Source organism: Prinia subflava, chromosome 11, assembly GCF_021018805.1.
Source record: "Prinia subflava isolate CZ2003 ecotype Zambia chromosome 11, Cam_Psub_1.2, whole genome shotgun sequence".
Taxonomy (NCBI): domain Eukaryota; kingdom Metazoa; phylum Chordata; class Aves; order Passeriformes; family Cisticolidae; genus Prinia; species Prinia subflava.
Genome location: NC_086257.1, coordinates 12,294,403 through 12,366,268, shown reverse-complemented (window position 1 = coordinate 12,366,268; position 71,866 = coordinate 12,294,403). Strand labels below are relative to the sequence as shown.

General features: G+C 40.9%; 1 protein-coding gene and 1 long non-coding RNA gene across 10 annotated transcripts; one reads left to right on the top strand and one right to left on the bottom strand.

Annotated features, from left to right (window-relative positions):
* Positions 1-38,054: 38,054 nt before the first annotated feature.
* On the bottom strand, positions 38,055-47,646 carry LOC134556069 (uncharacterized). Of its 3 annotated transcripts, none has more exons than XR_010081547.1 (5): positions 47,514-47,646; positions 44,384-44,492; positions 42,810-43,364; positions 40,638-40,676; positions 38,055-39,910 (listed from the first exon to the last, which is right to left on the bottom strand). It is a non-coding gene; the product is annotated as an uncharacterized LOC134556069 (long non-coding RNA). The 3 variants fall into 3 exon arrangements; XR_010081548.1 differs by having other exon boundaries at positions 42,810-42,969; XR_010081549.1 differs by lacking the exon at positions 40,638-40,676.
* Positions 47,647-47,823: 177 nt separating this feature from the next.
* PLSCR5 (phospholipid scramblase family member 5) lies at positions 47,824-67,500 on the top strand. Of its 7 annotated transcripts, XM_063408276.1 has the most exons (12): positions 47,828-47,957; positions 51,027-51,283; positions 51,969-52,159; positions 53,389-53,464; positions 54,718-54,866; positions 60,309-60,351; positions 60,469-60,535; positions 61,599-61,819; positions 62,565-62,726; positions 63,357-63,518; positions 64,402-64,484; positions 64,559-65,020. In XM_063408276.1, the coding sequence occupies exons 8-11, from the start codon at positions 61,727-61,729 to the stop codon at positions 64,438-64,440; spliced, it is 456 nt and encodes a 151-aa protein (XP_063264346.1). In that variant the 5' UTR covers positions 47,828-47,957; positions 51,027-51,283; positions 51,969-52,159; positions 53,389-53,464; positions 54,718-54,866; positions 60,309-60,351; positions 60,469-60,535; positions 61,599-61,726; the 3' UTR covers positions 64,441-64,484; positions 64,559-65,020. The 7 variants fall into 7 exon arrangements, with proteins under 7 accessions (XP_063264343.1, XP_063264342.1, XP_063264341.1 ...); XM_063408275.1 differs by lacking the exon at positions 60,469-60,535 and having other exon boundaries at positions 60,222-60,351; XM_063408274.1 differs by lacking the exon at positions 60,469-60,535 and having other exon boundaries at positions 60,128-60,351.
* The last annotated feature ends 4,366 nt before the right edge of the window (positions 67,501-71,866 follow it).

The window sequence follows — 71,866 nt, the reverse complement described above, 5'->3', positions numbered from 1 at the left end:
ATATCTTTAAATTCATGTACAATACAGCTATTGACTTGATGTTGGGGATGAGGCTCATTGCTTAGCATTAGCATCACAATTATTTTCCCTCCACTGTTTGTTGGCTCTGATTTCAGTGAAGCAGGTCCTGACTATTCATGGTGTTATTCAGATTAAAGTTTTTGGGCAGCTAATCTGGTATCCAACTCAGCCATAGCCAATGTAAGGAGGCAGAGAGTAAGATTTGAAATTAATCTCCTTGTATTTTGGAATAAGTCAATCTAGCCACTTAGCTATTGCATAAAAAAGTGGCTGGCTTTTTGTAGGATCCTTTTATTGGAAAGATAATTGTTCTGGCATATTCTGAGCTCAGCAATCGGTGCCAGCCTGGTCTGGGACATGGGAGGCAGGAGCTCTGGGGTTGAATGGCACAGAAGTGCTGTGCTGCCATTGGGTGCCTCTTCCCAACGACTCAGACACGTAACAGGATCTCTTCCTTGAAAAAGGAAATAGCTGGAGAAACCTGGTACTGGGTGAGCCTCCTGCTTTCAGCTGAAATAAAAGCAATATTTTTACAGCAGTCTACAGCTTTATTGACAAGGAGATAAGCGTATTTTTTATTGTATCAGCATTTACCATTTCCCAAATTTTTAATTGGAAGTTAATGATGTATGGCTTTTCTAGTAACTAAATGAATATTTGAACCACTGCAAGTTGCTTTAATAATTGTTCAGCTAATCGTTTAAATTGTCTTTACTTGTGCAAAGTCATATAAATGGGAAAAATTAAAAATTAATCAGCTTGATTTACGTAACTAAAAGCTGCCATCTAATGGATATTTTTCAATAGAAGACAGCAGTAATTATGCCCCAAAAAATTCATTCCTGTAGTTTGAACGATTATAGCAATTTCCACCGGGGGATTTCGCAGTCAGGTTCCAGTTCTGGGCAACAGTGATTAATATAATGGTTATTAATGAGAATTCATTTTTGTACATCGAGGGGTGTTTGGGTGTCAGTGTTCCAAAAGCAATGCGGTTAGCATATTAATTATAAAAGATAGCATTGGGCTGGCGACTAAGTAACTATATTGATTTTTTTCTCGTTTTCTGTGATGTGAAAGGTCAATTAGACTTATAGAAACAATGGAGCCTTCACAGCAGGAACCATCGTTTCGCTGTGCTGACATCTTTTTAGCCATGTACAAAGTTCATTAAATGTGCAAAGGTAGTAATGTTAAAAGGAAGCAAGTGATTGGGTCAGGGGTCACCAGACATGGCAGGCTGACAGCCGCTGGTGGATTACGCCACGGGAGCTAAGTAATAGTGAGAATTGCCTTTCAGGTTGCCCACTGGGACCAGGGGAATGAAGTCATAAGCAGCTAATACTATTGGGTTAATTAAAAGGAATATTGACAGCAGCTTTGTTTGTCTTGCCCTGAATGGGATGCTGTTAACCCAGTATTTTATTGGGTTACATAACATTAGCGAGTTTTTTGTCTTTAATAACAGATTGCCAAATTTCAACATCCACGGTGTTCCAGGAAACAGGTATTGAACCAAGCATGTCTGACACTTGTACAGCCTTCTATTTCACTGTCTCTGTTCACACTGTCGTGTTGTCAGATGGGACCCATTCAGGTTATTTCCCTTTCTGCTGGAGTCAGCTCTCCCAAGTGCTCATGCCCAGGCGTTTCCACAAGAAGCTTACCAGCAGCTGAAGGTCTCCCCTCCCCAGGACATCAGGTATTATTAAATATAACCGTGGTGTTTGTTGTTCCATTCACTTGGTCAAGCATCTACAAAGCTTTTAATTCTGCAGCTTCAGTCACATTTAACAAAGTAAGATTCAAAGCATGTCAGACAAAACCAAAATCCCTGCATGAAGGACAAGTGTCATAATTTAGGACTTGATTTGGTTTGTATTGTTCTAATGTCTGTGGAACAGCTGAGTAAAGCATTCATAATCATCCTGGTGACATTAATAACTTTAAGAGCACATCTGTTAAGATTTCAAAATTGATTACCATCGCTGCATAAAAATGACAGGTTTTCCTACTAAATGTTCAGGAGGATAAACCTACATTTTAATAAGTTTTCAAAGTGTTTTTCTTCACTGTTTATGCTGAAAACATTATTTATATGCTAGATGTGACTAATTTTCTTGTACTCTTCATCTCAAAACATCAGGGTTTTTACTTTTCTCTGCTAAAAAGAAGGAACTTGATGTGAAGTCTCCATGTAGCAATATATGTCTGATTGCTTCGAATTTTGTGTGATCGTTCTTTGATTTCAAAATGAGCTCAGAGCTGGCAGTGCAGAGATGTACAGGTAGACTTCAAAGCTGACTTTCTTCTTCCGTTTTCCGTTCTGACATTACTGTCCTTTGGTTTGTTTTGCAGAAGCCTAAAGTAATACTTCATTATCTGACAGTGTTAGCAAAAAATGGAAGCAGAAATATAATGACTCTCTTTATTAACCAAGATATGGAAAGAACAGTGAAGATGGATTCACTGCTGGCATGTACAAGAGAGGCACATTATCAACTGTATTTATATAAGAAAAATGTAAAAGCATGCACTATTTGTGATATAACCAGATTGTTATGAAATAGTAATTTCTGCATTTTGAAAACTGTTCTTATAGCATATCAGAAGTGCTGGAAATGGTAGGAGACTCAAAAGGAATTGTACACGCAGATTATTAGAGCATCTTGTTTATGTTTTAAGGGTTGGATGACTTAAACTGTGAAAAGGACAAATTTGACATCTGACAGAAGCTCGCCTTCTGATAAACAAAATGATCTTGCCTTTCTGCATTGCATCAATAAGGTAGGTGTGCAGCTGCAGTCAGCTCTGTGTTGGTAGTGAGACAGCTGAGGGTGTGCACTCTGCACATTGAGCTCAGGTTATTAATGACAGTCTCCTCATTATTTCTTTCAATGACTCTTCTCCAATACCCTTCTGTGGCAACGTATGAATTAAACCCTCACTCTGGGCTGTAATCATTGTCTTGTAAAAATCTTTACAGTCAAAGCACACAGGGATGCCCTATAATAGCAATTTATTGTTGTATATTATGTTAGGAAATAAAACCTCTCACCTTAAAGAAAGTCTCCAAGCTCTTAAGAGATGTTAAGACTCCACAGCCCTGTGAGATGCAGAAATTTCACCCAGTCTTTGAGCAGAGTCTTACCTAACAGCTGCACAGTGGAACAGGCACATCAGGGCAGGGTCCTCATGTTCCAGCTTAGCATCCCAATTGTCAATTCACCTGCTCTTTTCCAAGGACTGAGTGCTATGTTGGCTGAGGCAGGGTCCACCAAGCAATAAAATTCCCTGCTTCTATAAAAACTGCATAGTAATGGCTCAGTGGAAGCCCCAGCAGACGTCGAGAAGGTGAGATGGAAAGCAGCTTCTGTTCGTAAATATTGAGTCTCTGAGGTAAAGCAATATATGCACGATCAGTGGATGAGCACTGTGCTCCAGAGAGAGAGCTTGACACTTGTGTTCACATCTTTCACAGCTCTCATCTGCAAGTGATAACTTTTGACACCACTGCCTGTGCGTGAAGGGCTCTGATGGCCACAGTAATGCACAGCTCCTGTCCTCGTGGTGTACGGCTGGCACCCGGAACCAGGGCAGCCCTCCTAATGAAATGCCTCCATCAGTCTGCTCTCCAAGCTTAGGGATCTAATTTGAAGGCAAGTAAGTGGGTCATATCTAGTACCTGAGCATGAGCCTTCATCATTAGTGTGCCTGTTATCCAGTGTGGTGTAGCATATCTGCAGGGGTGTAATCTTGCCTCTGGGTGTCCCTGATATTTGTGGTTACTGATTAGTTGCTGCCACTGGCTCTTCTTGATAAATTCCATACAAGGAGGTGAAGACTTGCAGTAGCCTGATGTCGTGGTGCACTGAAAGTGTGTCATGAGCAGCTTCTTCAGGAGCACTAATTTGTGGTTTTTTCATAGATAGTTTTTAAGGATCTGCGTCTGACTTGTTGACCGAGATTTATCTACAAAAGCAGCATTACCCAAATTCCACCTGCAGCATGGGTTATACTTCAAAGCTGATGCTGCTTAGAAAATATTCTTTTGTCTCCACAGTGTATTTATTACCTGAATATCCAGTTGGCTGAAAAAAGCAATGGAGAACGAATGATTTGAAAACAAATCAGATTAATTCGTCTCCCTTTGTAGTGACCACAAATGAAATATATTCTCAAAGTGGCAAGTTTTTATTCTGAGGTGATGGAAGGTTTTGCCCTACTGTGTGTTAATTCGCTGGGAAGTACAGGGTGGCTGTGTGAGCTCAGTTGAGTGCAGCCCCTGCCTGCTAGCACCTGCTGGCTGGGCTGAGCCAGCTCCAGAGCACGTGCTGGAGCTGCCTGGCAGATGTCCCCTGTGCCAGCGTGTCACTGCTGCTCCCAGACACACCCAGCTGCCCCTCCGAGCCACGCTGGCTCTGCTGGCTCTTCAGCCAGGGCATGAAATACTCCTGCTCAGTTAATTCTGATAAACGCCTGACATCTGACAGGAGAACACTTCGGCATCCCTGCCTTTCAACCAGTCTGGAGATTTACAGCCTTCAGCCTTCTGTGAGGGAATGTGGAGATCTTCTGCACTTCCCACTCTTCCGTGTCATATTTCTGAAGCTTCTTCTGAACAGGATCTTTTTTTTTCCACTTAATTTTTTTTCTCACCACAAAGAATGTTTTGTTCGTGTAAGCTGAAGTCATCATTTAATTTTTCTGGACATTGTCTGGTCTAGATATCACAGATTTTTTTTCCCCTCCTATTTTATAGAGTATTTTTGGAGAAAGTGTTCCTTAAGTAGGAGGCTCTGTTACTAAGATTTCAGATCAGCTGTAAAGTGCAAAAGTTAGACAAAAATTATTCTGCTTTTTCAGACATGATCGCTTCTCTCTATGCCTTTCTCTTGCCCTTCAGGGTGATGTCACAGATTTTTCACCTAAAAGTAACTGCCTTATTTCACTGTTATATGAGAAATGAAGAAATTATGCAAATTACCTCCCCACTCGATTACAATGTCATGAGCTTGAGGAGAAATGAACTCATTTATTTGGGAGAAATATGCCATCTCAACAAAAGTGCGTGGCTGCCTGTTACTTTTCCATGAGAAGATAATGGTGTAAGAAGTAAAGGGAAAATTTAGCAGGTATTTTCTTTCTTTAAGCTTCTGTTTCAGGAACCCTGTCTCAGTGCAGAAATGGCATTTCTTCACACCCACAAGCTTTCTTCTTGAATCTGTAAAAACCAATAGGATTAAACATGTAATTTAAGCTGTTCATGTGCCTGGTGGTCCCAGGCCTCTTCCTCTTCTTCATAAAGCTGTTTGGTGCCAAATGTTGATTTGCTATTCGGTTATACCTACTGGCTTGTTCTATTCTTGAGCCAGATCCTCAGATTTATATTGATTTTTTGAATTGCTCAATGGAATATGACCCAGTCTTATGTGTTGGATTTTTGAAAAGCAAACTCAATCTGGTTATCATCGTGCTCCAGAAGGAAAAGATGGTTGTGCTACGTTGGTTTTATATTTTCATGTATATTATGAATCTATTCAATGAAAAAAATAACTGTGAACATCTGCAATGGTGAAACACAGTCCTGTCCTCTTTAGGCTGAGAGAAAATGACCTGCTGGGTATCTGTTTTCAGGTTCTCTCCACTAACCTCTACCACTGTTTGTGAAAATAGAGTGGTAAAAGCTGCAAACTTCAAAAGTAAAAAATAGTGTAAACATTGGTAAACAAAAGTCAACAGAAACATAGGTCTTCCCCTTGACTTTATGATAACTGATACCAGAAAATAGAGATTCTAAAATACCAAATTTAAACCCTAAGAAAGCTAAAATTTACATTTCTCTTTTCCTTTAAGTCTGAAAATCAAACTACTTTGAATTACTTCCAGATACTTAGACCTACATACAAATGCAAACTATCATACCATTCCCCTTGACTCAGTATCCTGGCTGTAATCAAGGCTGGTATTTAAAAGAAATGGCTGAGTTATGGAGTTTACTGTCCACAGGGACAGTTTTTCTCTAACCCTCATTATTTAGATTTGGCTTATATTCCACAGCATGATGTTAAGCAACTAAGATACATCATCAATGGAAAGGACATCTCAGTTCTGAAAAGCAAATTATTTAGGTATTTTTCTTCAAAACTTATTATAAATCAATCTGCATTTCTTGAATGGAAAAACCATGAAATTCTGGAACAAGTTCCTTTCAAATGTGTGTAGTATTGCAGCATAAAAATTCTATAGGAAACAAACTTACTCTTATTAAAGTCAGGTTTAATGTAATAGCTTCCACATACTTCAGGGTGGAAAAAAGTTATATACAAATGTCCTCAGTCTTTTGGAAAGGCTGTGACCTGCATGATATTTGAAAGTCCACAGGAGTATATAGGAATGAACACAGCAGTTGTTCCCTCATAGTATGTTATTACAAAGAGAACTGGGGGTCAAATTGCATGAATGATAAATGGAAGGTGCTTGAAATGAGTTGGTTCTTTTTTGAACATTATACATTGACCTTGGCAGTTTTGACAATTACATCCATCATTGCTAAGAATCCATTCCAGAACACCCGTCTGTTCTCTAATGTGGCCAAGTAAACAGGATTTGTGAATACACGAATCAAAGATTGATCTCCTGTACCTATACACTGATTAACAGTTGGTTTCTTGGTGCAACTTTTTCATTCTATGAATTATGCGAAGATCATAATTCACCATGGCACACCTGTAGACAAGCATGTTGGAATGCTTTAATCTTCACTCACAAGGTCTTGGTAGAATCAATAGTTGGCTTCTGAGTTTCATAAGCAAAATGGAATAAAACCATTAAAAAGCCCATTCTACACAGCAAAAATGATGTTTCACTCCCTTAGTGTTCCCCCTGGCAACAGAACTTGCTGAAGACAAAGATGGAACAAACCAGGGTGGAACAACCTAGCTGCCCTCAGAAATGAGCCTTCTCAGGCACCAAAAAGCAAACATCAGCATTTCTGCTTGGAATTTGCAGCTTATCCTTCTCAGACTGACCATGTAGACAGGGCTTGTAATCCCCAAAGGGATCCATGCTTAGAGCAGAGCATTTCACAGGGCATAATTCTTGAGTAATGCCTTTCTCTTCATCAGAACATCTCCCTTCATTGGAAAGGTGCCCAGCTGAATCAGCACTGCTCTGTAACTCACGGAGCAGTGCCACTCACAGAGTCACCTGGGCACTCTTGCTGTGTCCCTTCCAAGCCACTTCTGCAGACTCTTTAAAAAGAAACACAGGAAGCAGTGCAAGCCTCCAATGAGGATGTGAGGGGTGAGATGACTGAAAACTTGCTCAAAGCATAAATGGATGCAAACTGGTTCTGAAGTCCCAGAGAGGGGACAGCCAAAGATCTGTTGCCTTGGAAGGGAGCCAAATAGGGGCCATCCAATCATAGTTATGTAAATGGCAAAATCTGAGTTCATGGAATTAATGTACAGGCATCAGCTGTGGAAGCTAAAGTAGAGCTTTGTCTTATTTTCTTTTATTTTTTCTCAGAAGAGAGTCTCGCTTTTGCTCCAACGAGAGCTCCAAGAGATAAGTAGGTAGCTGGTGACAGGGTGCAGGCTTTGTGGAGATGGGCTTAGTGCAAGAGGTAGACACAAGAAAGTATAATGTTCTATCTCCTTAGCTATGATGAAAAGGTTTAGTAACTTCTGTATTCTGACAGGTAATTGTAATACGGGTAATACTTGATTTATTTTTTTTTTTTTTTTACAAAATTACTTAGAATTTGAATAGATTAGTAAAATCAAAGGGAATTTTCACTCTGCAAAACCTCACTCATTCTTAATTTTGCCTGCTATTTGTTGGCAGTAATTTTTCTTACGCTTATTTTAAGCATTTTAGTGTCATAAAATATCAGCAAAAAGCCTTCTGATTGGAGATTCAAACCCTAGAATGTATGGAAGGCACTATAATGTCTGTACACTAACTTTTGGCCACTGACCTTGTGTTGGTCCTGGTTAACTGTAGATTTATATTACATCTGAAAACAGAAAGCTTCCCCTTTTTTTGTAAGCAAAGCATTTTTTTCAGCAATTTTGCTCCTTAATAGAAATATACCATTCCTTTGCCTAGGAATTTAGACTAGCTAATACAGAGATAAAACTCTATTAAAAACACTTTCTCCTGTTTTTTGACTGTCCTTGCATATTCTAACACTCTTTGATTTTCACAATTTTATGGCGTGCCTTTAGAAAAGCTTGCACAAAATCCATCCACTGTAAGTAGTTCTATTATTAATTTTCTTATTAATTTCATATATTGTGTTCCAGGAATTGAAAATCTGCTACATTTATAGTAAATCCAGTCCTCTCCTCCTCCTCTCGCACTGTATGAACTATAAAAAGCCCAAAATGGTTTTGTGACAAAGAATTAAATGGATTGCAGCAGGTGGTACCACAGGTGCCTGCTTAATTCCTGTTGACAGAGTCTGTAGCTCAGGGATGGGGAAGGATGGAGATTCCCTGACTGCTGGTCAGAATTAGGGTAGGGACAGGGGAGTCAGATTAATGGCTCTAGCTCCAGCCATGAGCCTATTAGAAGGGATTATTATTTTTAGTGGAATTAAATGTACTGGGAAACACCACAGGTCCATCCAGTCAAGGATCCTGTGACTGGAAGAGGTCTGTGCTGATGGTTTAAAGGAAGATCTGGTATCCACTTGCACTCCCCTTGATAAAGGCAAAGTTGCCAGGTCAGTGCTGTCTCTCTCTTGCTGGAACAGAGGCAAAGGCTCAGCAGTGAGCTCAGGGTTACTAAAGCAAGCACAACAAGTTCAGGTGGACACAAGCTCAGTGTGGGCCCTGCCTGGGGCTGGGGTGAGTCCCTCCAGCAGCACCACAGAGTTTGGGCAGAAGGCTCTGACTGGGAGCATCAGATGTTGGTGCACGAGGTACATGCTTGGAGCCCTCCTACCAGATGGGGTGTTTTGCTAATCAGTTAAATCTGCTTTAGCTGATCTTCTCATGGCATGGATGGAAACCAGATTTTTGAGTTCATTTGGGTGGGATGGGAATATCTAGCAGCCAAGTACAAAAACTTCCCTTCAGACTGCACTGCTGAAACAGGAAATATAGATAAATTAATTTGCCAAACCAAGGCGAAGGGATGCATTTAATGTAAGTGTACCTTTTTGTGAGGATTGTTTTCATTCATATTTATCTAGGCTAGCAATAGCCAACTAAAATATGTTGTGGTCTGCTGTGAACAGCTCCCACCTTTGTATGTTAATCTCCAGTAGTGATGGCTTCCAGAAAACTGATTAGTCTTTGCTGAAAGGCTGCAATAACCATCCTTGAAGACAAAATCATATGTGATGGCAGGGTAGCTCCCTTTGTGAAGATGTTTAAACGTGCAGTGGTTCTGGCTGATGTCTGGTGAAGGCCTCTCATCCTCTGCAGTCACCTGCAGTGTGCCCTGCCTGTGCCCTGTCCTCTGTGCCCTGCACTCTGTGCCCTCTGTGCCCTCTGTGCCCTCTGTGCCCTCTGTGCCCTCTATGCCCATGCCCTGCTTTGCCCTCTGTGCCCTCTGTGCCCATTCCCTGCTTTGCCCTCTGTGCCCTGCACTCTGTGCCCTCTGTGCCCATGCCCTGCTTTGCCCTCTGTGCCCCCTGTGCCTGTCCCAGCCCAGCTGTGTGTGCTGGGATGAGCTGCAGCAGGGCTCAGCCTGCCCAGCAGGCACAGCTGGCTCCTGTGTGCTCCTGTGTGCTCCTGCAGCTCTGTCACTGCTCCAGGAGGACACGGGACACCACCCTGGGAGCAGGGGGCAATCCCTGCCTGCCCTGTGTGCCTGTGTGCCCTGAGCTGTGGATGCAAAAAACACTGAGAAAATGCCCCAAACCACGTATCTGAGGATGTCTGGAGACTGAAATTTAACTGCAATTGGCCCATCTGAATCTCTAGGTGTGGGTCTGTGTGCCTTGTCACAAAGACTAAACTATACCTAGATCCCAGTCTATGTATCTGATGGAAATGTGCTTAAGACATATAAATCATCTGTTTTAAAGGGATTGCCCTTTATTGAGTGATGAAGTTGTAATCCATGAAGAAAAGAAAGAGTAATAAGTAAACACACTCTGCACTTTAATCAAATTATGCCGCACATGGCTATGCAAGGAGGTTATTTGGGTAAAAATCTGAGAAAAGATTTTTTTAATATAATTCACTTGATCATAAATTATCTACTTATAGTGTTGTATTAATATTTTGTAATGAATGAATGAGCTTGTGTTTCTTCTACAACCATCAGTCTCATTTTAAAGTGTTCTGAATATTTTCCCTACGCTTAGTTATTAAGGTCGAATTTTACTAAGCTTTGTTTTCCTGCTTTGTACATTGCAAATTGTGAGGAAATGCACTAAGGAGGAAATGTGAATAGTGGCTGAATACTAATTTTATTGTTTTTCTGCGCTATGGTGAAACCTATCTCCTTCAAGAGACTATTTAAGTAGTTATTAATGTGTAGCTGTCTGTTTTACTAATTAGAAATCTTTAGTTTGCTCTCTAGTAATTGGGAGTTGGATTTAAAGGGGAGAAAAGTTTTCGGCAGCTCTATCTTGGCCTTCTTGCCTTAAGGCTGCTGATTAGGTTAAAATCATGCCTACACTGGAGTAATTGTATATACATGACTGAGGTAGTAACAGGTGAATTCCTTAGTGTTACTAGCTGAGTGTCTTCGGTGTTGAGCTCAGTATGGATCAGCAGTTTGAGGACTTGGGTTTGCTGCTGGCTGTCCCCATGCTGGTGGTGTCAGAGCTGCAAACAGCTCAGCCCTGCCCATGTGAGCTGCAGCCACAGCAGCCAGAGAACCTGGAAAACGTTCACTGGATTTCATGAAAGCGTTTGCCTGTGTCAGCTCCAGCCTCAAGCCAGTTCTGGGCAGACCTCTGAGCTGAGCTAGATCATGTGTAACTTTGCATAAGAAAACCCAGTGATTTTGTGTGAAAGGTGAGGGCCTGACTTCTCACTCAGTGTGTGCATTTCCAGTTTGCTCTGCAGTGCCTGCTGTGTTGGTATTGCCCATTTGATAAGGGCTCAGTGCAAGATAAGGATGCTCCTTTTAGCTTGGGCACATGTGATGTTACACATGCACGGGGATGGATTGTGCTAAAGCCCATCCACTCCAGAACTTTCACTGTCATGGTGTAAGAGACACCAAGGGGAATGTGGAGCTTGGTGGTTTGGTTCTGTTTGTTTTAACAGAAATGTCAAAAGGCTTCACGTGTGAAGACAATTTACTGTCATATGTGCAGCTGTTGCAACATAAAGAAAATTCTTTGCCTAGTAGATGGCACCTCTTACATTAAAAAAAAAAAAAAAGTTGGTTTCATACTTTTATGATGAAATCTAGTGGCACAATGTGAAAAAAAAAGCTATTTCTTTTAGCTATATTTTTTTACTATTTTTTCCCTGCTCACTCAGTGTGTTAGAGTAGCTGTACCATAAAAATACAGAAGGGGCATCTCCCTGCACAAGGACTTTCTAAAATACATGGAGTGAGTTGTATTTTTATGCATGTGCTAGTCTGGATTTGGTAAATGCTGGACAAGGTTTTCTGTGCTACATGAAGCACTGTGTTAGGGACAGAAACATTTCTTGATTGAGTTGAAATTTACGTGTAGCACCTGGTGAAAAATGAGTTTAAAGCATCAGTTCTAAGACCCAGTGCCAGTGGGCAGGGATTAGTATTTTGATGATGAGTTTAAAGAGTTCCCATGCCAATGTAGCTCTGATAATTTGATTTTTATCATTTTTCCTCCTTGAAAATAACGTCTTGGTCCCCTTATACTTTACACACTTTCTAGGAAATGCTGTATGTTTTGTCTTCATACAGCTTAGCACTTAACTAATAGATTTAACTATTTATTTACAACTACATAGCATGCCTGGAGACTATGGGTTCAAATATATAATTAATAGAAAACATATTTGGAGAATATATTGGAAGCAAACAAAGCAATTATTGCAATGCCATAATAATGTTTTTTGACAAGCTGTAGATTTAAACTTTAAATACCAATTTTCAGGTCTGGCTATCATTGGTAGCTAACAACACAAGATAAAAAATCAATTGCAAGTTACTCTATGTTAATATTTTAAATATTATAATAATATTTGGTTGTGATGTTTGAAACAATGGCTTGCTTTCAACCTGTACACAGTGCAAAATTCTTTGTCAGAGGTTCACTCCTCAGTTGCTGCAAGTTTGCATAGTTTACCTAAACTTGATGATGACATGAGATTAATAATTTAGTCACAAACCAACGTTGTAACAGTGCATGCATGACTCTCAAAAACAAATTCCAGGCAGGTTTCCTCTTTCACTAAAGCAGGCAGTTACCATGGTGATGGGAAGAGTGCAGGAGCTGGAAGAGACAGAACAATGCATGACTTCAAAGTGCTCCCCTTCCCACCAAAAATGTCACTGCTCCCCACTCCCCAGCAATTCCTATACATCAAATAGTATGTGCCATAACACCAAGGAGCTCTAAAAAAGCAGAAATAATAGCCCTACCTTCTGCTAAGCCAAGTGGTGCCATCCTCCATGTGCCTTCTAAACCTTCCAGCACCTTGGAAAGTCTTCTGCCAAAACCAACCATCTTTATTCAGAGAACAGAATTAAGGTAATCTGCTGCTCACTGCATTTCAATTTTAAATTACTCAGAACAATAGAATAATTAATCTAAAGACAAAAAAGCACAAACCGAAAGGAAGAAAGTATTTTTTGGTTTAGAACTTGATCCTGCTGACTCTGATTTAAACATTAGTCAAGGCATAGAAGCAGTGATAAAACTATGAAGAAATAATACTCGATCTCACAGGAATATATCTTTACTGTAAGATTTAAGACTAACCTTTTTCCTGACTCTTGCCTACAATGACGTCAAAGAGGAAGCAACATGATGGGAGCCAGGGTAGATATTGCCCTGAGAGAGAAGCTTTGAACAAAGAGAGGAGGCCTGGAGCCATGCAACAAAGAAAGAAATGCCTGTGAATAAATGTGGAACCCTGTGGGCAGTGGTAGGCATGGAATTTCATTAAAATGTGGAAAATAAGCAGTGAGCTCTTGAAAAGGTGGTGTGAGTGTACAGTGGTTGTGCTCTCTTCCACTTTGATTCCTACCAGCAGTGGGAACAGATGGTGCCTTGCAGCCCCTCCCCAAAAGGAACCATCCTCTGCTCTCCCACCCACCAATCCCAGGGCTGCAGAGCAGGCAGGGACCTTGGAACAAAGCTCCTTCATGCTGCTTTTGTGTTGGTTTATTTCCACTGAAATGATTTGCATAACACTAATGTAAAAGGGCTAGAAAATGATCATGTTGTCTTTGGGAGAGGGAAGAAGGAGTCTCAGGGGAAGTATGGGAGGGTATATTGAAGATGTATCCAGTTTCAGAGGCTGAGCCAGTCAAGAAGGTTAACTTCAAAACTGTCAGAAAACCTTGCTGTAGTAGATATTACCAAATAAGTTACCTAGGGGTAAATACATCTTTGAAAATCAAGCAATTTCTCTTGAGGATGTATGTTTTAAAGCATGCACACCAGAAGACTACAGAAGTCAAAACCATTCACCCAGCTCCTCCACATACAACATCTGTCTGACTCTAACAGAAATTTTGCATTAAATAGGAGCACACTCCTGTCAGTGTCATGAAATTATCCTGGCCACAAACACATTGGCTGGACTGGAAGTGGACTGGATCAATGCCCATTAAAGTTAATGTGAATATACTGAGACTTTGATTTGAATACAAGTGAACATCTAGACAGAATTTTTTCTTTCAAAAGCCTTTATTGTCCAGAACCTTCCTTTAAGGAGAATTCAAGAGATTATCAGGTTCTTTTGCCTGATAGAGTCTTTTGCCATGGTTGTACTGATGTTTTCTGATCAACTTGTTCTCTTTATTTCTGCTCTGATATGTGTTTGTTGTGATAGTAGGTCACAAGGAATGCAGTAGCAAATGGTTAATAGAGAAATATTATACACAATGCCTAGCAAATAACTAGCAAGTTGTGGGGTTTTTTTCATTTTGTGTTGTTTTTTTTTTTTTTAGACTTTGTACAGCTGCATAGTGGAAATAAACATCAGAGAAGCACTTGCCCTGTGTATGACAACGAAATGCAGATTAGCAACTGGCTATTTATCATGAGCAATGCAAACTGGTCATCCTCTTCCTTGTTGCTTTCATACTGTTTTGTTTTTGAGCTGGCTTAGCTGGAGGTAATGGATACCTGTGTTGCACTGCTCGGTTTTGGGTTGTACAATGGGTGTAGAGCACCCTCTGCTTTCTTTTGATCAAATAACACTCCTGGGCTTGAAGAGAAGGGTGTGTAGGGGGAATGTCGAGGCTGTTTTCCTGTAGATTTTTGTACTGAAATCAGAAGAAAGAATTTGTCTGTAGGGTTCATTAACTGTTGGCCTCTGCTGGCAGTAACCCATGTTATATAGGCCACCATTGTGCCATCCTCAAAAGAACTCCCTGAAGGAGGCAAAGTCTAGAAGGAGAATATCTACTCTGAAGTTTCCCACCTTCCCTGAACTGTATCTCCAGAGCCACCCCAGGAGGGGAGACTGTGGCTTTGAAAAATAACACCTTTGTTATTCCAAGTGTTAGAGATGAAGCAGAGTTTTCAGATGGCCCCAAGGTTTTTGCACCCTTCACCAAACACAGATGGAAACTGGACTCTTTGAACTGCTTTGAAAATCTGTTACCATGCATTGCTGTGGGGCCTGTGAAGCAGCCACTGCTAACTTCTGTCTGCCTGCAATTTTTATGACCATGTGATGACAAGGGATTAAATAGCTTCATTTTAGAAGCAGACAGCTTTTAAATGTAAAAATGAAAAACAAAATAAAACAAAAAGCCCAATAATTCCTTGCTCAAGGCAAAACCTTAATAGATGCTGAGGTAACATTTCAATGAATGAGGTGAATTCCGAAGTAAAAATGTGAGCAGTTTAGAATTTAAAATTGTATCTTAGGCAATAGTTGCAAAACCTTTATAACATTATGATCTTAGTAGATTGGAATCCAGAAAATATAGATTATCCTTTGTTTCCCAATTTAGGAGCTGTTGGAATTATGGTATATGATACCATCACTGTTCCTTATAGTGTTTTCTATTTAGTGCCTGTAATTTACATGGCATTATTATACAGGTGCTGAAAAAATTGTCAATTTCTTCATATAATGAAAACTTCTTTGACTTATCTGAATTACCTGAGTAGTTGATGGCAAAAGAGTGTAGAGCTTTCTGTAGAAAAACACATTCTTTAAATTTTATATTGCATTTTATTCATTCATTGAGATGATTAGAAATATGTGTGCTTATTACAGCTACTTTTGGTTTATTAAAAAAGTGATAGCCTTTATTCCAACATAATTTTATATATTGGGTTTAACTAGCAATTTTTTAAAAAAAAATATTTAATCAAGAACCGTTTAGTTTATCTATAATGAAATAAATAAGTTCTTTATAGATGCAAAGCATTCATTCAGGTTCTGTTTTTCCAGTTCACTCGGTTGGACAGGTCCCAGTTGCACGAGCCAGGAGATGTAAAGTGCTACAGATTCCATCTACTTTTCCTAAGCATGACTGCTTTGTGCAGGTTCAGAGGTGTGCTAAACATGTGAACTGTGTGGGCCTCAGACACCAGCACACTCTGCTCTATCTCATCCCTCAGAGCCACAGAGCTCCTGTGCAGCAGCTTTTCTGGTGGAGCAGCCCCAGAGGAGAGCCAGTGGGGCATTTTCTGCCAGGGCAGGGTCAGAGTGGGGCGGTGGCACAGGAGCCCCGGGCTGGGCTCCACATCCTTTGGGCTGGGGCTTCCCTAACGTCCTGTGACTCCAGATCCTGGTCTTTTCCACTCTACAGGGGATGAGGACTGGCTTTCCCTGAGCTAACATCTTCTGAAGTTGATTTGATGACCTGATTTTCTCTCCAGAAGGTGAAATTTGGGACATTCTGTGCTGGCAGTGTTTTTGTTGTAAGAGCTTCAAACACTGTAGATGTCTTCATTACTGAAGTGCTTGGAGGTGAAGCAGCTGACTGTGCTCCTGTACCAGCAAAAGTAATGTGTTTTTAAACCATGCAAATGTCTATTATAACTATTAATTTTTCTTTAAACAGTCTGTGTTTTAGAGTGCTGGAATATACCTGCAGTTTGAGAAATCTTTGTCTAAAAGTTGTGGAAGCTTGAGCTAGATTTGTTGAGGAAACTCTGCTTTTATTCATGTCACTTGAGCAGCTCTAGCCCTGTCAAATGTTAATTTTTAGTTCAAAGTGCCTTACTGCATAAAATATAATATGACATATGCAACTGCAGACTATAAATTAGTTAAAACTATAAATAAATATTTCAGTCTGTCATCTGTTATGAACTTTTGTGGTGACTTTGGAGGAGGTAGAGGAGTGGCCAAGAACATGAATGCCCAGAAAGGGGAAGGGAACCCTCTGCAACTGCTCTGCACATTCTTCATCCCAAAGATGAAAAAGGGCTTTTACTTCTCTCCACTGGAGGTTTCCTTTCCCCAGGAACTGGTACTAAGAATTACCAGTGTGAGAGGCCAATTTGGCTCTGCTGCCTTTCTAGATGGCATCGTTTATTTTGAAATGAGGTGGTAGTGAGGGCAAGTGCTGGAAGGCGTGTGGGAATATAATGCAGCCTCAGGAGCTGAGGCTGGAGCAGCAACAGTCCTGTGGGTAATTTCCAGCTCAGTGCTGAAGTGGCAGAATTTATCTATTACCACAGTGAGATCATAAAGTTCACTGCAGCTTTCCTCTGTGTTCAGTGCCACTTAAGCATGTACATGGTCAGGACAAAAGAGGCGTGCACTGCATGGAATGCATCACGTGAAGTGTCAATAGTGACAGGAAATTTTGTTGCAATTCAAGGAACCTCACTGTCCTAGTTGCAGCATACATGGAAACTTAGATGTGTCATATAGAGTAGAATTTTCTCTCTGGAAATAATTTTTCAGCCTTATTTTAAGTGATACTATGCAAACAAAAAGGCACATACAGCATCTTGCCCCTTATTCCTTTCAGGTTAACATGACTGCAAAAAATGTACACACGTCTATAGAGTAAGATTAACTTTAGTAATTACTAAGAAGATGATGACAGGAATAATTTTACCATGCAAGTGTCTTTTTTTAACTTACTTAAAAGGCAGGGACAGTTTGAGATGCAAACTGGACAGTCAGTGACCAGATGAGGCACAGGCACTGTGAGCAGTGATAAGCTGATAAATCTTTAGTACTTGCTTGCCATTAATCTTGCTGACATTTCTTTATACAATAATTGAAATATTTCTTCTAACTGAGTATTGTTTGAGAACTTTAATTGAGTGAAGTTTGAACTTCACCACAAGTAATTTTAACTCTGAGGAGACCTCAGGAACATTTTTTATGTATGAACACAAATTAAAGCTAAGGACCTATATTTTCTTTAATAGAGGTCCTTCTGTAATAGAAGGAGATACTCTTTCTATACAGGATTTGATCAGTAATTTTAAAAGCTACAAGGACATGAATCTTCAAAGATGATTTTATAGATCATTATTAATTTACTTTTTATTTCCTTACAGAGGAAGGATTAGTAAATCATATGTCACTAAAATCAGTAAAATTGTCTAACAGTATTTGGAACAGTGCCAAATATGCAGGCAATGGCACAAACCCACTTTGTTTTCTGTGGGATAAGTAAGCTTTTGTACATTTTAAATCTTATGGGAAATGTTTTTAAGAGCTTATTTTACAAGTGTGAAACATTCCAGGTGGAGCCTTTACTCTGTCTCTGCTGCAATACAGGCAAATACTCTACTGCACATATTCAGTCTTCTTCACATGGCCAAGACTTTGTGTAGCACTTGGAGATTGGTTCATAAGCTTTTCCCTCCATGGACTTCACACACATGTACCCGTTGTGCCTTTGCAGTGTAACTACATTGGTCCCACCCAAGCACTAGATCAGCTGGTCTTTTAGCAGAGGATGCACCTATACCTTGAGAAGACACCTGGCATTTTGCAGCATGGGTCAGTAAACACTGGGTTTATTAAATTTGTCACATATTTTGGGGAAGTGGCAGATCCACCACTCCCCTTGTTCAGCCCTGCTTGGCAGCCTCTGTATTTCTCTTGTTGTGTATTTGTGATACTTTGAAAGAGATTTTAAGCTAATAGAAGGTCATATTAAGGCAACTCAGTTGGTATTAAGGGCAAGAGCTGGATGGCTTGACTACAAAGGGACAATAGGGGAAGGCTTAGTTTAATAAGATACTTGTAGCTTACTAATGCACATTACTACAATCCCTCTCCCTTGTGAATACTCCACTCAGAGTAAATTGATCTTGGTTACTGAAGCTTTGTTCTCCTCTTTGGCCCCAGCACAGAAACTGGTTCCTGCAAAGTGTGATGTATTTCAGACTCTCTGCATTGACCCCCAGTTGACTCCTGAACTTTGAGTGCCTTCCCTTGGCTGGGACCCATGCTGCCTGCCTGGAGCCACTGCGTGCAGAGCCCGGTGCCCCCTCCTCCTCCTCCCTCTGAGCAGGGAGAACTCCATCCCTTCGTGCTCCTGGGAAGGTGCCCCCACCTCCTCCTCCCTCTGAGCAGGGAGAGCTCCATCCCTTCGTGCTCCTGGGAAGGTGTCCCCTCCTCCTCCTCCTCCCTCTGAGCAGGGACAGCTCCATCCCTTCGTGCTCCTGGGAAGGTGCCCCCACCTCCTCCTCCCTCTGAGCAGGGACAGCTCCATCCCTTCGTGCTCCTGGGAAGGTGTCCCCTCCTCCTCCTCCTCCCTCTGAGCAGGGACAGCTCCATCCCTTCGTGCTCCTGGGAAGGTGCCCCCACCTCCTCCTCCTCCCTCTGAGCAGGGACAGCTCCATCCCTTCGTGCTCCTGGGAAGGTGTCCCCACGTCCTCCTCCTCCCTCTGAGCAGGGACAGCTCCATCCCTTCGTGCTCCTGGGAAGTTGTCCCCACCTCCTCCCTCTGAGCAGGGACAGCTCCATCCCTTCGTGCTCCTGGGAAGGTGTCCCCTCCTCCTCCTCCCTCTGAGCAGGGACAGGTCCATCCCTTCGTGCTCCTGGGAAGGTGTCCCCTCCTCCTGGCTGCATGCAGAGGGCCAAGAGCAGCAGGGTGGGATGTCCTCTCCAGGCTGGCACTGTCAGCTCCTGGGTGAGGGAAGGCACCAGCAATCATCTCTCCAGAACCTCTCAGGGGGATGCACTGGTTCCTGCTGATCACGCAGAAAAGTGCTGCTGGTGTGAGGCATTACTGGCCTGTAGGCAGGTAAAATGCCTATGTGGGTATGAAATATCACACACACCTTGGATACATCCTTAGTATATGCCCAGACAGAGACAGGAAACAACTGGAAAGCAGCAGACACTGTTTCTGAGGCTCTTGGTTTTAGAAGTAGGAAGGGAACAGAAATGAGCATCTTTTCAGCCCTCACTGACATATTAATCCTCTGAGCAATAATGGTGTTTTTGCCACTATACTGTGAACGAGCATTGTCTAATCTACAGATACAGAAGCCTCCAGTGAAACAGTGTTGATTCAGCCCTGCCTCTTCACAATCAGAGACACTCTCATAAGTCTTGGAAGAGATTATATATGTAAGCCAGAGTCAAATGCTTAATTTTTGGAGACAGTGTGCAATCAGAACCACTTTTCCCATGTTACACTATACCTTTCAATTCCAACACACTTTTTAATGAAATGAGACTGAGCTAGGGAAGCCTTTCCTACTGTTCATATTTCAAGACTGCGATTGTCCTTTTCTCCAAGGAAGTGATGAAATGTGTTCTGTGTTCTTACAATCCTGGAGAAACTTCCACTTTTCATAAATAGCTAATGAATGCTGACACTTGTATCTTGGAGGAAATGCGACAATAAAATTGGTCATTGTGATCCAAGTAGTGGGAAGCAATTATTTTGAATCTTTCTCTTTAACTCTCTAATGAATCTGCAATATTCACTGCTATAAATGACAAGCAATGCAATATCTGAGGTAGAATTCCCTTGTGTGGCTCTGCAAGATGCAGATATAGTAAAACAATAACTTTCAGTACATGAATGAAAACATCTCCATGTTTTGTTTTTTCACCTTAATGCTGAAAATGTCACAGAAATTTGTGTGTAAAACACTTTCTGTACTGGCAGGTGTCTTTGCTTTGGCCTCTCACCAGTGAGTTAAGCCAGACTTTTAAATTGTTACTAATTGAGTAACTTTTAGATCCTTATGCCTTGTATAATCTGTCACAGAAATATAAATTATGTGGGAATTTGTACTCTGCAATGATGGGATGGACATGAGAGCCTTGGTAACCTTGAAATAATTCACTCGCTCCTTTATGATCTCTTGTGTAATGTATATAAAATGTGGAAGCAAGTGAAAATAGGATTTTTGGATAGTACTTAGGACAATACAATGTATGTTAAATTTCTTAAAGAAATTAGCTATACTATTCTGAAAGGAGGTATTTTTGAAACAAGTTTCAAAAATTAATATTTTGGTATTGAGAACGGTTTATGCTAAACTATTAAGAAACAAGATTTTAGTAAACAAAAAGAAAAAATCAGATTAAATTTAGCCAACACATTTATCAACAGAGGTCATCAAGGAAGAGCAGTAAGACAGCTCTTGGGAGCAGCTGAAATCAAACTGATCACTTTAGTCTGCACGTGTGTGTGTGTGGAAGTGTTCAGAAATTACTTATATGGAAGAAGTTAGGATTTAACTCACATTCCTTAAAATGAAGGAAATCTGCCTGCTCTTAAGGGTTTCTGGTTAGGAACGTTGGATATACAGAAGATGAATCTGTTGTGTATCTTTTCATGGTCTTACAATATTTACATACTGTTTTTACCACATTTTCTGCATAGTGCAATTGTAGTTCAGTGTCTCATTTTTCACTTTTTTTAATATTAGATAGTCATTCCTTTGAGACACTTTTCTCTTGAAGCATTTGGAGCACTCCTTTCTCAGCTGGTTGAAGCTTCTGAACTCCCTGTTGTTTCAATATATTCATGTTTATTTATTCACATCACCTTAGGATCAGAGCTTAGCCTAATAGAAGGTTATTTTCTTTTTTTAAAGATGAACTTAATATGTAAATGTTCTAGCATCTCTTAATGTTAAAGGTCATCTGGCTGATTTCATTCTTTGGAATGCAGCAACACTTTGAAGAGTGTTAATTGATTGTAATTGTTTTAGTTAATCAATTTCAGAGGATCAGGAACCTGTTTTACATGCTGGAGTTGTTTGCTTCCAGGCAGTTGACAGAAGTGATGAGAACTACCTTAGGTCAATTGCTCCTTTATTTTAGGAGATTAAGGGGCTTATATGTTGTGGGTGACACTGGGTTTGGAATACATTAGAACTGAGCTATGAGGAGAGTATGGACCCTTCATATAAAAATTGGACAAAAATACCTACAACCTGTTTATCCCCCATCATTATTTTTTTAATTGAAGAGAAATGGAAGTGTGAAAGAGAGGAGCTGTCTCTGAGCTTGATACTTCCAGCAGCACTGAAGGTTGCTTTTCTGATAAGGCACTGGTGTCTTGCCACTGGATTTCTGTGCAGGAACTCTTTTATCTACATAGGCTTGTTTATTTATTAAGGACAGTACTTCAAAGTGTCTGTGGGAAGAGTTTGTAAAGTGTGGCCATGTAGTAAACTGGAAGGGCAACTTATGGAATTCTTGATAAGCAGACCTCATCTACTCAAAACTTTTTGAGATAAAGTCTGTCCTCTCCTGCTTCTTTTCCACTACAATTTAATTTTCCCTGTCTGACAGTCCAATAAGATGAATTGTCTAATGGGCCAGCCAATGCATTGGCTGTATCTTACTGTGTATGGAATGAAAGCAGAACTTCATTATTATTGGAACATAATATGGGGTTTAGGAATCTTTTTGAAGCAAACATTTAAATCCAGCAAAATGGTGTGTCCTATTAAAAAGAAGAAGGAACTTGCAGTTTCATCACGGAGTTCCTAACACAGCCCATAGTATAATTTCATGGTCTGCACGTCTTAAGCAAACACTACGAACATTGGAGCATAAAGTGGGTTATTCTTTTCTTAAATCTGAAGTTGACTTTTGTTTCATGAAATTGAAATAAATTGCAAGGCTGTCCTTTTTCTCTCCTGAATGTGTATTTTTCTGGATTTCAGGAACTTGCTGGTTTTTCCCATGACTCTTGCTATCTGTGAAGAAACACTCAAAGTTAGCAGATGTTCAGATGAATTAAATAGCAAAATTCTGAGGGGAAACGGAAAAGGCTCCAGACCCAGAGATATGGGTGGCTTACTGAGGGAAATGTTATTAGCAGAAAGTGGCAAGGAAGGTAAGCTAATGTGAATCCCAGATTTCTGCTAGGAAGAGAAAAACAGAACTGTCAATGAAACAAAATTATCTAAATGAAGAAATATGCATTTTGGGGATAAATAGTACAAAGATCAGGCAAGGAGAACTAGGAATTAAAGTAATTGAGCATAAATTTGACCACATAATTGGAAACTCTGCAGATGGAAGTGGAGGAAAAGAAAGAAAGAATTAACATTTAGTTTAAAATGAGTGAAAATTCAAAGTATACAATATCAGTGAAGGAGCAACTGCAGCATGGGTGCTTCTTTGCTGGGCTCTTGGATTCCTCCATCCTGCCCTTGCTGTCCCTCTCAGAGCCCTGGCTATGGTTTGACCTGTCTGCTCACATGAACCCGGGAACAAATGTTTCCTCCTGTGCTGCTGGGACCACTGGGAATGAATGGTGTTGCTGTTGGACCCAAAAAATGGGGCAGAAATCAAGCATGGATACCTGTTATGCCTTTGTGCTTAATCTTTAAGGCATGAATGATGGTTTGATGTCTAATTGAAAATCAACTAAATTTAGGAGTCCTACTAGTTGAGTTTCTAACCAGAAAAACTCAACAGTGAAAATCTTTGAGCTCAACTAAAGAAAATGTGATGGGGATGGAAAATACAGCCTGAGAGAAGCAGAAGTGGTAGCAGCTAGGCCAGTGGATGAAGATTCTGTGTCAGGCTCCAAATGTGGTTCTTCACTGTGTGTATTTTGAAGGGGAGTAGGACTATCCCTGGGACACACCCTGATCCCTTTTCTCTTGGGTGAAGTACCACTGCAATCCCTGGGTCTGTTAGGGGATATACAGAGCACAACAATAATGAAGCACAATTTTTAGTAGAGCAAAAAACCCACCTGAATGCAGTTTTAAAAGAATTATTCTAAAATTTATTTGTGGAAAAAAATATTAGTCTTATCCAAGGCTGCTAACTTCCAGAAAGAAGGAGGATTTAAACTACAGCACATTCCTTCTGATTTCATCTACCTCAAAAAAATCACAGACGCCTGACTCACTTTATATACCTTTCTGTTGTTAAGACAGGCAGGAAATTCGAGAACAATATAATTGTCAGTATGATAAATGAGAAGGCAAAATACTGTTGAACAGTAGAGGACACCGGGTGTTATTATGGCCTATTGTTGCTATGAATAGAACCACCCAGACACCAATTAACATCTCATTGCTATGATTACTTGCTACAGTATCTGTTCCACTAATCAAACTTGCACCTTTTTAGTCCATATTTTGATTTCAAAAAGTTATACCAAGAAGAGATTACATTTATCTCAAATGCAAATAAATGTGAAGCTTAAGAAGCTAATTAAGTTTATAACCACTGAGAATAACATTAAAAAGAAAATTAAATTGCTTGGTTTGGAGGAAAACCTTTTAGGAAACATTTGTTGAATAAACATAAAAGAAATTCTCCTAATGTACTCTTATGCAAATAGTGTTCTGATTCTATTTTCCATATACCAATCATACATAACTCTTAAGATTTTTCCTTCACTAAACATTCCTCTTCATAGGAATATTTACTACCAAGCACACAATATGTAGTAAGTATGACAGTTATATTACAGCAGCCTGCTAAGGCTTCCCAAACTTTTTGAGAAAAGAGCTTGTTTTAGGAAAATGACAATGCCATTACAAATATTTAGTAAATAATTGTTTTTGGCAAAGAGGTGGAACTAAAAGATAGAGCCTGTAGGATGTTACTTCTCTAATTTTTCATTTTTTTTTTCTTTTCTTTGTATTTTTTTTTAATGGTCATAAAAGGTACCAGATAGAAAGCTCTGAAGAAAGGAAGTTTCTGCTTATGTGTCAGGCAGCAGCACTGCAGAATTTCTTTGGCTGGGCTGCATCTGCCAAAGCACAGTGGTGTTGTCCCTGGTCTAAAAGACTGCTGAGGCACATTTGCTGTCTGAAGTCAACAAGAAAACAAGGTTAGCAGAGCAGACCCTCCAGTGTTGTGCTGGGTCAGGTTGCTCAGCTCTCAGCAGGCAGAGCCTGTGCCCAGCAGCGCCTCAGCCAAGGGCTGCCTCTGCCAGGGGCTGCCTCTGCCACCCAGCCCAGAGCTCCTCTCTCATCCCAAATGGACTAGCTGTGCTAGCAAAAGATAAGATTGCTGGCTATGAACCATTCCTTCCATTTCCTTAAAGAAAAACAACTTCTGAAGGAGAGATGGGAATTCACAATCTGCGAGGCAAAAGCAGGGGTGATGTTGCTGCTGGAAGAGCCCTGTGGGTAGCGTGGGCTTGGCTCGTGCTGCTCCTGGGTTTCTGCCCCACTCTCCCCTCTGCAGCACAGAGAGAGCTCTGAGTGCATCCTGCTCCACCTTTCCTTGCAGCCAGCTCTGCCTTTTCTGGGCTGTGCAGGAGCAAAGCACGGTTCCTTTGCCCTTGTGTAAGTCAGTCTGGAGAGGAGGCTGAGGCAGACTTTGTTCTTGACTCCCATGTGCTGTGTTTAAGACCTGACAGCAGCAAGTTGAGGGGACTCACGGGGACTGATGTCAGTAAATCCTGCATGGATTTGCCCTGGGATGCTCTGGCTGGGCTGAGCAGTGGTTCTACACTCTGCTGGCAGCAGCTTCATTCCTGTGAGCTGGACACAACAAATATGGGGAGGAAGACGTTCTGGTGGAAATGGTGGATATGATGTCATTCCTAAGGCCTTAAAATAGTTATTTTAGTTAATCTTTAATACATGTCTTTATTTTGCTGGTGCTGAGAGAACATCACTTTCCCTGCAAGGGTTTCAATTATGACTGGAATGTTTTGAAATGTGCCCCTGATGATCCATCACAATTTTTTTAAAGGCTTTGGACATGGAAGAGCAGTATTGAACTTGGAGCTTGAATTTAGATATAATTTTTTTATAAAGCAGCTGACAGGTTTGCTGGATTAGTGTTTATAATACTTATTGACATCCCATGATACCTTTCCATAGCTGAGCAGAGTTTAGATTGACTCTGGAGTATTAGTACTTGATGAAGGTAATCTGTTTTCTTGGCTGAAGCTCACAAACAAAGCAGTTAAATCCCCATTACAAATGGCTAAACAGGGACCCATTAAACTTCTTATAGGCCTGTCTCATTTCTATAGCCCTGAAACATTTATAAAGGGCACTGTTAAAAATTTACAGAACCTCGAGACGGTGTCTTAAGCAAAGCTACTCTGTGTACACTACCTGAAATACTCAGTCTTCCTTTCAAGAGTAAAATAAAAGTAGGAAAACTTTTTTCATGCACTTTGACCAACAGTAACTGTTTTGGTTTTATTTGATTTTTTTTCAAAATTTCAGAGAAATGCAGATGTTACAGGTAGAAAATCAATTCATGCTTAAACTACCATAGGAAGGTGCCCAGGTTGGTTATTAATAATCAAACTGTCTTTGTTAATGTCTGTTTCAATTATTAGTTCTCCAATCAACCTTTTTATATGGGAAGTCACTCTGGAAATTGTTGGCACCGAATTTGAGATGAATATGGTAATAGTGGATGTATCATGTTAATGAGAATTCTCATATTAAGAAATATAAGACACATTATTTTAATGATTCTACTGGCATCAAACCATGGAAGCCACAAAGTTATTTTTTAATGAATCAATCCCCACAGGCCTAAAGTAATTGTGTGAAAACTGTTGGTCTTTTTTTTATTCCAGTAAAAGACAGCCCCAAACTGAAATTGTACTTTTCACTGGCTTAGCTGATGTTTTGCAATAGTACCAGGCATTTTGTAAACCGCTGAAGAAAGAAAAAAGCTTTAGGAGAGCGCTGGAGTGGGGAGGTTGAGTCATGCCTCCCATTGCATGTCCATAAAGATGTGCTAATTAGAGGGAGAAAAAGCAGAGCTTCATTAGGCCACAGATTTGCATGGGCAAAGTGTCAGACTGAGCTCACCTGGGATGTCAGTGTCCTGTGAGAGAGCCTGGGGACAGTGCCTGGGGACAGTGGCACTGGGGGAGAGCCTGGGGACAGTGCTTGGGGACAGTGGCACTGGGGGAGAGCCTGGGGACAGTGGCACTGGGAGAGAGCCTGGGGACAGTGCTTGGGGACAGTGACACTCAGGAGAGAGCCTGGGGACAGTGCTTGGGGACAGTGGCACTGGGGGAGAGCCTGGGGACAGTGCTTGGGGACAGTGGCACTGGGGGAGAGCCTGGGGACAGTGCATGGGGACAGTGGCACTGGGGAAGAGCCTGGGGACAGTGGCACTGGGGGAGAACCTGGGGACAGTGCTTGGGGACAGTGGCACTGGGGGAGAGCCTGTGTGCCGTGACATTGTGTAATAGGGGCATGGTACTGGAATGCCAAGATGGCCAAGAGTAGAAAAGCCCCATTGTCTGCTTTGGTTCCTTATATTCTTCTTCCAGTCATCCTCTCTAAGAGTTTAATCTGCTCAAGAATTTTAAAAATAAATAAATGAGCCGTTCTGTCTTTCTAAATATGGGAGTCCATGTGGGAGTGTGGGGAATAATGAAACCACACTGTGTATATATTTTCTAGTTCCTGTGAATTTTGATAATTTCCAGATGGTCACTTTTAAGTGTATTCATTAAATGTGAAGAATGGTTTTATAGTCTGAAGTATATATTCTAGGACACCCCTAAAACATCTAGAAAAATTAAATCTTTAGGTCTTGTTTTTCTCCCTAACAACCATTGATGCTACAAGGAGTAATAATAAAGAAGTTCACAGGATAGTGTGGTTTTCATTTTCATGGATCCTGGAAATGTATGCTAAGCCATGTACACCATCTGCTCCACTAAGGTCAAAGTCCCAGCTGTACAAGCTTTAGGAGCAAATGCTGAAGAGCTGATATTTTATATGGGCTGAACTTGGTGTTTTAAGTAGTTTCAAGCAAGCCTTTCACAAAGTTCAGCAGTGCAACTGGCACTTGTAAGCATGCACCTTCTTTTGCACTTTTAGTTGAAAAAATAAGAGTTCTTTATTGGGTATCAAGGAAGGTATAAAACTTTGTCTCAGCTGGGATCAGAGAAGCAGGAAGGGACCTGTTCCCTCTGTGGTAGATGGGACAGGAAACATTCTTCCAAGAGCTGGTTCAATGAACATCATAATTTAGTTGAGCAGCCTTCCTTCCAGTTTAACACTTTGTACCTGCCTGGTTCCAAAATATGGCCCCATTATGAAAAGCCACCCCATATTGGTTTCTCTTCTCTTCCTTTATTGTGCTGTTCTTTGCCAGTTATTTGTTATGTGAGCACAGAACACTAAGGAATATACAGACCCTCCTGGTGCTTATTCATGGTCCAGACACTTGGTTTACCTTGTGTCCTTTTACAGTGGGGAAGGCAATCATTGGACACTGGACAAGAAGTGGAGAAATTAGCAGCAGCATCCCTACCCTAGGATGGTCAAATACCCTAGGATATTCCAGTAGGATAGTCCTGGTTGCTAAGCAGCTTGTGTTATCTTGACTCTTTTCAACCTATTTAGATAAATACAACAGAAGAAGAGGATTGCACAGCTTCACACCAGAATTTGTCCTTCACTTCTACTTACTTTGCTGTCTTTCTAGAAAATCCCATTCCTTTGTTACACTTGCTTTTGCATCCTTATCAACCTAAAATACTTTTTTATTTGATGAGTGGAATAGTTTTAAATATAAAAATATTTCCATCCCTGTGCATTCTAGCCATACAATTAATCCATTATAATTAAAAATAAAAAAGAACATCTGTGGAATATGACTGAGTTGAGCCTACAACCAAAAGGGATAATCTGCTACCTTTGTTGCCTCTCATTTTATTCTTCTCAAGCATTAGTTCTCAATACCAGAATTTGAAAGAAAGCCAGAAATTCCCACCCATTTTTGTCCATCTCCTTAAGCAGACACTTCTAGATATAATCAAATATTTTAGAGGTTACATTTAGCAGCCTATGCTTAAAGGATGAAAATTAGATGAAAATACAAACATACTATTTAGAAATACTGCTGAGGGAGACAAGGAAAAAGGAGTCCTCCCAAACCACAATTCTGCTGCTCTGTTGTTTAGCAGTAACACCAGTATCACATACCAGAATGTCTCCATCATCAAATTATTGTTATTGGTTATTACCAACTAAAGAATTTTAAACCCATGACTCATTTCACTTTTTTAAATGCCATCCTATGCACCTCTGATGAAGTGCTATTTGCTTGATGCAAGATCACACAAACCCTTCTGGGAGCTGAGGCTGCCCATGGAAATGTTATTTTGTCAGTGCCAATGGTTTGGAATAAGGCACTTAAGGAGTCCTCTGTGCGTTCTTCTGCAAATCAAATTATCTGCTTGCTAACTGGGAGAGCAACAAGATGCAAAAGACAATTTTTGTGAAGAAAGGAAAGCAAAGAGAAGGGAAGCAGTAACAACTCCAGTTACTTCACTTGATACAACCCTGGAAGAAAGAGATATTTGCTCACAAACGTGACCCAAGTGCAGTGGTACAGGTCTGTCTTGCTGCATTCCCCTTTGCCGCAGGTCTCTGCAATAGTGCTCCAGAGCAGCCTTGCTATCAGTTTCAAGGTCCATAGGGAAGGTCTGCTATAAAACCCCTCAGTTACTGGGAGTTGGGTTTATTTTTCCCTCTGAAAAACTTGTGTCTTTCTCGACTTTGGAACCAACACGGGGTTCTGAAGTTGGGTGGGTGAATTTAGGCAGTAGCATTGAGGATTTTCTGTGGAGTCTGCAGAGCTCTTTCTGGATGGATTTTTAGTGACTGTGTGATCCCAGTTTATCAAAGTGCTTAGATTAGGAAACTACTGTTGTAACTCTTGGTGCTTTTTTGCCAATAGAAGTTTTTAATTTGTGGTATTTTGGCCAAGTTTAGCTACGAACTAGACTACATTTCATATGAGTTTTAACTACACATGTGATATCATGAGGAGGCTGCCACTTTATTCTCTGACTCAGATCAATCTTTATGTGGACAGAATAAATTGCTTTGGTAGGAAGGACCTCATACTGAGCAATATCCTCTCTGTTAGAATTAAGGGTGATCATGACAAACCTTTTTAGTCTCTGTTTCATGTGGAAGGCAGTACTATTTCAGAATTTTCATCCTTTTTAAAATTTCATGCCATAGGTAACTTTTCAAACATCAAGCATTTGTAGGAACATGGTATAGTTGTGCCAATACTTTTTGGAAAATCTTTGTACCTCTAGGATGGAATTTAATGAGACTTGGCAGTGTTCTCCTAAAAGGTCAAACCCAGGTAGTTGTGTCATCCTGCTCAGGAGGAGAACTCAGCATCTTGAATTCTTCTCTTCCTATTCAGTTTGGGGATTAGACTGAGAGTTTTTAATGTCTCTCCTGTTGTACCCTCTGAGCTGTCAGAAATGGCTGTAACCACACAGGATACTGAACTCCTTGGCCTGATCCAGGCTAGGAGTAGCTCTGGGCTATCACAGCCATGGATACACCTACAGGAGGAGAGGGATTCCTCCTCTGGCTCATTTGGAAAAGGGTTTGGTCTTTACCACCTTACAGGACATGAAGATTATTTCCTACCTGTTGCCGTTTCTTTGACATTATTTTTCAATTAGAGATAATCTGTTCACAAAGGAATTTCTGCAAAATAGCTCTGCCTGGGCTGCTTCTCTCTGTGTGGAGTTATGGAGTGAACACCTTGTTTAACTTGTTATTGGAAAATGCTTCAAGGTAGTGTTGTAGCAGCAATTCTGTAAAGTGTTGTGTGTGTTATCTTCTATTTCCTGGGCACACCTGCAACCCACCAGAATATATCCCAAGCTTCCCAAGCCATGAATTTGCACCTCTGTACCTCAGTACACACTGTTATCGTGGGAGTTTGGCTGGGCTGTGGATTAATCTTGTGAATGCACAGCCACGGGGAGGCTGGGCTGGGCACTGGACTGGGAGCTCCGTGCCCTCCCTGGGTGGGCAGCACAGCTGGCAGGGACAATGCAGCCACTGCCCAGTCTGCAGGGTCTGGCTGGGATGTCTTCAGCAGGTTACCCAAATTCTTTTGTTATTCAGAGTCACTCCCCTTGTCATTACCCCTAACAATGGGCAAGTGGTTCATTTTTGTGGTTGTAATTAACATTGTCTGCCATTCTATAGAGTTCTCTAGATGTTTTAGAAGTAGGAATAGTCTTTCCTTTACAAATCATGACTGCAGGTGCTGTGAAGTAGTGGCTCTTTCAGATTATAAGATATCTATTTTGTATGAGAAATGTGTATCTTTGGCAGACTGCTAAATATTGCTGCTTAAATCCATTACAAGGAAGCACAATTTTCTGTAACTTAATTTCCTAAGCCTAATGAACCCAGTAAATTTCCTCTGATGTCTTCCCAAGTTAATATATTAAATCTAATTTATTTGGCAAAAAATTGGACAAATTTCCTCTTAATTCAATTAACCTAGAAGAAAAAAATGTATTGTTGTGGAAATCTGGGACTAATAATTCACAGATGCGAAAGTCCTGGGTTTGGTTCCATTCATCTACTAACTTACAATTGCTATTTTTGTTTCCTATAATTTAACTCAAAAATGTCCATTGTACCATGTATGTATTTGAAAAGCTTGATAAATGATAACAAATTAATTTCTTGTCAGTTAATGTTGCAGAAGATTTTTTTGTCCTAAGTGATTATTTGCATACTTATTGATTATTATATTTGCCAATTGATTTCTTTCATAAGGTACTGATATTTTGTGGGCACTGCTAATGAGTAGATGATTAATTTTCATCAGCAATAGTGTATCCCTGGAAATTTTGCTAGGACTCAAAGTGGAACAAAAAGAGTTCCCATTGTTCGTGTCTTAATGCTGCAAAAACCAAAGCTCTAAGTCCCCACAAAAGGCAAAGCAAAGCTGTGGGTGGGAGTGGGTTCAGCAGCACCACACAAACATAAGCTCATCTATGCTGCTACTTTGATTTTATGTGGACAGGATACGGATAAGAGGGATATACTTGCATATACTCTGGGAAGATAATTCATATTCTTCATGCCAACAGCTACAGTCCTGCTTTCCTGCCACTTCCTTAATATATGTGGAGAGGTCTAATGTAAACAATGGAGCCAAACCTCTGACAAATAAATTACAAGGGCCACTAATGAGTGCAAATCCATGTATGACCTTTAGAGCATTCGTGCAGCTGTCTCCATGCTCTGATGTGGCTTGTGCTGGAAGAAACCTACGGACACCCAGGATTTCAAAATGCCTGTGTACATCAGCATAACAGAGTTGGTTTCTTTCTGTTTGTGTGCCTCCATCAGTTTCAGAATTGCTCAGGACAGGATTTGGCTTTGAATCTGTAGGGCAAAGATCTTTAACACTCCTGCATTTAAAGTGACAATTAGTGATATCCTAGATTATTTTACAAATGGTTCAGTTTTCCTGCTATAAATTTTTATCCAGACAGTTACATCTTTTCCAGCACAACAGTAATCTTATGAAAAATAGTCAGGAAGCTGTAATACTAAGGTCAACATTTTTAGTATTAAAATCAGTTTACAGTATGTTTGCTTGGAGTGCACATAAATTCAAAGAGGCAAGAAGTATAAACAGAATAGCTGGTTTCTTGGATGCACTCCAATATAATTATAGCTATTCACCCTTGTGACTATTTGTGTGTGTAGCTTAAAGCTATTTGCCTGCCCTAAGGTACAGTAGCAGTATTTTTATACATCTTTGTATCTGATTGAAATGCAAAACTCAGTAAACCTGGAAAGGATGCTAACAAGCTTAAAGAAATGTATGAGTAAAATTAACCAGCAGACTGAATGTGCCTTTTGACATTTGTTAGCAGCACCACCCCATTCCTAGCACAGGTACTTCTCATTCTCTTCAGTTTTGAAACTGAGATATCCCTTAAGGATTTGTCACCAAAATAGTGTATTTCTAATAGGCAATTATGAAAAAAAAATCATCATCAATCACATTTATTGCAAACATCTCATAAAACAGTAAAACATTTATGTGGCTACGGAAGGCAAGTATGTTGCCATGTAATATATTAAGATTTGCATATAAAGAACAGCAGGCAGCAAACAAGTCTCTTTCCCTTTCTTATGCCATTTATACAAATGCCTTTGATGCAATGTATCTATTTAATTTCCATCAAAATGTTATTGCTGCAACACCTGAGTGGTGTTGGCTGTCATTAGGTCTCAGAAGCACACCCTGGGAAGGGAGCGGGTGGTGCTGCTTCCCCCAGGTAGGGTCCATCAGCCGTGTCACACCTTGTCACAACCTATCTGTCACCCAGGAGGCAGGCTTGGCCTCAAGCTGATGTGCACCTGTCACTGAGATATATATATATATTTTTATTTTATTTTTTTTTTAATTTCCCTCCTCTCTGATCTCAGTTTTTCACCAAGATCAGTGATATCAGTATCCAGCATTCAGACAGATTGCAGGGGTATTGGGACTCCACATTGTTTCAGTGTGGATATGAATAAAATGCAGTTGTTTGGAAAGGAGCACAGCTCTTTTTTGTGGAGGACATGGCAACTGCCTGTCAATACCAACTTCTGCTATGTTCTCCATAACCATCTGTACCTTGTGCTCAGCAAACACTCAGAAATAATTTCCTTGAAACTTTTTTTAATAGCTCAGAGTGATCTACTGTGGGGCTGTAGGATATGAAATGACTAATAAAATTGGGGTTATTTCCATGTCAGAGTTGGTAACAATTGCCTTTATCCGGGTTTTTCCACAAGCCTCAAGGTAAAATGAAGCAGGCAGCATTGCAGAGAAGAGAGAAATGAATGACAACACATTGTACAAATCTGTGGGATTTTTTGACACTTGACTTTGTACTATCATTTAAAAAAATTCTGCCTTCTATTTACTTGTCAGAACTGGATTTAATTCTTATATGTTGCAAGGAATTCACCACGTTAAGATATTGATATAACAAATTGCCAAATGTTTTAGAGATTGATTCTTGCTGACCAAAATGGGCTTTCAGATTGGAAGTCTTTTTTTCCAGAAAACACCTGCTGAGATAGAAGTCTGACAGCTGCACAAAAGAAATATACAGTTTGTTTAGTCTTCTTCTATCTAGCAATCGGCAGATGCTATCAAAAATTGTGGTTTTAAAATGAAAATTACCTAAGGATTTGGCAAAGGACCTTGGTTAAAAGGGGCTGAGTGGCCACTGTCAGGTGAGTATTACCAGACTGATTGGTTGTTACTTCTGTCAGTCTTTCTTCAAAATTATGACAGGCCCCACAGCAGGGAGCAAATGATCATTAATACTTCATCCCCCGGGACACAATAAACTGCCATTCACTTGCATACAAATAAAAAACATAAAGCTTGTCAGACAAGGTGACAGAAAAAGGTGCCTTTTCAAAATTATTTTATACTACAGTGGGATGTGATCAGTTAAGAGACATTTCTGTATTGTGTGGTGTATGATCTTGACAGCAGCACCTTTGAATTCATTCCAGTTTAAAAATATATTTCAGTGCTTTTTCCTGATGCTTATTTTATTTCATTAGAAGAACATAAGATCTTGAGCACTCCTCAGCTCTGCAGTGAAGCTCAAGAAGAGGCTTTGCAGGAAGATTTCCCTCTGGAGCCAGGGCTGTTCCTGCCATCCAACCCCCAGCAGAGCAATCCAGGCTCTCCATGAGTGCTGCTGTGTGCTCAGCACAGGGGAACACCCAGTCCTGGATCAAGAGATGGCCACTGCTCAGGCTCCCGAGCTAAAATACAAGCTGTTCTAAACTTGAATCAGCCATTTTCACAACGTTTTTGCAAGCAAAAGATCTAAAAAAAACCCAAACAAAAAACTAGAAAACTCTTACACTGTATTATATTTAGTTAAGGTCAGAAAGAGGCTAGAATGTGAGGTATTTGCTTAGCCACTGCTTCCAGTAATGCTTTTCTGTTCTGGGAAGTGCCCTGAGAAAGATAATTATGGATTTATGAGGAGACTTAGCATATTCTGCCTATAGGGGTGTTTTGGTTTGGGTTTGTTTGTTTGCTTTTTGACACATCTACCAGTGAATTATTAGGTGGTTACTGCACTAGAAGTTTTATGTAGGCAGGGCACATAGGGTTGCCTAACCAGTCACTGTGGAGCTTCAGAATTTCACTGTATTGGCAATGAATTCCTTTGGTTTTTACTGGAAGAACAAATTTTCTGTCATACTCTTTATGCTTCAACCCCCTTTACTCCTTTAATATTTCCTACGGAAATACATGGGATGTACTTCATAATGCTTTGTGTAAGCTTTTGCTTGAAATATTTCAATTTCAGAACTACACTTTTTAGGAAGCCAAAGATATGTTATCAAATATTTTGTCTGCTTTGTGAAACTTCAGCAGTTTCTATCATACTAACAGATGTCATTTACAGAACTTTGATACCATACTTCATTGCTTATTACATTTTCAGGGCAGGTGAAGAAATTTTCCCTTTTCCTTTGCCAAAACTGATTCTGAATTACAGTTTGGTTATGCTTTTTTTTTTTTTCTTCCTTCTCCCAGTCTTGATGGCAAAGAGGGACTGACTAATGAATGCTATCTCATGACTGAGATAAAGAAATAGTCTAAATTTCACATGAAAGCTTGGTAAATCCACCTGTGTTCTCCTCCTGGGTTTCTGTCCCCTCTAGTCCCAGTGCCACTGTTGGTATTATAATGTCACCTACTTTGAAGATCTACCAATTGCAATATTATTTAGTGTCTGAGAACCAACTGATTGAAAAGTTTTGGTGAAGAATTTGCCAATATTGTGTAAGAAAAAAAGGAAAAATATGGGGAGGAGACTGAAGTAATATGATTTTTCCCTTTTATTCACATGCACTAAAGCAGTTGTGGCATATTGTTTTTTGATCATTGAAGAAATTGAAAAACACCTGCTGATTTCCGGCCTAAACAGAAGAGTAAATAGTATCTTTAATAAATAAATTTTCTTTTGGCAGAAGTTTGATATAAAGATGGACTTTCTAATAGAATGTCAAAATAGACCTGTTATATTAAAGTCCATATAAAGGAAACATTCCATAGAGCAAACCTGGAGACTGAGAGCAGACTGGTTAAGGTAATGACTGCCTTGAATTCAGTGTAAAATGTTGTTAAGCATCATGGTTCACATTGCTTGGGGATTGTGATGTGATGAAATCAGGATGGGATATTTTTGGCATAGTAATTTCACTTCACCTTCCTTAAGTCCTATTCCTTCTGCTTTGTGCATGCAGAAGCATGAAAGCTAGGACTGATTAGGTGGCATTGGCATTGCAAAATCCCCAGAAAAATACTACTGTTAATGAGAATTGTAAGTATAACCCTCTGCCTACTGCAGTGACAATTCACTCCTGTGATTCTGTCAAACATTGCAAAACCCAAATAAACCAAATAGCCCAATAATAAATAACTGCTCAAGATGCCTCTTCTTTTGCTTTAAAATGCAATAGCTAAATCCTCAGCTAGATTGAATTCACCTCTCTCCGCTGAGTTCAGTGGTGCTAAACTGATTTACAGTGGTTGGGGAATTTGGCAGTTGTGAATCAAGGTGCAGAGCGTGCAAAAGTTTTATCAAATCTGTTTGGGACATGGATGGAAATGAATACGGGGTTTCAAATGTTAAAAAGCAGCACTGGTTAGAAAAACTCTTAACAACTCAAATCCCAGCTTGAAAATCCTAAACTACCACTGCATATGTTCCAGTAATTTGCTCAGCCGTGCAGTATGCTGTACTCACTGACTGAAGAAAACTTCTCGTGAGAATGTTTAAAGTGTCACTGAGGTTCAGTGTGGATCAGGGTGCAGGTGGCTCTACAAAGGCTTTGCTGAGGGGATGTGTTTATACAGTTGCTGCTGACGGATGGTATTGATAGGCCAGGCGACTCATAAAACAAGCGACCTCACTTTCATCTTTGTGCTTTCTGTTCCTTCAGTGGATAGAAAAGTGGTTTTAATTATTCACATCATCCATTTCTAATATTTTCTTTTATTCTGTTATCCACCCACTCTCTTACAACCAAGTAATATTCTCATATTCTCATTGTGGAAAACTTGCAAAGGGGGCAAGAGCAGGGAGATAGATAAGAAATTTTTTGAGAATTAAACATTGGCGCTGCCTCACTGGTAAGATTAGCAGAAGTCAACACATGCTGAAATCTCCACCCTTTGAGATTGCCTGAGTCACCTTCAGGGTAACAGCACTCGACAGCAGCTGAGACTTGGGTGTTGTTCCAGTGTCTCTGGTGTTCATTCCCACATCTCAAGGTTCTGCACAGCACCTCCCTCCTGCATGGGCACAGATATGTGCTCTTGACACTGAGTGCTACAGGCTGCATTGCTTTCCACCAGAGAATGTATTCTTCTCCCATGACAAATTTTCAGCTTTCATATAGCTTGGGAGTTGTGATAAGAGCTTGAGGCCTTTTAATGCTTCTGGGTTTTGCAGTTTGTTCATCCTTAGAACAGAGAGATGTGATCCGTACCGTAATGGGAATTTTGATGATCCTAATTACAGTTGTCCATTTTTACTGTATTAATGGCTAATGAGGAGAAGGTGGTATCACATGGTATGTGCAAATCAGAAGACAGTGCCCGAGTTAAAGAAACTAGAAGGAAAATTCTTGGTTTTGAGAACAAAATATTCTTTGGCTGATTTACAGTTGCCAGCTTTAGTTAACATGTGAGCCAGTTAGCAGATGCATGCTGTCATCAGGATCTGTGAGTTCTACTCATCATCTTCCCAGACAGACTAACTAAGAAGTACTGCATGGGCTGCCTGCTAATTCTGTCACGCCACGGGCTTGAGTCAGGCTTTCTGAAGAAAGAGACCTTGAAATTTGAGGGTTCTACACTTTGTGCATGCTTCCCTGCAACTTCTCTTTGAAAAAATTTGCCCTTGGAGCTGTGAGTAACTCCACAATTGTATTTTTTAAATGCTCACTTTTAACAAGCATATGTAGAAATTATGAAAGCTACAAAATCTTTCCTGCTTTCTGGCTTCATAAAAAAGGAAAAATGCATGAAGTAAAGAAATGAGTTATGCAAGAGCAAAGAGTTTCTAGGTGGACTGGTTGACAGCTCCAAGGAAAAGCAGCAGGTACAGCAAGAACGTTGCTCCTGTCCCTGGAATGGCCTTACACCAAGGTCTAAAGCAATAACAGTCTCAGCCACAGTAAATAAAAATACAAAAATGTAAACAGGTATGTTTACATTCAGAAACAGGTCCCTATAGGTGACACAACAGTGAAATGAGATGGAAGAGTTCCTTAGCTCATGGAAGTGATTGTTCAGACAAAGTTGCAGGGAGTGTGACTTTTCTGCGGTTTTTCTTTTTTCTTTTTGAGATGCTCCATTTTCCTTCAAGTTAATTTTAACTCTAACCCAGCTGTGATTGTTTTCTTTTTAAATCAAGTTGAGCCTTAAGGAGAAAGGGGGCAGGGAAACAAGAACCAAGAGCTGCAAGGTAGGAGCCCTCCCTCCTGTGCATGGAGTCTGCTGGAAAGCACAATTGCAGAGACTTGTTGAATGGTAGGAAAAGCTGCCTCAGTCTCCCATGACAAATATATAAGAAAAAGGCTTAGAAAACACAAAACCAAACAAACCTTCCCCTCCCCCACACCCCCCAAAAAAGAGAACATCTTTGCAAAACCTTATGTTATGCCTCCTTCATATTTAGCATCCAATCTTGAATGTACTGTACTGATTTAGGGTATTGTATATTCTTTTTATGCTTCTTTGGTTCCTCTGTCACTTCAGACTCTCTGTCAGAAGTAATAATTTGTGAGTGGGAGAAAAAAGGTTGAGCTGCTAGCAGAGGATGCATACTCCCCATCCCCAGTAAAATAACCCAGGAACCCATGAAAATGAAGCATAAGGTTTGTAATGAATAGGGCTGATGGTGATGATGTGTTCAAGTGTATCTCTCAGAGTTCATTAACTTAATGTAATATACAGTGGCAAGAATGATACCTATGATCACTCCAATTAAAATTATAGTTTTGTGCTTCTCTGTGATGCAAGCTGGTGCTGTGAAAACATGAAACACATCTCATAAATGCCACCCAGCTGCAAAAGTGACAAAGTGAGTCTGCCAGTTTTCCTAGTGGCAGCGAGAATAATAGGAATGGCTGTGACTGGCTTTTGTTATTGCTGGAAGCTCTGGCAGCTCACCAAGCATGGTAAGACCAAGGCAGTCAGACTGTGATAGCATTGCTCAACAGGTGGTTAAAATACACTAGGGAAAATGTGAAAAATATACTCTTAAATGGAAATGAAAATAAAGTAAATATCACTGTAAGTATATGGTATGTGGATATCACTAAGAAAAGGCTGTAACAAGTGAGGATAGCACACCATCCTGCTCAAAAGAGGTATAGGATTAAAGCTTTGTTCTGTTTTGAGCTCACTGCTTATTAATAAAGAGTGGATGGTGACTGAGGAGATGAAGAGACTGTATTGTGAGATACCACAGAGCACGGCATGTGTGATGTTCCTTCTGAAGCCGTAATAACCATTTGATTTCTGACCCTGAGGTGAATTTTGTGTACTCATATGCATAAAGGAGGTGAAAGGATATGCACTGAGCTGTGCCCTTCTTTCCAAACTGTGTTTTTAGAAGTAATATAATTGAGGCATAAATAAAATAACAAAGAAGGCTTTTGTAGACATGTATTATTATTTCAAACTACCAACAGTTGTCTTTGCACTTGCTGGTATTTTAGAGTCTTGAATTTTAAATGGCACAGCTCTCCTTACCATCTCCTGTAAAAAACACTCAATAGGGAGTATTGAGGGAAAATTCCAGAAGCCAGGTCTGTATAGCCAACAGCCCTAGGAACTTTGAGTTCCTTGCTCATCTCCTATTTGTCCCGTGACATCTCTGAAAATGAAGACTGCAGCCCTAAAATTGGCACTAGGAGAGTCCATATCCTTTCCCCAAAATTGAAATGGGGTCCTAGGGCGCGGTAGTTGTTTGAAGGTTCTGCCATTATATGGGATGCCAAGAGCCCACCCCCTGTTGCTTTCCATTCAGAGGAACAGGAAACCTGGGGATAAATCTCCACCTGCAGCACGTGGTGTGGACACTGTGAGCAGCTGTCACAGGCTCTCTGTAATTATGCAAGTATTCTGCTAATTTTATAAAATCAGATGGCCTCATCTCCCTTTCTTTCTCTGGACAGGGTTTCTGTGGGTGTCAGAAGCACTGAGCTCTCCCCTTGTTCGATCCCCTGTGTCTTTGTGCAGCACCAGCAGCCCTGTCCCAGTGCTCCTGGGGCTGGCACTCCTCCTGAGCCAGAGCTGTCTTCTCCTTGCTCAGTGCTGCACTCCTGGTGTGTGCTGTGAGCTCCCCAAACCCGTGGTGCTGCTGTCAGTGTGCACCCACACCTTCCCTCCACTGCAGATTTCAGGCACTGTTTGCTGCTAGAAAGGTGCAGCTGGCTTTGCTCTCTTCAGCAGAAGCTTTTTGCCAGCATTTAGTGGCTGAACTGTGACGTGAGAACAAGGAGTATCAGGGCATCCTCTCTGCATCTGAGGGATCTCTGTGAAAGGAACGGGAGAGAAACTGGATGGCATGATGCAATGCCAATTCTTTCAGATTAAACACAGAGTGCAGTTCTGGAGAACCACCTTAGAATCAAATTGGTAGTTTGTTCTTAGAAGTGGTTCGGAAAAATACAAAATGTTCCTGCCTTTCTCATTATATTATCCTTCTTCTCAGGACCACAGTCTATAATAAGCAGTGAATTTATGAATACTAAAAACTTGATATTTCCTAAAGATTCTTAATAATCATGGCTGATATTTCAATTTTTTCCCTTGCAAAACCCAAGTCTCAGTGCCATTTTACAATCTAATACTTTAGGTTTTGTCCATTACTCCCAGTTTTTGTTTTGGCAAGCCTTTATTTGAACAAGGAACTGGGCAGATCTCTTGATACCATAGAATGTATCAAATCTCACCCTGAGAGCTTGCTATTTATTCTGAAGTGGGCTAAATATTGTTTATTAAAACAATCTACAAAATCTGCTTTGTTTTTTCTGTATTTCTTAATAAATACAACAAGATGAAGGTCTGTTCTTCAATTAACCTTTTCCTGTCAGACTGAAGTTTAAAATAAGTTTAGATTCAGTTCAACACAAATCCTGATAATTAATGCCTGCCTTTTTTTTTTAACCTAAATTTGGGCTAAATCACAGTGAGTTTTATGCTTTAAAGGCTTCCTTATAATTCCTGTAAGCAAAAATTATAAGCCAGTTTTGAAATTACCTTTATTTCTCCTGTTTACTGGATCCTCACACCTTCTTACTGCAGAAAGCACGGAAAGTTTAAAAATTGTGTTTTGGGAGCACCTATAGCCATGGGCACTTAACCCTCCTTCCATGGACACGTGGCACTGGCTGTGGGAGCTGAACTGGGCACAGACTGGGAAAGGTTTGTGGCAGCCAGTGTTTTAGAGACCTGTTAGTTTGTGTAAGCTGCATTTCCTCTCAAGTAACAATGAGGGAACACTGCACACTGTGCAGAGCCTGGGGATGTTAAATGGCATTTTTCATCTCCTCCTGAAGGTTAGTCCCTTGCTTTGTACATTCACTCAGTAACAGATTTATGACACTTTGCAGATTAATCTGCACATTTCAGAGCATGTAAATGTATCTAAATGAAGTTGCACATAAAAACACGCATGTCCCATGCTTTGAATGTCCTGAAAAGGACTTTTGAAACAGAATACTATGTAGAATGTATTTTTCTGTGTTTATTTCTTACGCTGATGTAAAGACAGGGCTTTTGAGAGCTGGATGAATATGACAATTGCAGAACATAATTTTAAATTGATAAATGAGAAGAACAAACCATGGTAACATAATGCCCCCTATGGTTTGTAAGGCACTATGCACAACAGCTTTAAGGGCAATGGCTTTTCTACATAACTTCTCTTAGCAGAACCAGAATTATATGTTATGCTCCTTAGCTAGAGAGGAAAAAATACGTGGTTGGATTTTATTAATAAATAGGTCAGATACAGTTAATTTAGATGCCTTAAATGTCCTCCTCCTTTTTGGAGATTCAAAGCAATTGGCATCAAGAGTGTTTTTGAGTAATGTGGAAGCAGCTGAGGCACTGCAGTCACCCAGCAGGCAGCTGAGGGTGGGAAGTCATCCCGGGAGCGCCGGGAAGCGCTCGGTAATTGAGGGAGCGGCCGCTTGATGGCAACATCCTCCCGCACACGGGGCCGGGACAGCGCCGGGGCCGGGGCACGGCAGCGGCTCCGCAGCCCCGCACGACAGGCTCTGCTCTCCTCTTTGGCACCCCCTATAGAAGGCTCTCCTCTCCTCTTTGCCATCCCCTGTAGAAGGCTCTCCTCTCCTCTTTGCCAATCCCTGTAGAAGGCTCTCCTCCTCCTCCTCTTTGCTATCTCTTGCAGAAGGTTCTCCTCTCCTCTTTGCCATCCCCTGTGAAAGGCTCTCCTCTCCTCTTTGCCATCCCCTGTAGAAGGCTCTGCTCTCCTCTTTGCCATCCCCTGTGAAAGGCTCTCCTCTCCTTCCCTCTTTGCCATCCCCTGCAGAAGGTTCTCTTCTCCTCTTTGCCATCCCCTGTGGAAGCCTCTCCTCTCCTCTCCTCTCCTCTCCTCTCCTCTCCTCTCCTCTCCTCTCCTCTCCTCTCCTCTCCTCTCCTCTCCTCTCCTCTCCTCTCCTCTCCTCTCCTCTCCTCTCCTCTCCTCTCCTCTCCTCTCCTCTCCTCTCCTCTCCTCTCCTCTCCTCTCCTCTCCTCTCCTCTCCTCTCCTCTCCTCTCCTCTCCTCTCCTCTCCTCTCCTCTCCTCTCCTCTCCTCTCCTCTCCTCTCCTCTCCTCTCCTCTCCTCTCCTCTCCTCTCCTCTCCTCTCCTCTCCTCTCCTCTCCTCCATCCCCTGTGGAAGGCTCTCCTCTTCGCCCTCTCGAGTGGATCTGGATGGAATGACGCTCAGCGGTTCCCTTGTTGGAGGTTTCAGAGTGGGGATCACCCCAACAGTAATTTGTGCAGGAGATAATGTGTAAATTCGGACAGGACGTTTTGCTGATAGATCACTGCTCATTTTTCACCCTGCTGCCCCATGTCCCATTTAAAGGCAAGCCTTCCCTCTGCTGCCCGGGGTCCCTTTGTGGTCTCACGGTGCCGGTGAGGGCAGAAGCAGCACAGCAGAGCCAGGAGAGGAGCAGGGCTGCCCCTTCAAGTGCTGCGGGGTGAGGCAGTGCCCTGCCCTGCCCCGCCCTACCCTGCCAGGCATGCCCTGCTCTGCCCTGCCCTGCCCTGCCCTACCCTGCCCTGCCCTGCCCTACCCGGCCCTGCCAGGCATGCCCTGCTCTGCTCTGCCCTGCTCTGCCCTGCCCTGCCCGGCGTGCCCGGGGTGCTCCACGGAGGATGCTGAAGTGATCCAAACGGGATTAAAGGAATTATGCCCACCTTTGAGCTGTGAATTGGGAAACAGCCCAGGGCTGGTTCTCTCTCAGGTCCCACAGAGTTCACAAATTCACTCTTAAACCTTGCCAGCGAAAAAAGAAAGGGCTGATCCTTGTGTGGTGGAGAACTCAGGGGAGACCCACAGGTGCCTATCGGTGCACACCTAAAGTGAGACAAAATTCCTGAGGACTGTTGCAGGTCTGCTAGGAGTCCTGGAGCAAATGTGTACAAGTTTAACATCTGAGCAAGCTGGCTTTGTGTCATGTGCTGGAGAAGAAGTCTCCCAGGCACAATGCTTGAAGACTGTGTCTTGGATCATTTTGTGTTTCGAGACTTAATAACCTTGATTACGCATTTTTATTTCAGTAATTACTGAAAAAGTCATGGTTATCACATATTTATGTCTTTGCAACCTTGGGACTGGGAGGGAGGGCAAAATACAGGGACAAAGTGGGACCCACTCACCACCAATAACTGTTGCATGTTGTCAGAACATAATGAAAATTACTCTGGTCTTCTGCTTTTAAGATGGACTCCTGCTAGTAAACTGTAGGCAGACTGATTAAACAGTAAGTACAATTAGAACTCTGAAAAACCCCAGACATTTCGTTTCACTGACAGTTTATGCTAATATGATGATAATAATAACAATATATAATAATATAATATAGGAATTATTATTATAATAATCCTCTTGCTACCTTCCAGGTGCCGCCAAGTCCATACCTGGAGCAGGGAATGCCTCTTTCTGCAATAGTCATTTATCTGTTGGACTGGGACTGAAAATACATTTCACAGCTAAGGTTGTACAAATGATTATTTGTTATCTCAACTGCTGGTCCATGGGCATATATACAGTTAAAGTTTAAAATCCACAAAAAGACGTATTCATAGGATTTGTGAAAAAAGAGACAGTTTTCCCTCCCTTAATGACAGGGGTCTCAAATGAGTTGTGCTGTCAATGGGAGAGCAAGAGGTTATATAGTTTTCCATAATCTATAAAGCTTCTTCAGAATCATGTCATTAGCTTTCCTGTGGTAGAGCACAGCAGAGCTAATAATGCAATTATGGTTCATGTAGTTAAACTATGCTATTGGTATTTTTTTTTCCCAGGAGGCCTTCATTTCTGGCAATTCTAATCATCTTCATTGTGCAGCTGTATGGATTCCATGTTTCACTCTGAGGAAAATAAAATTGCAAATAAATACCATCTTTCCTAATGTCTCTGTAAATCCCAGATTTAGTAACCATTAACCAAATGTTGGAGCCCATAAAATGTAATGTATAGTTCTGGATATATATATGCATATATACATACATATACAGATATATACATGCACATATATGTATATGCTCATATGCATGTGTGTTTGTATATATATATATATATATATATATATATGCCACATTCACATACCAGGCACCAGAACAAACTATTATGCTGAAATAAACAAGAGTAGAATTTCCTCCAATATTTCATTATTCTCATTTCTTGCTGCTATAATAATACAGTCTTGGCATGCTTAGTCTCTCTCTGTCTTTCTACTGTAAGTATTAAAGTAAAATAGTATAATTACCACATAAAAATGGTGTGTGTGTGTTTAGCAGGAGGGAGATTCTTCTTTTAACTTCCCATTCTTTTGAACATATCTGGAACCTGGAGCTCTGCATCTGGTTCTGTATTACCTGATACACAATAAGTATGAAAGCTGGCAAGCACAGGCTAATTATTTAGTCTATTATTAAGCATTAACTTAGTACTCCTATTAATGAAAAATTACTTTAAAAAACCTATCTGTGCCAATCCCCACTACAGCAAAAATATCAGTCCTGAGATGTTGAAACCCTAATTAAAAAACATAAAATAGGAAGTAAGGATATTCCCTGTTTCTGTGGTCTCAGTCTTCCAAAATTCAGACTCTTCTGAGAAGATAAATCTTTAGAGCAATGAATCTCTGAAAGCACTGTCCTGTTTTCTTGTGTGGAGGGGAAAGTTTCTCTAAACTTCTGTGGTTTTCTGAGTAAACTACCAAACACATTACAAAGCTTTTCTAAAAGACACATAATAAAGTGGTGATAAGACATGTTAATAATTTTGCTGACAATCATCCTTCTTTAACATGCCTGGGACATAAACAGTAGGAAATAAACACAGACAATAATTGCTATTAGGTGCCTGAAGAAAAACAAAGATATGAGAGGGACATGCTAATTAGGCTTCCTCAATGGACCACATGGAGATGAAAAGGAGACGAAAATACAAATAAAGCAAACAAAAGCTGAAGTATTTAGACAGCTTTGCAAGAAGTTGTTGTCTATGACAGTGAACTGTCCATGGTATTAAAGTCTTCAGAGACAATACCTGAGACAATATCTGTCATTTCCCTGCATACATCAGAGGCAGGGTAGCACCAGGGTGTCACTGTGGGATACACAACAGAACTGATCAATCCTAGGGGAGCTGAGATGGGGAGACAGCAGGACCAGCTTCTACCAGAGCATCTTGTCAGGGGGACAGAGCAGCTCCTGCCATTCCCCTCTCTGCCATTGCTGGAGGAGACAGGAACTGTGCAGCCCTGGGGCTGGCAGGCGTGGTAGGGAAGTTCACATGGCTTTTCCATTACAACACATATTTTTTAAGTTGTTCAACTCTTTCTACAAACTCTGTTCTTGGTAATTGTCTTTCTGTTACACAGTAGCTGTTTTGGCTTCTGTACTTCAGTAAAGTATTGAAAATATTCAGCCTAGGAGTTTGAAATACTTAAGCAAAATGCTGTCAAGACATACTAATTAGAAAAATTGTGCACACACAACCTCCTAGTGTTCACTTTTGCTCTCATTTGTTTTACAGATGGTGCTAGGTCAAAGAAGCAGCCTGTCTTTGCAGGACAAGCAGTTCTGAAGTTCTGAGCATCTCTACATTTGCACGTATCCACAAGTTTTCTCCTTCGCATTTTTGCTTACCTAAACCATTGGTGATTTGCTTATATTTCCCTCTTTTACTTTGTATAACAGGAAATTTGCAAAGTGCTTTGCAAGAATCAAAAGCACAGAATTGTTGCTTTTGGGATCAAAAGTAAACGCAAAAATTTGTTGTGGTTTTCAGTTGTGTGATTTTTTTTTTCTTTGCCAGTAATTAACCTGTGATATAAGAAGAGAGGAATATAAAACAAACCTGAGAAAAAAGAACCAGGTTTCCAGATCTGCTTTACGCAGACAAATGCATGAACATGTCTATAAAAAGGAGTGATTGGACCAGTAGTAAAGTGGCTACTTGGTGACCCATGAAAGGTCCAGGCAAACTGAGGCACAAAACACTTACTGTGTAGTTTGGTGTCCCAGAGAAGTTCCTAGGATTTTATTTGACCCAGGTGGGATGCTAATGGATAACTGTTACTGTATGTAAATGTACTGTATGTAAATCCACGGTAGATAAGGATTGTAATGAATTCCATGTGTTTGCCCTATTGGTTATCAGTAGGAAATAATATGAAAAGTAAAATTACCTGGAATCCTGCTAGGATTACTTTTCTTAGTGGGCCACTACCACCTTTTTAGTAGGTAGAATGTCATAAATGCAGTAAATGGAAAACAAAAACATTTTCACATTAAAAGGAAACATTAATAGTTGTGCTGTATTATTGGGTAGAATTTCAAAACAAATTGGATTGAGATTCTTAATTCCTTTTATTATTTTTTTAGGGGATGAAAAGCTTTATCAGAACTAAGCTCATCTAAAACTTATTATTCCTTCAGTATGCTAATTAATAGAGCAGGATCATGAATTTGTTAATTAAAATAAGATACCTCAGGGAAACTGAAATTAATTTTGCTGTCCTAATAGAGTTACCATTATGCCATTAAATCTTATGGAAGTCTTATCTAGTTCTCTTTTTTTCCTTCCCTAAAAAAGTAAAAAATTTGTTTTATTTAGTTTGAATTTAGAATCAGAACATTGAATGGTGACTTTCTGAAAATGTGGAGAAGATCACCAAATAATCTTGGATTTCTGAAAATCTTGGAATGTGGACTTCATGTGAATGTCTCTGTACCTCCAGTGTGCTCTTGCCACAGAGAAAGTTATTCTTTCTCACACTCAAACCAAATGAATATTAAAGGATATCTATCTGAAGCAGAATAGATCTTCAGGATAGATGTAAAAATATTCCCTCAGAGGGTTCATTATTTAGAACAAAAACACTCAGAAGTGAGAGACCAGTTTGAAAAATTCTTCATGACCAGTGGTGAGTTTTGGCACAGGTTTTGGTGCAAGACATATTCACGTCTTTTATGCTGTTCCTTCCTGATCTTATTTTTTTTTTGCTCAAACTACATAGTCTGTTTACATAAATCAGTATCTTGATAGCCACACTTCTCTACTTTTATTCTAAAACCTGCTTAATATGATTAAAATCGAAACATTTGGGTGGAATGAATTCAGTCTTTTTGGACTAATTGCTTTTTGCAGCTGTTTCAGAATGGTAGGAGATCAGGACATGCAGGAGCTTAGTGACAGTGCCCACAGCCCCTTGAAGGCTGTATTTTCATAAGAAAAAGATTTTAGAGATTATTAAAAAAGCCTAAAAACTCAGCGCAACAGAAATCTACTTCCAAAAAAAAACTCCTGACAAAACCAAACCCCAACCACATCTGTTCCCCTAAAGCCCCCCAAACAGACAAACCCTGTGCCAAAACCACCTTTTTTACCTGTGTCAAGATTTGGTGTGGAAGCTGCTTTATGATTTTCCAGAGCATTGTTGTATTTTGCTGACATGTATATTTAGTTTCTGATCCACATCAGTACTTTCTGGGGGTAGCATTAAAACTTCTGATACCTTTCAGTACCATGTGCCCTCTCCAAGCACAAAAAAGTTTTCTTTCCTTTCACAATCACTTCAGGATCGTTATTGTGATCCCATTTTCCCCAGTGGAGTGAAATGCACAATGAAGACCAGGTTGCTGGGGAGCTGTAATTTCAAAGACTGCGTTTGGCTGTTGGCTGGTGCACCGCAGTCACCCTGGGCGGCAGTGCCGCCCCCGGAGGCGGCTCCGCACTGCGCGCTGCGAGCGCGGCGGTACCGGGACCTGCCCACGGGGGCTGCGGGGCTGCGGGGAGGAGCTCTGCAGCCGCAGCGAGACAGAAAGTTCAAGGTGAGAACCCCTCTGGGTGCCGGCTGATTTAAGAAACTGTTTAGGGGTTGGGGTTTTTTTTGGGTTTTTTTGTCTTCTCCAGTGCAGAAAGCAATACTGGGTGAAATGCGTGACTTGCGGCTTGCAATTGCACAGGGTCACAGTCTGATAGTTATGATCACGCTCAGCATTGCTCCCCGTGCTAAAGGGGAGACAAGAAAAGGGAAGAAAAGAAGCTATAATGTTTCATATTAAAAAAAAAAAAAGGCAATAACAATGCATTTTAATGCTGGTCACAATTGATATTTTGAGGAAAGGAAATTTAGAATGCAGGCAGTGATTGGTGGTGACCGTTGATATTTCGAGGAAAGGAGATTTAGAGTGCAAGCATTGATTGGTGATGACAATTGATATTTTGAGGAAAGGAGATTTAGAGTGCAGTGATTGGTGATGACAATTGATATTTTGAGGAAAGGAGATTTAGAGTGCAAGCAGTGATTGGTGCTGACCCCTCCCGGCACAGGGAAGCTCGGGCTGTGCCTGGTGATGCTCAGGTGTTTGCTGATCCTGCGTGCTGCTCTCAGCCTGCTGCTGGATGGCACAGGGCGTCCCTGCCTGCCTGCAGCTCTGGAGGGGAAGCTCGGGAGGGGCTGAGCTCTCTTGCCTGAACTTGTGGAGATTGTGGGGACAAGGGGAAAGGCAGGTTCTTACCTGGAGGAGTCCATAGAGGTGGGGAAAGGGGAGTGTCATCTTCTCCTGCTGAGTACCAGGACAAATACCTCACACCAGGTTTACAGAGCAGTTTTCTGAACAGCAGGGAGTAGGATGAGAAATAAAATAGTTTTTCCCAATACTTTGAAATTTGTTACTGTCTGCTGTTTTTCTCTTGTGAAGGTGTTTTTTGCTGCCTACTCCTGCTGTGGCACCTGTAGAAAATGGAAGAGTGATTAGGCTCCAGAGAAACAGCACCTATGCTGAGCCATATGACAATTTTGCTCCCTTGATCCACCTGGTTGACTATTGCTACATGTTTTCTGGAGGAAAATCTGTGTTCTGTTTCTGTGCTGAAGACAAGGATGTCTCAGTCCATGGAAACATTTCCTACAGGCTGCAGTAATTTATGTAATAACCATTAACTGCAGTGGTGCTTGGTCATCAGCTCAGCAGGGATGGATCTCTGGGCCTTTGTGGAAGTGGTAGTTGCAGAAAACATGCAATTTTCTTTAAGGAAAAAAGGAAGGTCTTAGATGCACAAACTCCTTCAGCCAAGCACTGCTTGCCCTGATCTGGATAGAATCATTGATTTTGATGGATTCATGCTAACTTTTGCCTTCTAAGGATTTGCCCATCAATTTTTATCAGCTTTACAGCATGGGATGGAGCAAGAGTGTTTTAAAGGTAGCAGGAATCTACCTAGGTAGCAGGAATAAATATATATATGTAGGTTCTATTTATTTATTTATTTATTTATTTATTTATAATAGCTGTGAATGTGCTATTCAGATGCCCAGAGTATTCATGCAGAGGAAGGCAGTGTTCTCTGTTTAATGTTGAGACTCTGACTGGCAGAGTCAGTGTAGGCAGGGCTATCCCTTCTCTTGGCCTTCTTCAAGGGGCAAAGGCAGCCAGTTTGGTGTCTTGGTGAAATTCTACTTTGGGTGCTGCTGCTCTGCTTCCAGAAGGCCCTAAAATATGGTTAGAAGTATCAGCACACAATTTTTCAATGCTTGTCCTTATTTCTTGAGTGTTCTTCCTGTGCATATCTAAAGGGCATCAAAGAATGGCTGTCTTTGTGCCTGAATAAATATGATTAAGCCTTCTGTACCTGATGTCTTAGACAGAAAGCCTTTAATCATGGCAGAAGCCTATTTGGACCAATATATGAGTACTTATTAAAAAAAAAATGCACACCAAAAATTCAGATTAAAGAAATTATTAAATACGTGGTTTTACCTGTAAGAACTTATGGCAATGCAAGATTATTGTTTGCAAATCCTTCAGAAATCTACTGATATAATCTACAAAAATTATTGCTTTGGAATAAAACAGTAGGAATGGGGTAAAAGGGGACATTGTAAAAGATGGGGAAATTTGTGAAAAAAAAGAAAAAAAAAACCAAAAAATGTACTTAAAGCCAAGTTGTATTTCTTTCTGTTACCTATTTACTGCAATTTTGCAAATAATGCCAGAAAAATTATTTCTTTGGGGCAGAACTATTTCAGGGAAATGTTTATTTCATGAGCAGCAGGAAAGTGAAACCTGGCTCCTGCAGGGAGGGGAGGCTGCCCACACTGCCAGGGCAGTTCTGGGGCACCAGCAGGGCAGCAGCTCCCAGCACAGGCTGTGCCTGAGTCCTCCTCTGGGTCAGCAAATGAATCACTTGGACTTCCCAAAAAATGCTTTTTAAACGTTTGAAACGTCTTCTTTCAGCATATGTTTTTTTAGTGTGTTTTGCCTGTTTGAGGCACTTAGTGTATTATGATTGTTTTATGCCTTGACAGAATTACAGGGACTTTTTTTCCCCTGTAATTTTCTGGGAGGTAAAATAAGTCTTTATTCATTTTTGGAGGTAAATGAGTGCCATCTCATTTGAATTTTCATTTTTAAAGGTGGGTTTACTATATTTATCCAGAGCTTTCCCTGTACTTGGTTTTTCAGACTTTGTGTCTGCTCTCTGGATTAGAGCCTCTGCTCCAAAGAAGCCCATCCTTAACAGGGAGAAAGGAAGCAAAAACTTTTGGTCATTCTTAATTTTTATTTCCAGTTATGTCAAACTTCTTCCTAATCCAGAAGGATTTGTTTAGTACCTATTTTTCAGCCACCAACATTTTTGTCTCTGTCACTCCTCTGGTTGTTTCCAGGTTGAGCACAGCAGGGTCTGGCTCCTGGGCTGGCCTGTGCTTGCCATGCACCCAGGGAGTTCTCAAGCAGGCAATGGTAAAATCCTAAAAAATGGGAAATTTCACACTGCCAAATCCATAAGTAGATCTGAGGCTATTGCAATTATCTATATAGACTATAGTCTATAAAAATCAGCTTCCATATAATTTGTGGGGTTTTGGGTTTGGGTTTTCTGTATTCTTCCTTCAGAGAATCTTCATCAGCATCTTCATGAGCTGTAAACTCTGGAATTTAATCTGCTCAATCGTACTTCAGACAGATTCAAACCAGTGGAACCTGCAGCAGCAAAGAGGACAGAAAATGGTCCCCAGCCCCTCTCTCTGCTCTGCTGGGCTCTGTGCATAGGCACAGCCATTCTTGCAGCCATGCATCACAGCTGCCTGCAGATCACATCTGCCTGATCATTTCCACAGCAGCTTGGGCTCACAAGGCAGGAATATGAGCTGGTGAGTCAAGGCTACTCTCTCTCCTTCTCATCGTTTCCTCCCAGTGCAGTGGGGGTGATTATATATGTCACAGTTTTGGTCTAGAGCAAAGCACTGCCAGACTGTTTCAGTTCTCTAAATCTCTAAAGTTTAAACACCTCACAGGGATCAGCAGAACCCTGCGTGGATGTGAGTGTTGGGGGGCACGGTGGTGGGGGAATGTATAGGATGAATTTCTGGGACTGGGTGTAGGCATGACATCCCTTGGAGGACATCCTCTGTCTGATGTTATATGGATGGAATACAGTGAGAAATCCAAGGCAGCTTTTCCTGCCTTGTGCACAGAAAATGCTAACTGGGGTCAGCTGTAGGGAAATCAAAGAATCATAGAATGGCCTGGGTTGGAAGGGACTCTAAAGATGGTCTAGCTCCAAACCCCTTTACTTGGACAGGCACACCTTTCCCTAGACCAGAGGGCTCAGAGCTCCATCCAGCCTGGCTTTACACGCTTCCAGGGATGGGCCATCCACAACTTTCATCAGCTCCTGTCCTTACCGGCCAGCCTGAAGAAGTGGAAACACAAACACTGAACTAAAAGCATAGAATCTGTGTATTCTCCGAATAAACACAGACAGTCTAGGGCAGGATTTGAGGTCCAGCGTGTCCATTTACCCGCGGGTACAGTGTTGTCTCCCGGTGCCCGCAGCCTCGCCCGGCCCCGCCAGCGCCGCCCGTGAGCCCCTCCCGCGCTCCGGAGCCGGCAGCGAGCAGCCAGACACCCTCTGAAGTTCGGGGCATGCTGTGCGCCTCTTTGCATTTGCTGCAACAAGAAAAGCCTTTTCTTTTAACCCGGCTTCCTTTGAAGAAGTAACTCAGGAAGCTTCATGGCCTCTCAAGGTAAGTGCATCTCTAGTCTGTATTTTTAGATGGTGTTTACAGAAAACTACAGTCCTGTGCGTTCCCAGCAATCAGCAGTCTGGTGGAATGAGTGTTCCAGGTTAAAACCACAGTCAGAGCACAGTTGTTTTGTCTTCCTTTAATTTTTCAGCATCCAAGAGGCTCCTAAGGAGACTAAAATCTATACTAGCATGTTATTTGAATAAAATACATTATAAAACGTTTGCTTCTGCATTCAGTCAGAAAATTTAGTGTTGGTATCTTTTTGTTTAAACCTGTTGGTACAGAATGCCTGGGAAGGGTGGGGGCTGAGCCAAGGGTATCACCATTTTTGCCCACTTTCTCCCTATTTCACTTTGAAAATACTATATCAGTAAATGCTTTTCACATTCAAAACTGGCCAGAGACCTGAAAACTCCATATGAAGAATAATAACTGAAGAATAACTGAATTTACTCAGATTACTCCTATCTAGGTGTGTCTTTGTCACGTACTGGCTTTAGCTGTAGCCGGTTGAGTACTCAGGGCAACGGGCAAACATGCAGCATCTGATCTGATCAGCCTTCTCAGTTCATTTTCTCCAGGTTTTCAAATACTTAAACTAAACAGAAGGATGCAAATCTCTTTTTCTCTTAACATGAGTGCAGCTCCACTGAGGTCATTCTGCTGGCATGTGCAGAGGCATGTGTTGGCCCAGGGAGTTTCAGCAATGTCTGTCTTGGTTTGCCAAATGTTTATCCCTATTTCTTCCCCTCAAAACACTCCAGACATTCTGCATTAGAGCACTAAAAAGATCACAGGAGCAAGCAGGTTTTACAGCATTGTTGTACTCTTGCAATGTAGGATTTTTTATTATTTTTTTTTAGCTATGCCCATATAAGATAAATCTGAGTTTGCATATTTTTGATGTATATCAGTTAGGAGAAACAGTTAAATAGTAATGGTGTGGAATATGGTTTTTAGTATGAAGAAACTTGACAATACACATCTTTCAGGAACATGCAACTCTACAAATTATGTTTGTACAGAATACTCACTGTATCATATGGTAACTTTAAGGATTTCCATACTAATAATGAAATGAGAATCATACACAAAAATAGACAAAGTGTCAGACTAGCTCAAACTGTCATTAATATTTAATGTATTTACTGTTTCATTTTTGTATAGCTTAAAATTTGACAGGTAGAACTGCAATTTGTTGTCTTTTTTCCTCTTTATTATTCAAGAATAACACCAACACTGGGCTACTTCGTGGCATTTCATGTAACAACAAGAGTTACGGCAGTAACAGAACCCTGTGAGGTAAAATGATGCAGAAGAGCATATAAAATATTTATCACTCAGTTATACATTTTTAAAAGCCAGCAACAAATTCAAAGGGGTTACTTCTTCCTGTGGTCTCAGACTCTGAAAGAAAGCAGTGGCTGCAAAGACAAATTAAGATCAAAATATGATTGAATGATGAATCTTTCACAGTGAGTTCAAATAATGCTAAAGGATCTCATTTAAACCTACAACAGCAAAAGAGAGATTCAGATTTAGAGCCAAAATTCCTTCTGGACCTCAAACCCCATTGTGTCTAAGTATTGTCACACATGAGATAAAAATGATCACTTTGGGGCCTGCCTCCCTGCCAAATCACAGGGGCTTAGCTCAACACAAGGAATTGCCATTTATATGGGGAGAGCTTCAGTTTGCTCCTCCTGGTTCCTGCAGAACCAGTTTTGCTGAAGGCCGAGGAACAATGTACCTGCAAAAACCAGCAGGAGTTTTTTGGAAATCCAGTGTTTCAGGTGGTCACTGTGCTGTGGGAGATGGTGCCTGTGCAGTGTGGATGTACAGGTGCCTGTGGCAGTAAATGCTCTCGTTACCTTCACAGCACTGCCAAGGTCACCAGCACTGTGCCCTAAAGGACTTCTTTGTGATAGAAAACCAGAAAATGCAGCATAATGATACCTGATCTATTCATTAAGATAACAATGAATAATACACTATAAGAGGCTGTGTAGACTTTGATATCAGGGTTGTAATATCGAGCTTGGGGAACCTGAGATCCCTGGAAAGGTTATCTCTAATTAAGAGAAATTATGGGTGCCCTCAGGGTGCTGGGAGGCATCTTGCTGGGAGCCAGCCCTCAGCAGCTCAGGGCACACAGGGCAGCTCACAGGGAGCAGGGCTGGGCAACCTGTGCTGAGGGGCTGCTGGCCACCCTGTGCAGGAGTCCAGGCCACTCCAGCCTTGCTGCACAAGCTCAGTGCTCACCAGCTGTCAGAGCAGATGCGGTGCCCTCCAAGACCACATTCCTGATTTAACTTCATCTGCAGTGATTCCTCTCTGCATGTTCTAAAGCAGCTTTATAATCAGAGTGTTCAATGTGTGGAACAATCAGGAGATTCCTTTTGGGTCTTCACTCCTGACCTGAAGTACTGATACAGTCACATGCAGAACGATGCTATTGTTCCAGCTTTGATCCAAGAAGCAAGCTGCTCCTTGGTCCTCATATTTCTGGAGTTTGTTTGTTTGTTTGTTTGTTTTGGTTTTTTTTTTCCCTGCAGAATCTCAGGGACAAAGCAGCCCAGTCTTTAAGGATTACCTCCCTGGTTCTTCCGACATTCCTCAGCAGAATACGCCTGTTGAACCAAGTCTCTGGAAGCAAACATCACACACTCATAATTTGCCACCTGGTCTGGAGTACCTGAACCAGGTTAGAATTGTTATGATTCTGTTTCATGTTGCTTTGATACCCCGGAGTATGAGGTTGTTTGGGTTTGTCCCCTTGGGGAAGGGTTAGGTTGAGATGGAGACGCTTTTTTGTTGTTTGGTATTACTGTGAAATAAGGAACATAAGAGAAAGAACCTTTTTCTTCATTGCTGCCATTCATTTTATAGAAATTAGATGAGCATAAGTCTGAGTGGCTACAAACTTGCATTAACTCTGTGTGGGGAAGAAAGTGCCAATGTCTGAGAGAGGAAAATGCTTGAAAATGGAGGCAGAGATGTAGGTCATAGGTGGGGGAGAAAAATGAATGCTTAAGTCTTCTCCATCCTACTACTAAACATGTGTCTGTCCCTTTTGCTCTGTGAAATCTCTCAGCTCCTGGAGCTCGGAGCACTGATGATCTGCAGCTCTGCTCCAGAAATTTCATCTTTTCCTGAACCTTTTTACCAGGAGGGTCACTCCCTGCTCAGACACTGACTGAGGTTTTCATTTACATGTGGCTGGATTGTGCCACTCTTACATGCTGAGTAAGGTGTCACATGGCCTGCCTGGTATGGGCAGGACAGGATCAGACCCCAGCACAGTCAGATCACTATTCTGATATATCTCTGTTGTGATTGCATTTTGGTGATGCTGGGAAATGTTTACTTCACTCAAGATGTGTATTTTAGGCACACATTTCTGATAGTTTTGTATAGAAGCAGAAATGGAATGTGCCTAGGCTGGGTACGGGTATAAAGTCTCTAAAGATCTTACCACATCTTGATTTCTAAATAGAGTAATTTATTTATACAAAAGCACATATCTGAAGGCAGAGAGTTCTAAGAGCGGCCTTATTCTACAACCAATTACAAACCTAGGCAAAGAAAGTCTAAACAAGACAATAACTAAAGCATAGAAATCTTAACACACAGAGTTCTAATGAAACAGCAAATAAAGCACTGAATTCCTAACAAACAAAGCTCTAATAAAACTATAGACAGAGCATATAATTCACAGCCTCAGGGTAAAGCAACCTCTTATTACTGTCTGCATTTTCAATCGCTGGGATCACACTAACAGAGAGGAATCGATCACAAGTTTCAGACAGGGATTTCAGCCACAGGGATCGTAATAACAAAAGGGACCCCGAAATTCCAAACCCACACAGAGCCCTCGACCACAGGGAAGCGGACGCAACGGGAAATCCCGAACCGCACAGAGCTCCCGTCCGGGGAATCGCGAGGGCAGTGGGGGCCCGAGCCACGCAGGGTTCCCGAGGGCAATGGGGGCCCGAGCCAAACAGGGTTCCCGTCCGGGGGACCGCGAGGGCAGATGGAGGGTCCGAGCCGCGCAGGGTTCCCGTCCGCGGGATCGCGAGGGCAGTGGGGCCCCGGGGTCCCTCCCCACACAGAGTCCCCGACTGTCCCAACCAGCGCACCGGTGGCAAGTGCTGCAGGGAAAAAGGGGGGACCCCGGGGCCCAGGTCCCTTGGAGCGGGGACCGCGATGTATAATACCTTAAAATCCCATCTTGGCTCCCTGTCAAGGATCGTTCCTCAGGTTGCAGAGAGTGGAGGTTGGATCGATGGATCGAATTGATCAATCAATCGATGCTTCCACCTCCAACCCTGAGGCTTTTTATCCCAAATTGCAAAATGCATATTCATATTTTTTATCTACACACTAACCAATCTAGGTACAATTCTAAAGTTCGTAAAACTACGAAAAACAGTATCAGAACCTACGCACATAACATATCTATTAACGCAAAACACTATCTTGCTAGCCTGAAGTTCTATCTTGTTATTGTAAAAAACCTCTATCCTATCATATATGAAAAACTCTGTCTTCCCTACATAAAGTTTATACGAGTTACAAACAGCAGTCTACCCTATTTTTGTTATGTCTTTAAGTTTATACGAGTTACAAACAACAATCTACCCTATTTTTGTTATGTCTTTACTCTATCACTAGGCCTGAAGCTGTGTCCTTCTACACTGAACTAGGACTTAGGGCATGTAAAGCTTAAAGCTAAGGGTTAGATTTCTACTTTATGCATTTAAAGCTTTTATATATTCTAATTTTTCTAAAGGCTTTAATTCTATCTCTGTACTTTTCACTCTCTGTGGAGGATCCATGAAAACATGGACTCCGACAGGAATGTATTTTACATTAGGAGATAAGTTACTTAGCTAATGAAATGGGGAGACTCCTCAGAAGCAGTCCTTCATGTGGAGTGAAGACTTTCATTTCAAGATACCTGAGCACAAAGTGATACATGTTGTCAATTACATGAGCATTTGCTTACAGACCGTGGAAGCTACATTTTCTAGTCTAAAAGTGATTGTGATAGTAAGTACTTGGCAGGTTACATATCCAGGCTCCTGTACAAACACGAATTACACCTCAGATTTACCCAGACAATGTAGGCAAGCAAATACCACCGCTCCATTTTGTAGAAGCTTTGCATCTGACATTAAGACAAAAGAGCAGGTTGCTCTCAGAGCTACAACTGGAACTGAATTCATGCTTATTCTTGGCCTGTGCTGCAGCCCTTGCTAATTATTCTTAATTTTCTCTGCAGTCTGAAAAGTGGGAAGCATGTGTGCAGTGCTGACTGCTGGCACATACCCACGGCTCAGGGTCCCGAGCATTGCAGAACGCTGCAGTGTGTGATGGGCAGATAAAAGGGATATCCTCATTCAGGACAGATGGGAGCAGAAAGGAGGAGACAGCAGCAGGGAGAGGGCTGCCTGCAGAATGCACGTGGCATTCACAGCTGCCAGGGTAATCCCTTGGGATTTATCCTCGTGGACTAAGAGATTTTCACGTCATTAAATGCTCGAATGAAGATGTTTCTAGCGGAATTTGGAGTTGTTTATGCCACTGGGAAGACTTCTAGAAGTCTGTGTGTCATTCTGGTGCTGTGTGCATTGGGGAAAGGTGGGTCCAAGCTGAAACAGGCACAGGGAGGTGCTACTGGAAGTGCACAGGGAATAAAGGCCCTCCTTTAAAACAAGACTCCATCTGTTTTATCTGTAGACTAAAAACAACACTATTGGAGAGGGAACCATACTGAGTGCCTAGGAGAGTAAACAAACTGTGGGAAAGAGACATATTTAATTTATAGAATTACATAACTGGAAGAAAGATTATATAGCGAATGGTTGTGAATAAATACAGAATAACAAATAGAAATTACATTCTCCAGCAGGAGTGGGCAAGATAACTGGCTAGATTTGAGAAAGCTGAATGTATTTCTCAGTGAGACCATGACATGTTTGATTCTGATACAAGGATCCAAATTTAGTCAGTCTCAAAGAGATCCCTACAATCTTATTCTAAACAGTAACCCAGGGATTGGATAAGGGCAAAGGAAAATGTGTGTCCTGTAGGCAAAGGCCAGCCAGCAATGTTTCACTCTGCAGATCCATACCCAGAATGAGTTCAGGTGAAGGAACAATTCTGATCAGCTGTTTGAGGTGCACTAGAGAAGGGCAAAAAACTGCTCTGCCTCAGCAAACACATCAGCTTTCTATACTATCACTCTAGTTTAATACCTTTCTACAAAAAAAAGTTACCTAAACCTCACTACTATCTTCCAGATTACAGCCATAGCTCAAAGAGTGAAAATAACAAAAATCAAATGAACCTTTTCCCACAGAAGGGACAGACAAAGAAAAACCTTGGAGAAGAATTTTCTGAGTACTTCAGCTGCAGGTTCTGCCACCACTCAGGTTTAACTACTTTTGTAAAAAGCTTCTTCGTTTAGACTTGATTAGACTGATCAGATGTAAATTTGATGCCCACAGAACTGAATACTGATAATTAACTGTGTATAAGGAATTTTAACATATCTGAGCTCAAGAGGACCAGACCCTTGTTAAGCCAAAGGGCTTTAGGTGCTTTCAAATGCAAGTGCAGAATTCCCTCAATCCACAAGTGTCCCAATAAAAATGCATTGGAATAACTGCCCTGCAGAAACCAGTGAAAGGCAAAACAAGGATAACAAGCAGTACTGCTGTGGTGTCTCAGTATTGTTTATACATTGTGCACAGTAAACTAATTTATAGACCAAAATCACTCAAAGCTTTTAACAGTTCAGGCTCATTAATTTTCTTTTTTCTGTAAAAGTCTACATAGGGCAAAGAAATCCATATTAAAATAAATTTTAAAATATTAAAATAGCTCTACCATCTTTAACTTGTTTATTCTTTTTCCATCAGCAGAGCCCTTCTCATGAGCTCCAAGAGCTCTCTCATGAGGCCCAAACAACAAACAGCAAAGATTCTTGGGAGAATATTTTTATGTCTAAATATTTTTTATTATTTCAATTACTGGCATGCACATTTCAGAGATTAATCAAAGAGACAAAGAAGTTCCTTTTTTTACCAGCTTTTCTCTGCAGCCTGAACTAGCAGGAGCTGACTAGAAGTGACAAATGGCTGCAACAGTTTGAATAAGTACCAGGCAAGATTTATCAATTTTAAAATATCCAGGCGCCAGAGAGCTGTGGCAGGCTGGTCTCAGAAGGTCTCTGTGTGCTTTGTGTCTGCAGCTGTGAGTAATGGCAAAACCTGTGCCAAGCGTTTGCCCATCAGGAATTTACAGAAAAATTATGGAAAAGAGATTGGTAAAGCCTAAAACTGTCACATAAAACAGGCATAAAAAGTCACATAAAACTGAAAGGTAGACTGAAATTAAGTCTTGCTGGTTTTATAATGCTAACAACTGTTCTCCAAGAAAGAATAATGTTGGATAAGCACAGCAAAGCTGGGTATCATGGCAAGCAGTTTTTCTCCTGCATTTGTAACTAGCTCATGGGGGAAGACATTTTCAGCCAGCTAAATGTTTCTTTGTTGTTTCGCTCATTCTGGTACCCTGGCATGACCATTTGCTGGATTTAAGGTGCAGGGCTCCCGAGATCAGTGTTAAAGCTGCTGTGGGCCATCATTGGCATCCCCTGGCTGCCTTGTTGGGCTAGCAAGGACCTCCAGCTCCTTGTTGGACCTCCAGCAAGGTCCTTTGAGATGTGGTCACTGCCTGAGCCCAGCCTCGCTCACTGCTGCACTGCCATGGTGCCCAGCACCAACACTGGATTTGGGGTAAGCAGCTTCCCCTCTGACAAAGAGGAGCAACAGGAGCAAGAAGTGGATTCTGCTTCTTGCACACAGCTTTCTGATGCTGCTCTTCCAGTGAAGACTATTTTTCTTCAAACATGTGGGTGAATTACATAGCCACAGCACCTAATGTCACATTCTTCAGCCATAATTTCAGGGAGAATTCCAAAGTGTGACTTGAGATATCCTTCAGGAGCCCAACCTGTGCACCTCTGCAAGGAAAGAAATCTGAATTACAGGGAGATGAGCAATAAGAACAGACACGTAACCACTGGCAGCCCCAGACCTATCCAAGACCCACCATCTTGTTCCTTCTTTTAAAACAGCTGGACCAGATAATTATTCATCAGCAAGTGGAGCTGCTGGAAGGTATGGTGCAATCCTTGTCACCCTTTAACAGTGCCGGTACATGGGTGTCTCCAAAGGCATCCAAGTCTTGCCCCCAGCTCTCTGAAGTCACTGAGAACCCTCCTGCTGCCCTGTCAGGCTGTTATGCAGTGATAGCGTGAGAAAGACTCAGTTTATTGTTTGTTCTGCAGCAAACCACTGAGGGGTGAGTAATCTCGACAACAGCCCTAAATCCTCTCCCTCACAAACCTCCCTCTCAGTGTTATTAAAGTTTAGCCATCTTTTCTATCCGTGGAAAAATTTATTGCCTTTAACAATAACTAACATACTATGGCAAACAAAGCAAATAGAGAAATGAAGGTCGAAAAGCATAAAATAAAGCAAAGTATTTTCTAATTACTTAGTTTCTCAGAATTTCAACGTAATGAACAAGTATAAGGTTCTGCCAGTAAAATACTGTAAAATACATTTCTCCCATTCAAAATGGTTTGGCCTGATTCTTGAATGATCTGCTGGGTGAAAGCTTTGTTACTGAAGTGAGGTAGTCTCAGGATATTACTTTTCACAGATGATAAAGCCAGAAAAAGCCCAAACCAAAAGGATCTATATTCTCTATTGTGATATGTACTTTAGAGTACAGCAAATCAAAGTCTGAATTAATTCATTCAACATACAGACCTGGCACAATTATTTACATAGAGTTGTATATTTTCTTTGCATTGCTACCTCGAAACAATTTTTTAAACAAGCTGTCTCACAGACTTTTAAAGTAAATGGTCATATATGTGTATATATATATATATACACACTAGCATTATACTAAGGTAATAACATAACCATTGTTACAAATGTTCAGCCAATTCCAAATTAATAAATACTGTTATTAATTAAAGGATTAACAAAACAAAATTTAGGACAAGCCAGCAATCAGAAGTTCAGTGTCCAGTCCTGGGATCGGCACTGGGTGAGCCTTAGCTACAGCCTCTAGTGCCCCGTAACTGCCCCTGTTCACAAATCCAGTCTTTTAGGGGTCTCCTTATATACAGTTTATTTAGCTGGGGGCAGAGGTATTGTTCATCCTGGATTCTTGGCAGAGGCTGTTGTTCATCCTAAAATTCGTTTGTCTCAAGCCCGACCGGCTTTCTCATTTTATTTTACAGAACACATCTTAAATCACATTTTATATACACAACAACACGAATTATTTCACGTCATTTATTACAACCATTAACGTGTAAGCTAACGTTCTCCTTGTTTTGCTTTGTTAGCCATCCTCGGCACAGGGACTTCCAGCAGATACGAGATAAAGAACCCGCTGGGCCAGCGGGTGTACTTTGCGGTGGAGGAGAACGGCTGCCTGGACCGCGGGCGGTGCGCGCCGCTGCGCGCCTTCACCATGCGCATCGCCGACCCCGCGGGCCGCGAGGTGATCCGCGTCACCAGGCCCCTGCGCTGCAGCTGCTGCTGCTGCCCCTGCTTCCTGCAGCAGGTGAGCAGCCCCAACACCCCTTATTGGTGATGATTGAGAGACGGGAAGGGTTGTTGTGGTTTTTGGACGGCACAGAAATAACAACATGGCTCTCCGTGATGGTAAAAATGAGAGCAGAGTTTATTCTTCTAAATTCTACTTTTATAGAGTAGTTCGGTACAAAGAACATGATTGGTTATTGAGCGTCTACACCCTTTAGTAAACATTTCTTTCCAGTAAACATGTTGGAAAAACACCACCTGTGGATGGTTTCTCACTTCCCAAGGTTTGTTTGAATTCCTCCTTTAGATTTCTCAGGCTAACATGAGAAAGTTGCTTGTCTGCCTTTCATACAGACACTGGCAGAGCCTGAAGCCTAAGTTCAAACCAATGTCAGGCCCACAGGGAAGACTGATTCAGTGATCAGAATTTGATTTTACTCAGGTTTGCCAAAAACTTATATACTATTTCAGACAGGTTAATAATTTCTACTACAATACTCAGGTTAAAAAATCACACAGAAAACTCATGCATTTTACAACAATTCTTTGCTTGCAGAAGTTGATTGAATCTTCTCTCTTCCTGTAAGCAGGTTTAATCCCATCTTCTGTAATTTTCACAGTTCTGCTTGTTCCTGCCATGCCATCTTGGTTATCAAACCAGCTATATTTTGTCATTATATAAACAATATGTTATCACAGAAAAAATATATTAATATAAAATCAGCTAAAACCATCTTTTGTTGTTGTTTTGTTTTGTTTGCTAGTTAGAAGTTCAGTCCCCACCAGGCACCATAGCTGGGTACGTTGTACAGAACTGGCACCCTTTTCTGCCAAAGTTTACTATACAGAACCAAAGTAAAGAAGATGTGCTAAAAATAATCGGCCCATGTGCAACCTGTGGCTGTTTTGAAGATGTTGACTTTGAGGTATGTTTCCTACAAGTGTCAACGATTTAAGTTTTATTACTTTGAATAAATTTCTCAGATGAGAGGGAGAATGGGAGATACTTGAAGAAACCCTGAACAGAGTTTTTTGATGTGAACAAAGTGCTTTACCTTAGTTAAGAATCATAAAGGAATTTTTGGGTTTATCAACTCATTAGCCAAATCAGAAGACTCCAGTGGGTGTTGTCTGAAATTTCAGTGTACTGTGAGAAACATGCAGATGGCTGCACAATTGAGAACATGCCTGTCCCCTGAGGGGACAGTGGTCCACAGCAGTGGGGCTACGAGAATACAAAAATATGAGAGAGGAAAAAAACTCACAACTCTGTGAAAGAAAGGCAAAACTGGCATAAACTTTCAAGATTGCTTCCTCCCACTTTTCATTAGCTCTAAAGATGCTGATGTTTCCAAACTTGAGACCCTTTCTTGCATGCCACTCGTAAAGGGAAATTTGACACTAATAGAACATTGCAGCAATAAAAATGAAAGGAGAACCTGACAACTATAGCACACTCTGCATGTCAGGACACAGTCATTAATTCTGTGGAGATGTCATCAGTGTGCACTTGATTTGTTTACATTTATGTCTGTTCCTGTTTTTTCTTTGTGCAGGTAAAAGCTCTCAATGAGATGACAACGATCGGCAAAATTTCCAAGTATTGGTCTGGATTTGTCAACAATGTCTTTACCAACACTGCCAACTTTGGGATCCAGGTCCCTGTGGATCTCGACGTGAGGATCAAGGCAGTAATGATTGGTGCTTGTTTCCTCATTGTAAGTGTGCAAGGTGGAGAGGCAGACCCACAGAGATGTGCAGACTAGGGCCAAAGGGGCCCTTGCTGTCAGCTGAGAACTACGAAAGTGCATGTGCATCGGAAAACCAAACCCTACATAAAAATCAACTAAAACCTTTTAATTTTTTTGTCTGTTTTTTTTTTAATGTTCTTAAATTTTTAATTATTAAGCTGTTTAAATAGTATTACACATGCAGCTCAATATTTTGTAGGGCAGAATCAAATCTCAACATACAAGTCAGTCCAACCAAGCTCCCCCAAACCCCTCATTGTGTTTGAACAAGTGTATGAACCAAAAAAAGGTTATGTCATTTCTAATGGTGATTTCAAACCAGTTCAATAATTCTGTTGAGTGTTGTATGTAAGACCCTCAGGTCATATGAAAATTCCTACAAAAACTATCTCATGGAGATAACTGTAAGAATAAAGAGAAGGAGAATACTCAATGCTAGGGGTAAAGGTGAAGTTAAGATGTATGTTTTCTAGAGTTAGAAACTGATACTTCCCATGTAGCTCTTTTGCCAACATAATTGTGTTAACAAGAAATGGTTTCAAAATCATCTGTGATGCTTACATCAGAGACTATAAACCAAAATTGCAGTACTATTTAAATTATTCACTGAAAAGTGTTAGCTTTAAAATTCCATCACCAATTCAGAAATTTTGCTTTCAGTAGGATAGAAAAGGCAGTTAAGGTTTTTGGATTGTCCCCTCCAAAACTCCTGTTTTCTCAGCAGCAGTGATAAAGAGTGATTGACTAATATAATTACTTTATGTAACGAAAGCCTACAAGTAAGACTTTTGATAGTAATTGTTGCATTTTTGTGCCTTCCATATCTAATTCACAGTTTGTTTATTTGTAGGACTTAATGTTCTTTGAAAACTCTTTGGATGGATTATAACAAGATGACAGAAACAATGAAATATGCAGAACGTGTTTCAGTAGGTAAAAATGAACATAAATTGATCTTCTTGCTTTGAAGGCTTATACATTTCTAATTCTTTTTCATTTTCTTCCAGAAATCACTTGAGCTTTGGACATGATTTTGAACTGCAAAAATCCTTGTTCCTTATAGGAAAAGACAGGGAGCTAATGATGATGTTTATTAAAATATGTCTCATGTAAATAATAATTTCCGACTTACATTTTATATGTGCTGCAGCTAAACACGTACTTTTCACACAGAGCACTGTTGCTTTGGAACAGTGCTATTCTCTTCCTTCTCTTTTGATGTTCCTGCATGGGAAATCATGAAAGATTAGATGAAGGCTTGCAGCATCACTGATGAAAGTCTATGTTTAGAGAAGCCTTTGATGTTTTACAAGTGCTGGTACCAGTTACTAACCACATGAGGGTGTGTTCTGGGGGTTTTGCTTTTTTTGGAATTTTATTAGTAATTTTCTGATTTGTTATTTAATTAATAGTAGCAAACTGATTTGAAAGTAACAAATATAAAGACATACCCTATGGGAAGTTCAAGATGTTATTTGTTTCAGTGAGTTGGAAGAAGGGAAGTTATGTTTGGAAGTAAATTAATTTTGTGACAAAGATTGTTTTAATGAGTGACAGCCAGAAATTAGGCTTCAAGCCCTAGAGTTGGGAATTCTGAAAATCTGGTCTTCCACTATTTCCACTGAAGACAGGCCACAGATAAAGTTTGAGAGATGGTCCTCTGTGTGTACTAGCCTGCGTTAAGGATCCTTGCTGCCATCTTTTAAGGCTTTCCTTAAATGGTTTGTTCCTCTTTGTAGTATCTGCTGGCTGATAATTTTTAATTCAGACTTGCCTGAGGCCATTCTAGAACAGAATTACTCTTTTCCTTTGGCAAGCTCAGGTATTTTCTACAATGACTGTGCAGAAGGAGCTTTTTGCAGTTCAGCAGTTTTAAATAGCTGTTCATTCCTGTTCCCATTGTACTGTTCCCAAACATTTCCGTCAACAGGCTTTTACTAATACAAACTTCCTTTGTAGCAATGATATATATGCAAGACATAAACAGATTTTTTTGCTGTTGTTGCAAAGTACTTGCTCTATGAACTTGTTTATGCCTCTCAAAAACTCCCTTCAAGAAGCAAATGAGTACCATAAAATATTGGTGGCAAACCCAATTGCTCTCATAGTCGCCAGTCAAGGTTCTAAGGGGAACACTGTACAAATCACTAGAAATGCTGGATTTTTTAAATTGTATTTTATTTTTTTTTAAGTGTCAACCAGTAATTCAATTCTTGCAAACAACCAACACATCAACGGAAAGAGAGGAGATAATGAATAATTCATAAAAATGAAAAAGAGCTAAATTTATCAGGTGATTAATTCTCAACAAATATTTAGACTAATTTTAAATTAATGTTCATGGATATGAATTCAAACACAGTGAAGTCAGGAAGTTGCAACTAACGTTCCCATAGTGAAATTAACTCAGGAATGCTTATAGATTTAAACAGTATGTTTTAGATTATATACCACACTTAGGTAGTTACACAGATTTACATATGTCTTGGAAATAATTGTGGTTAACAAGCTCTGACAATCATCATTATCTGTTAACCCTTTCCCTTCTGCCTCTGGCTGTGGCTCGCAGCGGTGCAATCAGGCTGAGCTGGGCTCACAGGGACCCTCTGCTGCCACCCTTCCCTAAGGAAGCCCCTGGCAGCTCCGTGGGCAAGAAGCTCCCTCGTGTGGAAATTCAGGAGTTTGCAGAGAAATACAGGAGCCTTTCTGCTATTCCATCTCACACTGGTGTCGTTCTGTTAAATGCAGCTCCTGCAGGCCTGACTGGAGGCTGAGAAAAAGAACCAGATTCTTTTTTTCTCTCTTTAAATCCCTTTGCCATCTTAGACAGAGGTCGCTGCTGTTGTAGCCCCTGATCGTGGCTCTCGGGCACTGTTACTGAGCTGTGTGTGCCTGAACACTCGACTGTCTTCAGTGCCTCAAGATCAGCAGGAGCCCTGCCTGTCTCCCACTTTTCCTCTGCAACTTCCTCTCTTCTTGTGGCCCTAAACAACTCAAAGACGTCTCTAAGTAAATGTGTCCAACCTCATTGGAGTCAGCACAAAATAAGGTTTTATTTACCACAGGCCTGAATTTGGTGTGAGTGTCCATGTATATTAGATAAGCAATATGTACACATATATTTTTAATGAATTGCAACCAACTGCAATTCATTTCTCGCACTTAGTGACTTTGTTGATTTTTTTTGTGTTGATACAAGAGATTTTTGCTGTTAATGTGTATATTTATGAGTATGTTTGAATGCCTCTGTTTACACTCAGAGGCAGCTTCTGGGACATTCAAGAACAGGCTCATCCTGTGGATAAGACAAGCAGTGGGGCTGGGATTGCTCTTGCTGCTTAGAACTCCCTCAGCAGCCTGCTGGACCCCTGTGCCAGCCGTCAGCATCCTTGTAGAAATTCAGTGCCATGCCAGTGCTTTTCCAGCTGGGAGGTCATTCATCTAGACCACAAGGGCAGGTAAACTCAGCAGAGTTAATGGATCCTACATGATATTGCTCAAGAAGAGCTAATGTGTTCTAAGAGCTTAATAACCTGCAGCTCTAACTAATAACTCTTTCTTATTAATAGCTAATGTTTCACATTATGGGAGCTACATATGCTCACTTTCACGGTTCCCCACGGACTAGGATGGCTCCCAAAGGAGAATTCAGAATCTCCCAAAGGGTCACAAGTTTTTTCTAAAGCAAATTCAAGTCCTGGGTATCATCTAGAAAGAAACATGATTGCTCTGAGGAAACAGAAATTTTACTTAATCCAGCCAAGCAAATATTTTTGATCAGTAGCCAAACTGTAAATCTGTGTAGTTCACACTCCTTGTGTTCAGTAGATGGCAGCAACAGCTCATTATGACAGTATTTAGCTTTTCACACATCGTAAGCTGTACCCAGGATGCTGATTGAAGTTCAACATACCTTTAACCTCTAATTAAATTCTACTTTTAACTGAAAGATTTTATTTTCTCTGTCTGATATTAAACCTTTGCCACACAATACTGGGTTATCTTTATTGCCTGCAATTTACAGCTGAATTATTGGTTATTTTACGAGGTCTGGTCAGGGCGTGGGCAGAATAGAATCTACCACAACGTGAGCTTCTCTGGTCAGTACCCAACCTAGTTTTTGCACCTGGAGCATCCCTCCAGCTTCCGCAGATGGACAGAGGAGAAACCCCAGCCCCAGGACATTCCCGTCCTTCTGCAGAAACAGAAAGTTTCTCCATGTGTAAAGGAGGTTGCTGTGTGTACCTAGAAGGGTAAAAGGTTTCTATGTCATGATGGTCTATCACTATGTGCTGGGGCAGAGGGGGGGAAATCCCCTGCAGTGCCACAAACCCAGGTGGCACCAGCACATGGGGAGATCAGAGACCTCCTGTAAGAGAGTGAAGACACAGAGTTGCTGTAAGTTCTCAGATTTTTTGGTTGTCTGATAATATGGTGGATGTAAAAGTACTTCTCTTCATAGACTTTGCTGTGTGTATTAAAAAAACCTCCTTTCCTCCTTTTTGTGTCAATTTGTCTAATCCTATTTTTTTAAGGATGAGACAAACCTGGAAATGATCCAAAATGCACATTTTCTAATAGAGTTGTCTAAGTGAAGCTGTTTGGAAAAAAAAATAATATGAAATTTCCTCCTTCTGACCCTCAGTTGTATTGGTTTCTTTTCAATTAGAATGGTATGTTCTCTTTTAGAATCATAAATCCTAGTTTAATTCAACTGAAGGAAAAATTACTTGCAGGTCATTTCATCAGGACTCATTAACTTGATGTGCTTTTCCACTTTAAGATACTCATTTGAAGGACTTGTTTTTCTCTGTTCCAGTCACATTAGGTAAGTGCTGTATTTACACTTCTGATGTTTTATATTAGAAAAACCTATACACAGCAACAACCAAATCACAAAACATCCTGCAGGCTTCTGCTGCAGACATTGCTCTCTGAGAAATACATGTTTCTGTCTAGAAATGACCTCGGGCATTTTGTCTTTCTGCCCCTCCCGGATCCCCCAGATCATAGAATCACAGAATAGTTTGGATTGGAAGAAACCTTAAATCACTTAGTTCCACCTCCCTGCCATGGGCAGGGACACTTTTCACTAGATCACATTGCCCAAAGCTCTAAAGGAAACATCACAGTGCCTGTGTCAAGGTCCAGTATTGCCTCATAAGTCTTTTCTTAGTCATTTATGGATTGCATGCAGAATCTTGGGTGAATTTGGGACAAGGCTAATGACCGTATTAGTTTTCTATCCACGTGTCTTTTCTAGACCTTTGAAAAATTCCATTTTGCCATAGGAATAATTTTAATCAGCTGTCATGATAATGCCAGTTTATGACAAGGACTGAGAAAACAAATGCAGCCTGGGATCAGTACAAGAGTCACTGCTAGAAATACCTTGTATGCTTCACACTTTTCTGGAATTCAAGAGGAAGTTTTGCGCTTTATTTATTTTTTTTTTAATTTCTTCTGGGCTCCCTGAAGAATCCAAAGTGTCAAAACACTGTTTTTTAAAAAAAGAAAAATCCTATTTACTTTGAAAATCCAAAGGAGATTTTTTGCTATTATGTATAGGATAGTGTGCTGAGTGTATAGGATAGGAGTAAAAAAAGATTTTAAAAAATTATTAATAATTAATAACCCAGAGGACTTTCTGTGACAAGCTGAGAGAGCTGGGGTTGTTCAGTCTGCAGTAGAGAAGGGCCCAGTGAGACTTACAGCACCTTTCAGTTCCTAAAGTCATACATGAAAAGTGGAGAGGGACTTTTGACAAGGGTGTGTAGTGACAAGGCAAGGGGAGATGATTTTAAACTGAAAAGGAGCAGATTTACATCAGATACAAGGGAGAAATTCTGTACTGTGAGGGTGGGGAGGCCCTGGCACAGGCTGCCCAGAGAAGCTGTGGCTGCCCCATCCCTGGAAGTGTTCAAGGCCAATCTGGATGGGGCTCTGAGCAACCTGGGACAGTGAAAGGTGTTCCTGGCCATGGCTTTAAGTCCAGGATGAGCTTTAAGTCCATTCCAACTCAAATCATGGTAGGATTTGTTTATTTAATCTTCTATCTCTAGTTCCAAATGATTTCAGATTAAGGCTCAGAACTCCTGGGTGAAGACCCACAAGGGGAGCATTCTTTAGCCTTTGGCATTGCCCGGGACTGGGTCAGCCACCCTGCACTTGGAATCCTTGAAAACAGGACTGGTTTACAAATGTTACAGTTTGATATTCAATGACCTTTTAAAAATATTAGTATTTAAACCAAGAACTGTGTGCACTTGAAACTCCTTAGAGTTTGGAACAGTTTAAAATATTTGATTCTGAAATGTTTTCACTTAAGTAAGCCTTAAGAGAGCAGCATCCCTTCAGTGCTCTGAAAATGCAACAGTTGAGATAAAAACAAGTTTAGCAGAAGCCAGGACAATTACTTACTGGGTTATTACTTAAATGAACAATTTCATAAATAAATTAATTAAATGGTTCCCTAAAAATCGGGAAGAGTTTTATCTCTGGTTTTATTGCTTTCAGACTCTCAAGAGCCTGATACAAAATGAAATAAAAACTCACAGAAGAGTGAAATCTTGCCAAGAATTAATGGTGTACAGTGTATTTCATCCTCCTGGACACAGGGCATATTGCCCTCACAAAGTCAGTGCAGTCCCACTGTTTGGTCACTTCACCTTCCTAACTGAGCCTAATAGAAGATCAAAGAGATTTTTTCCCTTTTGCTGACCTGCAGGATGAGTCATTAAATGTCTTTTGTCTACTCTGGATGATCATATAGTATTCATCACTGTGATACCAAACCAGTACTTGCACTGTTAAAAACAGACAGTGTGTGCTGGTTCTGTCCTTGCCACCGAGGAAAAAGGTTGAACGGGTGCATTTGCTTTGTGCTTTGCTCAATAACTGCAAACAGTGAGTGAGGAGATGATGTGAAGGTCTAGGGGCAATAAAATGAGGACAAGAGATACTAAATGTAGGCAGGACTGTAGGGGGAAGCCCTTGTGCAAACAGGCAGGTGTGTCTTTGGCAAATACTTTGTTCAATAAGAGCACAGAAACAGCGCTTGACATGCCAAGATCATCTGTGCCAGCAGGTGTAACATCTAAATAAAGCAAGTGCATGTGATCCACAAAAACTTCTGTAAGGTGAAACTGTTTGCTTTTAGCTGCAGTGATTGGAACCAGTGGGACCAGGTTTTGTTCATGATTTGTGTTTTATCAACAGCTGAACTTACCTCCTCCCATATATTAATGCTTTGGACTTCCATACAACCTGCTGTTGTCACAAAGAGGTGTGGTTTTATGGCTGGGGCATAAAAAAGATATATGCATGACCTGACTAACACGCTCATTTGAAACAGCCCCATAAAATGGTTTATCTTGACTCTCGTGGTCTTTTACAGTTCTCTCCTGCCAGTACTGTGTTTGAGTGGTTTCACTGAACACTGAAGGTTTTAGCTGAACTCTCACCACTCTGGGTGAGACCCTTGGCCCTGTCAAAAGGGAAGGAGGAAATGATTGTGGAGCTTGGGAGGAGGAAGAGTCAGATGGAAACAAATCCCTGCAAAATCAGAGTAACATGAGCTAAGGAAAGAGTATGGGGAAAAATTAGCAAGGGGTGGAGGAGAACACAAGGAGAATAAGATACTTTGAAGAGTAAATGAATGTTTTCAATCAAAAGTAAAGTCCAACACGGTCTTTACAAATATATTCTCAGTGGAAAAGAATTATGGATCTTTGTTAAAAATAAGCACGTGCTTGATGAAGTAATAATTCTTTACTGCATTGCTATCTGTACAAGTTAAAGGTTCTTTTTTTTTATCTTGTACTTCAGGAATGTAACGATAAGATATGATTAAGAGAGAAACAATGTTGAAGAAAATCTGCAGAGATGCAAAATGCGTCATGCAGCATTGATGTGCTTAGCACCATATATATTTATTACTACAAATACACGTTAGCTTTCTTGGTGAAATTTTTAATCTAAAACCATTAAAATAAACTGAAATAGAAGCCATTCCTGAAGCAGATATATCATTGCAGATGAAGTTAAAAAAAACCAACAAAAAACAGAAAAAGTCTCAGATTATTCTCTTTTCCCATGATGTCCCAGAAAATAAATTTTGTAACTAGCTTTGTTCATTGCCTAATTTATAAAGCAAAAATGTTATCTGAACTGCAGTCTTGGTTGATCTAGTAGGTTTTAGACTTCCAGCACCTCAGTGAAGCATTAAAACCACCGGGTTTCACTGAAGCCTGATAGAACAAATGTTAGGGTTTGGATCAGGTCGTAAGGCATTCTGTCAGATCTGTCCAGTGCAA

Coding starts and splice junctions, on each gene's coding strand:
- PLSCR5 (XM_063408273.1), top strand. Junction 54,867..60,308: donor GTCTGGAGTACCTGAACCAG/GTTAGAATTGTT, acceptor CTTTTAAAACAG/CTGGACCAGATAATTATTCA. Junction 60,352..61,598: donor GCAAGTGGAGCTGCTGGAAG/GTATGGTGCAAT, acceptor TTGCTTTGTTAG/CCATCCTCGGCACAGGGACT.